Below are 65,509 nucleotides of genomic sequence, written 5' to 3' on the forward strand. Positions count from 1 at the left end.
GACACAAGAGGACGTCTGTCCTGGAAGGCAGACAACCTTGGTGAGCATTCTTGGCAATGAAGCAGCAGAGATCCTGAGGATGTGTGCCACAACCTTCTACATATCAGGCCAGACAGCAAGGCAGCTTGGAATGTAGCATGTAGAGGCCCAGCGGGGAGAGGGAGAAGGCACTGGAAAGAGCACTAGGGGCCAGAACTGCTCCCAGCATTTGGTCTTGGATCTCTCCTTGGAGGTTCTCGGCAGACCTAGCTTAGGTTGGCTGGCCGCGGGTGGCAGCAAATATCACAGGGGTATGAGGATGACCCCGGGAGGGGCTGGCCTTCATTCACACTCTGCTTCCCACCCATCTGCCTCCAGTGCCATCTCCGGCCTCCTGAGCACCTGGCTGGACTACCACCCGGAGGACTTTTTGATACCATCGCAGCATTCCTGCCTGCAGCGCCTGCGTGCTCACCTGAGGCTCCATATGTGTGGCTCCGATCCGGAGCGCCACGTCTCCCACATCCTAGCACACTTGGGGATCCGGGAGCCCAGCCAGGACGAGGCTATTATGGGTGCGCAGCCTGGGACTGACACACAGCCTGGGAAGGGGTGGAGGTTGTAGGGCACCACTGGGTGGAGATCCTAGAAGTAGTCATGGCCCGGGGGCAAGACAAGCCTGAAGTCCAGCGTGGGTGCTGGCTGCTTGAGCAATAGGCTCTGTGGAAGGTGTCCTGCCAGCAAACCTCAGGGAGGACAGGGTGTGGTGTTTCACCAAGGTTCCAATCAAGCAGGCAAGGAGAAGCTCTTGTGTCATCCTGCAGCTCCAGCAGCAGCCCCATTGGCCGATGTCGCACCGTCTTGGCATCTGGATTCCCCTCCACCAGGGAATGCGGTCCCCAGCCCAGTGGGAGAAGCACCATCAAGAGACCAAGCAGAGGCCACTGCAGCCTGCAAGATGGCCTTCAGGCCTCTGGAAGCAAAAGCCTCCTCTCTGGAGGAAGAGCCATGTGCAGGACAAGCTCTGCTGCCCAGTCCCAAAAGGGCAAGAGCAGCCAGTGTGGAAGTGCCCTCAGCTCCCACGTTGGCTTTGGCACCCCTTGCCCAGGGAGCTGCGCTGGCCAGGGCTGAGCTGGAGCCCTCTTTGCCCTTGGCTCCAGAGCCAACTGGGGCAGAGGAGGCAGTGTGTAGTGAGCACATGGTGCCATGCTCCAGCTTTCCTTCTCCTGGGCTCAGAACCCAGCAAGAAGCAGAAGCCGTGGCTGAGGAAGGGCCAGTAGACCAGTTGGCTGTGCCGCTCCAACCTGGACAAGCAGCGCTCAGCGCTCAGCTGCAGCCATTTCTGGTCTTGGCCCTGCTGCTCCGTGTTGTGGGAGCCCCAGCTGGGCTGCTCACTCTGCTGGGAGTCCTGGCTCTGCTGCTCTGTACCACAAGAGCACTGGGCTCTTGCTTGCATCCGGAGCCACACTCCAGCAGAGCTTCAGTGGCTGGTGCTGTTGGAGCAGCTGCCAGGACGACTGAGCTCGAGCCAAGTGACAGCTAGGCTCCAGGTCTCAGCCCCAGAGGACCAGCCATCGGTGCGCAGCTGCTAGTGTGTCTCATGGCAACTCTGCTGCTGTTGCTCTTCGGAGGACCCACTTGCGTACTGATCCTTTTAAGAGAACTGACATGGGTGTTCTTTGTAGTGAGAAGGTTGGGCTCCTGTGCCACATCCGTCCCATCTGCCTCTGTGGCTGTGGAGCCCAGGGCTCAGGGAGCATCCGATTATGGTCCTGCCAAGAAGCTGGCTTCCAGCAGGGCTCCGCTACTCCACGCCCAAGGCCCAGTCACCAGAACACACCTGGAGGTCTTTGTCACCATCACTTACTACTTTTACCTGCTAGGAGCACCACCTGTCGTGCTCTTTATCCTTGGAGTACAGACGGTGGGGCTCTGTGTCCTGACACTTATGGCATCTGCTGAACAATCACAGGCCTCGGCCAACTTGCAGCGGATGCCCAGTGCTGATGGGGCAGCCGCCTCCAGGGCCGCTACGGAGCCACCCGTCCCCTCCACTCCACCTCTCACTGCTGCAGAAACAGCCTCCAGTGCTGATTCAGAAGTCTCTCTTCCCTTGTCTGCGGTGCTGTCTCTGGTGCACACACCGGCTCTGGCCCTCTGTGTGGGAGGAGCACTAGTTTGGGTGCTCTCTCTCTGGGAAGCGCCAGCCTCCAAATGCTTATCATGGAGTGGCGACAAGGAGCCAGGCTCCGCCGGGGCTTTGGAGCTAGGCCAGAGGACACAGCAGCCTCCAGGGAGGAGGGGAAGTCAAGTGGCAGCTTGACCCCGGTGGTGCTCCTTCTCCCGGACTCAGGGGCATGCCCTGGGGACATGAAGACGTGCCGCATCTCATCTGCGATGCTCCATGCTGAGGACGCATCAGTCTCCACGGCTGCCATGGAGACACCACACACCATGGCTCTGCCACTGAGTGCTCAGGGCCCACTGGCTTCTGGGTCTGAGCCAGAGCCTCCTGCCAGTGTGGTTCTGATGCCCAGGGCAGAGAGAGCATCTGCCAGCCTTCCTCACCTGCAGGCCTGTTCCACTCTGGCCGTGGTGATGGATCAGGCTCCCTGTGCATCTGGGGAATCTGAGCTGAAGGGCACATCAGTTCCTGCCCAAGAAGCTTGCCCCCCTCCTTGTCCGACCACACAGATTGGACGCAGCCAAGAGTTACCTCCTGTCTTGGCTGCCCATCCCAACCGCATCCCAACGCAGCTCAAAGGAATGGATGCGGTGAGCGTTTGGGCAGGGCTGGAAGTAGTGGAGGTGGCCATCCTGTCCCAAGTCCTGTCCTTTGTTTGGTTTTGGTTTTTTCCCATGGCACACATGCATTCTTACCCCCGCTTGAGCCCTACCGCATCTACGCATGCTTTCTCTAAGACCCATTCCTCAAGTATGACCTCAAAAGAGGTCATGACACCCACTGCACTCCAGGATATTTGCATGAGCAAGCTCAAGGGTAGACAGAGAGGGAGATAGGACACCCCCCCCCTATTGTGAGGAGCACAGAGCAGCCTCAGCACTTAGTGTGCAGACACCTGACATGAAGTACACCTGATGTGCTGCCAGGCTGCCTAAGGGGCTGGGAACAGTTTGGGGTGGGTCCTATGCCAGCATCCTAAACACAGATGGGTGGTACCTAGGACAGAGCCCAAGGAAGGTACTGCCTGGCCAAGCATGCTTCAGGAAGGACTGAGGATATTTGGCTGCACACAGCCCTCCCGTTCCCACCCTTGTGTTCTGGCAGTCCCTGCGGGCTGAGGTGTGCTGAGGGTAGGCACAGCACACCCGGGTACTGCTGCAGGATGGGGTCCTGCTCCGCATTCTGAGCTTGATCTTCTTGTGTGGGGGGCCACAGCCTGGAGCACCAACGTGCTTTGTGACAGAGCCTGCTGGCCCTGGCCCTCTTCCCCAGGTCCTGATCCACAAGGCAAAGACCAGCAACTGCAGGGCCTGCATCTGGTTCCAGAGGCACATGGCAGGCCAAGAGAACTTGGCCTTCACCATCCAGGCCGTTGTTATCCAATTTAACAACATGGCATCCTGCGTCATCACCACATGCCTGGGCATCCAACGCATGGAGGCCCCAGACAGGGCTAGTCGAATGGACTTTTGGATTGACGTGGCCGTGGTATGCTATCCCATGTGCTTGCACTTGCCCTCCCTCTACTGTGCATCTGGGAATTCGCCTCAAAGCTCTCAGTGGAGCCCAGTCCCTCCCTCCCTAGCACACACTTCCAGGGCCAGCCACCCCCAGCTCACTCACTGCCTGCTCTTTGCCCTGTCCTGGTCTCAGCTGTTCTGGAGCCCAAATCCTGACTTGGTTTTCCTAGGGCCCTGTCCTAGCCCCACCATTCCCAGCAAGCCTCTCCTGTCTAGGACAAGAGGTGACAGCAGTGCCAAAAATCACTCACGCTATCTTCATCTCCAGGGTTGCCGAGCCCAGAGGAACTTCTCCTCACTCCACGCCATCATCTCTGCACTGCAGAGTGCAGCCATTCTCCGATTCCACAGCACATGGAGGCTAGTCTCCAGGTGAGCCCTCAACACAGGAGAACCAGGCAGCAAACTCCATTCCCAAACTGCCAGGATATGCACTTTGCATGGGGCATTCCTGCCCTAACCCCAGCTTAGGCAATCAATCTCAGGACTTTGCAAGATCCTGTGCCTTCCTCTTCACAAACTAACAGACACACACACACTCACACACACACACACACACACACACACACACACACACACACACACACACACAGAGTTTTATCAGATTTTCTGTGGTAGGCACACAGAACTGTGTCCAGGAAAACTGAAAGCAGAGCTGTCTAGTGGATATCACAGCATTCTGCCAGCAAGAAGAAACTCCTGTTGCACCATGGCTCACTGGGGTTCATCACAATTATTTGCAATCCTCCTGTGCAGACACTGGGGAGGCTTGATCCTCCACACAATGCAGTGTCCACACTCTCACCTGCCCCCATTTCCCAACTGACACCTTCTCTCTGGCCTTCCGGCAGAGACTCCTTGTGGAAATTCAAGAAACTGGAAACCATCACTTCTCAGGAAAACAACTACAGCAAGAGCAGAGAGCTGCTGCTAAATGTAAGCTACTAAGAGGAAAAGCCAGTGGGCAGATTGGAGGGGTACATACCAAAATCACCACAGCCCTGAAAGACTTTATTCTTCCACCTCGCTTGGGCTTCTCTTTGGGAAGAAAGGCCAAAGAGGAATGTGTGAGGTATTCATGCAGGGCAGGCCATGCGGCGTGCTAAGAGGACTCTGGGGATGGGAAGTTGCTCGGAACCCAAGGTGATCCAGGCAGGCACACGATTGACTGTTTGGGGAATTCCCACTTTCCCAGGGCTCTAGCATCAGTCTTGTGACCACATGTGCTAGAAGCCCAAGGGAAAATGGCTGCCACTCCCCCAAGCATGAACCCAACTCTCCAGATGCCTCTCAGTGTTTCCAGCCCAATGGTTTAGAGGCACTGTCCACAAGACGACTGTTCTACCAGGCTTCCTTTGGGGCTCTGAGGGACTCAAGGGAATGGAGGACTCACTGGGCTTTGTTTCAGACATAACAACACACCATGTCCATCTGGAGCCACTGTGAGGCTCTGAGCCCATCCACAGAGCACATGCTTCTCAGGCTCACATCACAGCTGAGAGGTACCTAGCACACAGCTTCAGCTGTGGACACCCTGAGAAATACTCCTGGACAACCTCCATTAACTCCCTAGGTGAAGAGCACAAGTGACGATGGCTGGTCACAACTAGCCTGGCAGGCAATTCTGTCAGATGAGCCCTCCAAAATGGGAAATGGAGTTGTGGCTCAACTGGCAAAACAGTACCTTTGAGGTTCAAATTACAAGGCCCACATGCAGTCCCTGAGTTCTTTAAATAGGAATGACTTAAGGAAACAGAGCCACCACCCCCCCCAAAACTGTGAGGGAATCCCAAACTCCCGACATGGCTCTTAACAGTCTTGCCATTTCCTCCAAGAGAGCGGCCCCTTCCGTACAACACTCTTTGAGAAAATGACCTGGGCCCAGGGAATCTGCTCTCCAGCTACACAGACGCACACGTTCCCACCTTCCCCTTGAGGACGGGTTCAGGAGACACAGGAAATTTCCCCAGTACATTGGAAACCTAACCTATTCAGCTGAGGAAAGCCAAGCCTTTGAGGTCAGCAGAGAGAGTCTGATATTGAATATTCCTACCTCCTCTAAGAACCCTAAGACACAGAGGAAAGCTTCCTGCGTGCACTCTGCTCAGAGCCTCCTGCTCGCCTGCCTTGGCTGAACTTCAGGGCACTAGACTGGCATTGCCTCCTCCCGCCCTGGACTTCAGTTTTCTCCTCCTACTTAGAGAGACATAGCCCACAAACCACATCATCACGGCTGGGTTTGGACTTGCCCAGAGTGGGCAAGAAATGAACAGGCCAGAGTTCTGAGAAGGCCCTGGCTCTTCAGGCCATTCGGCACATGTTTGCTGGCAGCCAACAGGCAGCAGAAGCAGAGTCTTCCCCACAGACATAAGGGACATTTTCTAGATTTGGAAGCAGACACAGAAAGCCAGGACCACAAGAGAAAACCACAGCACCAGGGCTAGAAAAGAGCCTAAGCTAGATTCGACCTGCCAGTTGGTAGCAGCGGTGGTATCGCCCACAAGCCAGGACAGTGCCAAGAGAAAGACAATGGCACCACAGAGCTAGAAAGGGAAAATCTCTCACACACAACATGCTCTATTCTGGCAGGAGACCGCCAAGTTTACCACAAAGGAGAAGCGTCTCAAAGGAAGTCCCAGATGGTTGCAAAAGATGGTGAGTCACTGGGATCTGGGCCACCTTGCCTGAGAGAGAAGACATATACAGCCTTACCTTCCACTGTGCCTCTTTGACCTCAGGCCAGAGGGTACACAAGTAGAGGGGTGATTTGGAGTCTTGCACGTGCCCGCACCGGTGCCGGTGAGCTAGCTGGCAGGCTGGAAGGAGGAAGTGGACCCAGCTGAAGCAGAGCTTTGCAGAACCTGCAGGCTGGGTTTGTAGGCAGGGATGGGCCTGTCACATGGCAGGGGAGATTTAGTCAGAAGAGGGGGCTGGGCGATTTGGAATGGCAGGAATGAGGAAGGTGCTCTGCAATGACCATGTCACTGGAACCCCAGGACCCTATCCTCTGGGAGACCCTGTGGCCCTGGGGGCTGGCTGAGAAGCCCTCTGGGCTTGGTAAGGTCTGGGCCGTGGACCTTGACCATCAAACCCCCAATACCACAGGTGCTGACCAAAGGAACTGTACCCTACCTGGGGATGTTCCTAACGGACCTTCTGATGACCAACAACGCATATCAGGACTTTAACGAAGTGAGTGCCCAGGGCTCCGCTGGGGTCCTTGAGCTGCAACACTCAGTTCTCCCACACTCTGGGCTCTTCCATTCCTGGCAATGCCAAGTCCATGCTCTGAGCTCAGTCCTATCTTGCTCTGACCAGGGGCTGCCTGGAGTTGCCTAACCACTGAGCTGTGGGCCCAGAGCCCAGCAGGGCCTCCAAGCCCCTCCAAAGGGGCCCTGGGGTACAAGGAAACCCAGGCTTTCCTGAAACAAGCAAGCCCTGTTCTAGGAAAGGCCTTGTCATCTGAAGATGACAAAGTCCTGTCCTCACACAAAAGTGTCAGATAGCACAGCCCCTGAACCAGCCCTCACATTCTTCCCCACCCTCCTCCAAAGATGACAGTTGTACTCCTGTGTGTGCACATGGGATCCCCAGACTACAGAAGGTCCAGAGCCCAGGTCCTAAATAAACAGGGGCCCCATTCTAACTGCATTCCCTTCTGCCTTCTAGGAAAGAACAATGATGAGAAAACTGCATAAGGTGAGCTAGCAGTAGCTGAGCAGACAAGATAAGGAGGGTGGAGAGCAGAGAGGGAAGGTCCCAATCCACAGTGACCAGCCCAAACCCACCAGCCCTAGCCCTGCCCTTGTGCTCTCCCTCACCAGGAGAATGCAATCCTCCAGCAGTTGAAGATGCTGCCACACAGTTGCAGCTACTATAAGATCCAAGTGGAGGCCACTTTCCTGGACTGGTTCAGGGGCCTGGAGAGGCTCAGCGAAGAGACCAGGTGGGCTGGCAGACACTGCTGAAGGAGAGGGGCTGTCCCTGGGGCTAGAGAGGCTGAGGTGTGCACCTGGGTGCAGGGGAGCCGACACACTCCGTGAGGGACTCATGAGGGGGGTGGCCAGCAGGCTCTGAAGTCCAGGCTGACTCTGGCAGTGGCCTGAACATGGCACTTGCTGACCTCAGCACCATGCCTTGTCTTAGCTATGAGCTCTCCTGGGAGCTGGATCCCCATAAGCAGAGTGCCAACCCCAGCCTACCTACACACAAGATCTCAGGCAAAAGGAAGGCCAGCAAGAAGTCAATGCATGGGTTCCGGGGACTGGAGCCCACAAGATGCTGGGCAAGGAATGGGGAGACCCAGAGGCTGACGCTGACTTCCCCTTGTTGGGCCCAGAGGCATCAGCTCTCTGGGACTCACCGTGCTCCCTTGCTTGTCTCTGCATCCATTCCTCCATCGGGGGTGGGGGTGACTTTGGGAAATGGGGATTGGAAAGATCCTCCAAGGGAGCAGCAGGCAAGCAGGGTAGTGGGGAGCAGAGTCTGGGGTGGCGTCGGGGAAATCCCTCCAGCAAGCCCTTCTTATTCTGAAGCCCCAGGCCCACAACACTCACTTCTGTTTCAGTGGCAGCTCTCACTGCGCATCCCGGGGGCAGGTCCAGCCTGGCCCTGACCCAGGAAGCAGCAACCTGGACACAGCTGAAGAACCCTCCCACACCAGTGCACACTGCCCTGGGGGGTCCCGCAACCAATCACGCAGCAGCCTCCAGGGAGAATCCTGCTCTCACCACGAACCAGTGACACCCCACCCCTCCACTCCTGTCCTACTACCTGGACAACTAGAGGTACATGCAAGGGGACCTGACAGAGCAGTCCGCACACCTAAGCAAATACGTGTGGGCACATTCACCCCCACAAACACACTCTCATGCACACAGTGTTTGGAAAAGTTCCAGGTATCCTTCCAGGCTCGGGCAACCATGTATTTCAACCCCTGTCCTGATGTGGTTGTTTCTGCAGATGGGGGCCTGTGCCTCCCTGTCATCTTCAGGGACTGCACAGAGACACGGGGCATGCAGCAGCCCAGCCTTCCCTTCAGCCTCCAGCACACCTGAGGCCACCACAGGCAGCAGCCAGAGCTGGGCCTCAGGAGTGGGCAGCAGCGGCTCCCCCATGCCTCTGGGTAACAAGCAGGGGGAAGACTCCTGCGTCCTCATGGGGAGCTTGCCTGCCACACAGGGAATGTGCCAGGAGGGAGGCATCCTGCTGAGTGGGGCACAATGGCATGCCACTCATGTCTTCTACAAGCCAGTGCACAGCCCTGTGCACTTCTCCATGTCCAATCCCTTCCCTCCACAACATGACCTGGAGTGCACAGTAAGAAACCCAGCATGCTGGAGGCACAGGACAGCGCCTAGGGCCTCTGCTGACAGGGAGGAGGGAGGAATGGTGGCCCTTCCACCAGGCAAGAATAAGAGCACACTGGGCACCCTGAGGAGTCCTGAGGGAAGAAAAAGGGAGAAAGCAAGGAAGTCCTTATCTGCCTTAGGAAGAGTCTACCCCTGACCTTCTTCACTTTCCTGAGAGGAGGAATGAGCTACAGCTTGGAGTTGGGAGCAGGGCCCTCCCAGGGAATCTAGTCCATTTCCATGCCACAATCTGCTCTCTCAGACACTGCTAGTAGGCTGCACAAGGAAACTGTGCTTGGCCAGCCCAGCCACAATCCACCTGGGGGCCTCACAACTAGTCAGCAGGGCAGGGCTCTTGCTGCTGAGCACCTGCATATAGCACAATTTGTTTCCAAGTGGACTGGCCCAGCTGAGGAGAAGCCGCTTGCCTTTTCCAAGAGCTGAGCAGAGCAGGAGTCCTGGGTGAACTCTGCTGCCTCATGCTTCCTCATCACGAGTCCAGAACACTCCACCCTGCCAGTCCTCTCAAAACTACAATTATACTAGCCATTACACCAGGAGTTGGGAAGCTTTCTCTTCCTTTCTGTCCAGCTCAGTGCCTCAGGAGACAGAGACAAGGATCCAGGTGGTGTCCTCTACCACCTCCAGACCAGAGCAGGCCAGGTGGCAGGAGGAACTGGGGCCCTGGATCTGGGTCTCCTCCCTCTCTTTGGTTTCCACGAGTGGCTCTGATGAGTCCACTAGAAAGGCACACTTGATTTCCTTGCCCAGAGTCAAAAGAAATAAAGGGGTTCAGGCTGGGAGGTGCTCAGGGGGGCACACTGCTGAGGACAGTGGGCAAGGCCCATCCTTGCCTCATGGAGACCATGTTCAAATCGGAAGACCAGAAACCCCCACAAGCCCCCACATGGAGGATTCCTCTGCTGTGCATTGCATGGTGTCCAGAGGATCCTTGGACACTGACTTAAGTGAAGACACACATTCTGGACACTTCACCTGATGAATTCTCTCCTATTTGGATGCAGGTCAACAAGCAGGAGGAGCCAAGGGACGTCATCCCAAAGGCCCCAGAGGAACACTGGCTGCACCGGCAAAAACCCAAAGGCTTGCAGCTGGTACAGTTTGCTTCTGAGGATCTGAGTAAGTGCCATGCAGACATCCAGGAAAATGACAGGAGGGGATGCAGATGGGGACCTGGCTCAGCCGCAGGGCTAGGGGCAGAGCCACAAGGGTGGCCACTGGGCACACTCAGCCTCCAGTGGGTACTGCATGGCCAGCGCTTCATCATTTCCCCTCTTCTGCTGCATATGTCAGCCCTTGCACAGCCCTGCCCTGCCCTAACGTCCCTGCTTGGAGAGGGAGACGCACCACAGACACACATCAAATTGGAGGCAGTGCTTATAGCTGCCAGCAGACAAGCCCTCACTACAACACACTTTTCTACTTCTTGATCACATGGGAAACAGGCCTTCAGAAAAAATCTCACACTGCAAAACCACTTGCCTAGCGCCCTCAAAACCCTTGATCTCTCTCCCTTGAGCTGGAAAGAAGATGCCCCTTCACAGCTCCAACATCTAAACTGACTCCACCAAACATCAGAGCCACAATCCATCAAGTGGCAGCCAACAGAAATACACTTGCACAACAACATTTAGAGTTGTAGACAGAGAATTTGGAACAGAATCAAGTCCAGGTGCAGACCCAGAATGAACTAGGGAGATCTCAGAGATCTCTGGAAAAGTGCAAACCATATCTGTCACTAGGATTCACAGCCAAGTGCAGAGTACAAAATGGCATAGGAGGGTGACAGACACATAGCCACACACACACACACACACACACACACACACACACACACAAACGCACACACAGAGGCACAGGCACACACACAAATACAGAAAAGCAGTTTAGAGACATAGGAAAAGGGATAGTGAGGGAGAAAATCAGATGGGCAGCAAGACAGCAAAAGAGACCGAGACAGGCATTGAAACACATCATGTGTTTGAGGAGTACAAGAGAAATGTGCATGTGCTCATTGTTCAGTTGTCTTTTCACTGGCCTCAAGACCCAAGCAGGTGCTTGGATTTCAGTGATGAGCATTGATTGTCCCTGGTGTGTCATGAACCCTTTGTTAACTTCCTGAACCTTTCCGCTGTCTGTTGGCAATGTGTTCTCTTCTTCTCAGAAATCAAATCAGATCCCTGGCAAAGCTCATGAATGTGAAAGAGACTCCACAAGGCAGGCAGGAGCCGAGTACACTCTAGACTTACTTGATAGGACAGTCATGGACACAGGTCACTGTGGAGCAGGAGAGTCATGGCTTGTTGAGGGTTTAGGGCTCCTTGCATGGAAGGTCTCACAATGCATAGGGTTCTGGGGGGCCGAGTCTAGTCCTGCTTTGTGGTGGTGCTAGCAGCCATCCTTGTTGGCAGGAGAACAGGGCTCCAGGGAGGTGCTGTGCATTCTGCAAAGCTGGCTGTGCCTGGAGAGCCTGAACCACACAGCATTGAGGGCAGAAGGGAATCCCGTGTGCTCTCACAGCCAGAACTGGCATGACCCAGGGGTCCCAGGTCATGAGGACTCCTGGCACTGGACTGAGGGTCTGGCGACATGCTGGCTCATTCCTGCTCTGCAGGAGCTTCTCACACATTTGGTGTGTGGCAGTCCCCAAAAGGACTGCTGACCATCTCTCTGTCCTTTCTCCAGCAGATCTGGGGATTCCTGAAACCTTCCATGTGACAGACCCAAGCAAGTCCTTGGACCAATGTGATTTAATCCTTCAAGAGTGGACCTCCCCACAGAGAACCAAGAACAAGCGTCGAGTCACCTTTATCCTTCCTCCCTCCAAGAGAAGAAGGGTCAGACACTGAACAAGTCCTGCCTTGGACTACACTGGCCCAGGCCACACCCTACCCACCCCTTGCCTTGCATCCTCAAAACTCCATCTTTTCTCCACAATCCACGCCACAGTGGCTCTGTGGTCCAGGAGCCACCTTCCTGGAATTCTAAATCCAAGACCCCATCAGCTCCTTCCTAGCAGATCCCCACTGAGCTACACAAGCTTCTGGCAAAATATCCAGGCACATGTTACTTCGCTTGCCCTTCCATCCAGGAAAACCTCACCATCCTTCCTAGAAAACCCTCCCCAGATGACACAGACCAACTCTAGGATCCAAATAAGTACCTTTCATCCCCAAAGTTCTCCTTCCACGAGAATGAGAGCTGATACTAGAGAGACTGGCCTGCCCTCCAGAGACTCCCTCTCAGTGCTTCAAGTGTCCTCTGCACTTGACTAGAGAAGCAGAGGGCTTTTGGTTGGAGCAATGTGTGTGCCGTCCTGCCTCTACCCTCCTCTCTATTGGCATTCATCAGGGCATTCATCATTTCTGACCAGATTCATGTCCAACAGCCCCTCCTGTGAGCCCCAAAATGCATGCCTTCACCAAGCCACTCTACCCTCTCTAGGTTGACTTTCCGTTGAAAGTCTTTAGCTCTTCCCTTCCCTACATTTCTGCTATTCCCAACTTTGACAAGGTGCACTAGAGATTGCCAGGAGGGTTGACGGAGAAGAAGTGAATGTGGAGCTCTCCAAGTCCCAGCCCTCCAAACCTCCTAGAGGAAAGGCCTCTGGTAGACCTTGCCCTCGCTCTCCATTCACGGAACACAGTGCTTCTAGCACGATGCCTTTGTACAGGACTTTTTCCACTCAACTCACAGATAGCATACCTGCCCCAGGAGACCAAAAGAGATCTTCACTATTTCAGGTCTGGATGGCTTCATAGGATTGAACACAAATTGTACACAGACTGGTTTTGAGTAATGATAGGACAATGTAAAAAAAAAAACTTTTTCTACTAGATTCTGCTCATGGTAGTGTTCTTCCTGGATCCTGAGTGTGAATGAGAAGCATGCGCATGTGCTGTGAAAAAAGAACTGGACGGGATGACAGTGGACTTTAGGCAGATGTAGGGAATGCAATGCACCATTCTTGTCCACCACTGAAGGGTGAGCATGCCCACACTACTCTGAGCACTGGGGTTTGCTTCACTTTCACTATACTGCATGTCTCAAGAAATCACAATTTCTGGCCTATTAGCATAGGAGGAATGATGAAATCGCAGTGTGGCCAGGGAATCAGCCAACATCCTTAGGGCAGACCAGCGAGGCAGGTGGATGTGGGAGGGCTCAGTTTGACTCCTCAAGGTGATAAGACGTAGTCACCTCAGTAGTTCTTTATGAGGTCAGCTACTGCTGCCTTTACTGTAGCTAATGGACAGAGTTGAAGAATTGCTTGTTGTTTAATGTAAGGGTGAGGGAGCTGTCTACTCAAGAGGTTGTGCTCAAAACCAGCCCTAGCAGTAATGTCCCTAAGGCTCTCTTCTCTATTTGACTATGAATACCAGAGCTAGTGCTGGGCCTGAAAGCAGCCAAATGCTAAATTCTGAGAGTCAACCGCTTTTTGCCTGAGTCAGTCACAGATGCAGAGATGCACTGCTTTTTGATTCTGAGAAGACTGAGATGTGGGATCTCGTTATTCAGTGCTGAGCAGATAACAGAGTAGAAAATTCTCTGAATATACTCAACCAGGATCCAAGTATGACAAAAATGGTTTACAAATGTCTCCATGTAAGTTGGAGATAAAGCTTTCAATGAAGCACTGAACTAATTCCTGGGGACTGACCATCACATTTCCCAACTCACTACATTGTAACACTCAAGTGTTCACTTCTGTACAATTGTATAGCCTAAAAAGGTGAGAATGGCTCCTCCACAGAGATAATGGTTTGGTTTTTATCATTTTTACTTATTGGAGAGAATCTTTTAAAATGCTGAAAACTGGTTGTAGCTATATGTCAGACAAAGACCACGTTCTTTTATGGAGAATGCCACTCCTTCCCTCACAATCTCAGGTCATAGAGTTCACAGTGGCTAATATCATTACTGCACGTTTGCCTTCTTTCTCTCTGTTTCTCTCTCTCCCCTTACACACTCAAAGACAATAAGGAAAACTAAACAGTAATAAAACTCATTTCCACTTCCTGAAGTTCCTTACAATATTTACCCATGAGATTTGGATGATAGCTATTCCTGAGGGATCTCAACATTGGGCTGCTTTATTAAAGACAGCAAAGTACCTGCTTCAGTCATGCTCAGTGAGTGACTTGTAGAAGTCCAGGAAGCCACCAAGTAAGTAGCCCGGGAAATTAGGAGCAGGACATTTCAGCCCAGGAGAATTTCAATAAGGTGACAGAAGAGAGGGGCTGGGACCAAAACTCCTGGATACATAGACAAGAACTAAGAGGAAATAGGAAGGGAATTCTGCAGCACACTGAAGCAGCAGAAGCATCCATACTATGAAGAGAAAGGAGCTGAAATTCTGTCTAAAGAACAGAAAGGTAAGAATGACAGCAAATGAAACAGGTTCTGCTGAGAACCGGAGTTTCTGTTGAAATACCACCAGATGAACCCGCCAAATAGATTCCATGATTTTTTCCCAAAGAAAAGGGGAAAAAGTGGAGAATTATAGTCAAGGACTAGTATTTTCAAAATGAATGACATCAATCGACACAAAGTTATTGAATCAACTTCAAAGAATAAGAAGTGGGTGTGGTGGCTCACACCTGTAATCCTAGCTATTTAGGAAGCTGAGATCTGAGGATGGCTGTTCAAAGCCAGCCCAGGCACTAAAGTCCACGAGACACTTATCTATAATTAACTACTAGGAAATCAGAAGTGGCAATGTGACTCAAGGGGTAGGGCGGTAGCCTTGCGCTGAAGAGCTCAGGGACAGCGCCCAGGCCCTGAGATCAAGTCCCACAACCAACAACAACAACAAAAGTCAATAGGAGATCACACTAAAAGCCAAGGTAATCAGATATCCAGAAACAGGGAGGAAATCTTATGAGAACCAATCATCACGTGGCAGTTCTTTGATAAACTGCATAGCTAGCGCTCCAGAAAATGTGGCGAAAAAGGACAATTGGGAAAATGTCTTAAAAATGAGCTGAGAGACAAAGCTCAGGATAGAAATAGAAGTCAGAAATGCGTTTTCAGTACACAATTCTCCTCTTGCTTTTGTGTGCATTTAGTTTGAAGTCAGACTCTTTTGTCTTCTAGACAGCTATCTACTCCATGAGACCCACTCACAGCGTTTTTAACACACTTCAGTTGCTGTTCTGTCAGGGCCTTCCTTGTGTTTTGTTCTGGACATAGCCTTGAATCTTGAACATTTGACCTATTCTTGTTGCCCATCTAGAATCACAGGTATGTGCTAGTGCATCTAACTTATTAGAGGGGATGGATTTCTGAACCTAAATTAGAGGTGTTCCAACTAGGTTGTTGTTATAAGCTGAAAATATTCCCTCATCACCAGCATAACCATGAAAACACATGGAACAATTTTTTAGGAGATACAAGAAAAAAAGACTGGAAATTGTTCTCTAACATTTTATTGCTCTTATCAAAGTCTTCAATAGTTTAAATTTTGTCAAATCTAATTTCTGTTCTCATGGATTCCCTCTTCTTCCCCTTCTACCAATGGCAACTCTCATTTGTTATTCTGTTTTCTCCTCTTCCTAATTTTCAAGTGTTATATGATCCACCCATCTCAGGACTCACCTATAGTGCTAGTATTTTCTATAATATTTTATCAGTTGTCTTTACAGCTCATCTTACAGCTTTAAATGTCACATTTTGTTTGTTTGATATTTCTCTCTGCAGATAAGACTTCCTTAGGAACCTTAAGATTATATATTAAACTGTCTATGAAACATCTCTACTTAAATATTTAATAAAACATAAAATTAACTTGGCAGAAATATAGTTACTGATGTTTCACCTCACCAAAGTCTCCATTCTCCACAGTTGTTCATGTATAAATAAATGACATCATTCCATGTGCTTTCTCTGTCCATTTTTATTTTCCCTTATACATTATATCAGAAACAAGAATATATCTCAACACGTTTATTTCCTGTAAAACCCACATCTGATCGCTTGATTCTGGTGTTAGAGCACACTTTAAAGTCTCTCTTCCAATCTGTTGTGGGTAACCTGTTCAGTCAATGTGGGAGTGCTAAGTAACACTAAGAGACTATTTCAGTCACTATATGCATTAAAATGATGATGATGATGATGATGATTATTGCAATGTTTATTATTAGGAGTTGAGAGACTGTTGAAAAGAGAGACTATAAAAATACTCCGGAGCCCCTGCTGCTTCTAGGCACATCGGCTCCTGTGGGTTGGCGATTCAGACATGGCCAAGTCCAAGAACCACACGACGCACAACCAGTCCTGGAAATGGCACAGAAGTGGCATCAAGAAACCCAAATCACAAAGATATGAGTCTCTGGAGGGGAGGTGGACCCCAAGTTTCTGAGGAACATGTGTTTTGCTAAGAAGCACAGTAAGAAGGGCTTTAAGAAGATGCAGGCCAACAATGCTAAGGCCATGAGCGCGTGGGCCGAGGCCGTAAAGACCCTGGTGAAGCCCAAAGTAGTGAGCAACAAACGCAAGCTCCCTGAGCAGGCCACGCACAAGCTCCAGCCACTCGCCTACACCACCCATCCTAAGCTTGGGAAGCGCATCTGTGCCTACATCACCTGGCACCAGGCCAGGGCCCGGGGACCAGCTGCTACTCAAGCTCAGGCCCAGGCTGCAGCCCCTAAGAGTACCCAGGCCTTGGTCCTTAAGAGTGCCCACACTCCAGCCTCTAAGGGGGCCCAGAGCCCTGTGAAGGCCCCACAGTGAAGACCTCTGTCTGCCAGTGTGAGGACTGGAGGACTGCTGTGGCTCCCTTCAGAGGAGCCACTGACCACTGTCATTTCTACCAATAAGCCTAAGGCAGGAAAAAGTAAATTCCAGAGAGGGTTATACTCATAGTTTATTCAAAATTCATACATAGAGGTATTGAAAATTGCCTTGTTGGCCGGGAATGTGGCCTAGTGGTAGAATGCTTGCCCAGCATGCACACAACCCTGGGTTTGATTCCTCACATACACAGAAAAAGATGGAAGTGGTGCTGTGGCTCAAGTGGGAGAGTTCTAGCCTTGAGAAAGCCCAAGGACAGTGCCCAAGCTCTGAGTTCAAGCCCCAGGACTGGCAAAAACAAACAAACAAACAAACAAACAAAAAACCATGAAAACTACCTGTCTTCTCTCTGGAAAACAATATATTTATTTTACACTATCACTAAACTGATCAAAGATGTGCAAGGCATACTTATTTGTTATAATTTCTCTTAATAGTCCTCTGTATTATACAATAAAGCATCTTTCAAGTGTAGTGATTTAAGAATATTTCCTCAGTTCCAAGGTGATGAGATTCTAGACCAATCAATAGGGACCACAAACACTCATCGACTCACAAATCCAAAGAAGGGGAATCGACACTGAGATTACTCCACAGGAATGTGATTTGTATAAATCGGAAGCATTTTCAAGTAGAACATCATCCTCTGGTGTCAGGAGGCCTGCTGCCATTTTCTATTTGGCTGTGATCCTGGTCGCAAGCTCCTTGAGTTGCAAAGTTTTCTGAAAAACCTTCGCAGGGCTCCTTTTACTTCCTGGTTCCTGAGGCTGTAGATGAGTGGGTTTAGCATTGGGGTGACTACTGTGTAGAAGATGGCAACCTGGCGATCCTGGTCCAAATTGTAGCTGGAGGATGGCCGGAGGTATGTGCGAATCACAGAGCCGTACAGCAGCAGCACAACCAGGATGTGGGAGCTACAAGTGGAAAGAGCTTTGCGCAGGGCAGCCACTGAATGCATGTGAGCGATGGCAACTCCTATGCGAGCATAGGAGCCCAAGATGAAGAAGAATGGGCTGACCACCACAGCTACGCCCTCGGTGAAGATTAGCATTTCATTCACCACCGGTCGAGTACAAGAGAGCTTCAGCAGTGGAGTGATGTCACAAAAGAAGTGAGTGACCCGGTTTCCGCAGAAAGTTAAACGGGCCACCAGCATACTATACAGGAGACTGTTAAGGCTGACCACCACCCATGAGGTCAATGTTATACGAAGGCACAGATGCTGGGTAACGATGGCTGAGTACCTTAAGGGGTCACAGATGGCAACATAGCGGTCATATGCCATGGCAGCCAGCACATGGCCTTCCATGCTGCCTACAGCCATGAAGAAGAATAACTGTGTCATGCAGCGGCTGTAGGAAATGGTTCGGCTCACAGCCACTGTGTGGACCAGCATCTGAGGCACGGTGATGGTTGTTAGAAATATGTCAATAAGGGAAAGCTGTCTAAGCAGGAAATACATAGGGGTCTGAAGCTTAGGGTCTACGCAAGCAGCAATTACTAGTAAGGCATTGCCCATAACTGCAATCAGGTACATGGTAAGGACAATTCCAAAAATCACTGGCTGCATCTCTGACCAGCTAGACAAGCCCAGTAAGACAAATTCAGTCACTTCTGTCCTGTTTCTACTGGCCATACAAACAACATGGTTCACTTTACCTGTAAAGAGGAAAGATCAATGCTGAAAAAGACAGAAAAGGATGTGAAATGTCTCTGACATTAGAGTGAAGATCTGGCCCACACTTCACATATCAAGAAACTGTTTTGTTTTTTCAGTAGCAATGTTCCAGATCCATTAAGTCAACTGAACTTAGCTGGGTTGAGAATAGAACTCATCAATATAGTGACTGACTTTATTCATTGGTTAATAAGTTGTCAATGAAATGCTTAATATCCAATATCTACAGGGAGCTCAAGAAACTACTCCCCCCAAAACCCAACAAACCAATCACTAAATGGGCAAGAGAACTAAAGAGAGACTAAAGAAGAGGTTAGCTGGGTGTGGTGGCTCACACCTGTAATCCAAGCTACTCAGGAGGCTGAGATCTGAGGATCAAGGTTCAAAGCCAGCACAGGCACAAAAGGACCTGAGATTCTTGTTTCTAATTAACCTCTAGAAAACAAGAAGTGGGGCTTGGCTCAAGGGTAGGGTGGTAGCCTTGAGCTGAAGAGCTCAGGGACAGTGCCCAGGCTGAGTTCAAGCCCCATGACCCACAAAAAAAAAAAAGGAAGAGGCTAAAATGGCAAAAAAAAAAATGAGAAAATGTTCATCATCCATGGTCATAAAGGAAATGCAAATAAAAACAACCCTAAGATATCACCTTACCCCAATTAGAATGGCAAATATTCTGAACTCAGACAATGACAAATGCTGGCGGGGTTGTAAAGAAAGAGGTGGAAATGTAAACTAGTTCAGCCACTCTGGAAGGCAGTTTGGAGGTTTCTTAAAAAACTGAAAATAGCCGGGCAAGGTGGCTCATGCCTGTAATACTGGCTACTCAGGAGGCTGAGATATGAGGATTATGGTTCAAAGCCAGCCTGGGCAATATGAAACTGTGAGACTCTTATCTCCAATTAATCACTAGAAAACAGGAAGTGGGGCTATGGCTCAAGGGTAGGGTGGTAGCCTTAGCTGAAGAGCTCAGGAACAGTGCCCAGTCCAGAGTTCAAGCCCCATGACTCCCCCACACACAAAAAAAAACCCTGAAAATAGCCCTTCCCTACGATCCCGCCATATCATTCCTGGGCATCAACCCTGAGCATCATAAAGGATATGATAAAGACACCTGCTCAGCCTTGTTCATCTCTTCACTATTCATAATAGCCAAGTGATGGAAATAATGCAGATGCCCTACTACAGATGAATGGATACAAAAAAATCTGGTACATATATACAGTGGAATTCTACATAGCTAACAGATAAGATAAAATGATGGCATTTGCTGGGAAGTGGATGAAACTAGAGCAAATCATGTTGAGTGAGATAAGTCAAGACCAAAGGAACAAAAGGTGCATGGTCTCCTTGATATGTAGATATCAGATCCAATTAGTACAAGAGTGGTGACTCAATATTTGGGTATCTAAGGTCTTGGAGATATAAACAGAACTACATAGACATAAATATCTATGATGGGATATATATACTCTATAGACATAATGTTATATAGATTGATATAGATTAATTACATTCTAAAATCTATGTGCCAGTGATCGCATATAAAGATTCTCTTCTTGAATACTTGTTTGTTAAACATGACATTTGAATATGATGTAAAAAATCAGTGTTAATAAAATCTTTCAAAAATATATCATAGTGCTTGTTTTGGCAGCACATATACTAAAATTGAAATGATACAGAAAAGATTATCATGGCCCTTACACAAGGATGACACACAAAAATATATCATAATATAAAAATAGTGAACGAAAAAACATAGTCTTCCAGGGAATGATATTCTCATGTCTTTTTTTTGGCTCAAGCTTTTCCTATAGAGACATGAAGAGGGAATGCCAACACAACTTTCACTGTTAACTATAAATGAAGATATTTGGATGCACGCTGCATGTCTAAATGAATGGGAAAACATAATTGTCAAATAACTATAGGAAAAAATATGTAATAAAAGGAAGAGTCTCCCTCTGACTGGTTATTTTTAGGCAGTCCACCACATTCTGTCCTTTGCAATGGGCTCCCACCTCTTTTATCCTCTCCTTAAACACCTCCCTAGCACAGGCTGCTCTTCAAAATCTCCCACCCTGGACCACCTAAAGGCAGAAAAGTGTGGGGCCCTGCCTATTCTTACAGGAACAATGCTGCTATTATATCAATGAATCTGGCTTGGTAGAATAGAACAGGCCCTGAATAAGCTAAAAGAACTTAAACACCAACAGTAGGGGGCTTCCCTGGATTGGTTTCAGAGCCCCCTCGCTGGGTGGCTGCTACGTTTCTTAGGCCCTTTGATTTTAATTTGTCTTTTCTTTTTTTATTTGCCCCATGCCTTCTTAGGTTTATTCAGAGCCTCATCCAAGAGATGACCCGAGGAATGGTTAATCAGCTTCTACTCCACCCATACATTCGCCTGTCGACTGCCCCTCCAGCGTCCTAGACCACCAGCAGACAGCCCCAAGACGCCCATGACACTCTGGCATCTGCCAAACTCTCCTGAATCTCAACCTAAATTCATTTGGTTGGACTTTGGTTTTCTTGAATCTCCTCAGTCATACAGTTCAGACCATCTTTAGCTAGTTGATCATATGTATAAAACAGGAGCTTAAAAGATAAAGGAAACTCACATTTCTCAAGTCTGATCTCCTTTTTTCCTGTATCCTTCCATGTACATGCAGCTCCAGCGATATGTTCTTAAGACCCCATTGCTCTTTCAAGATGGAGCCACAGGCACACTCAGGTGTTCAGAGGGGTGTACAGATATCATGCCTGTAATCCTACCTACTCAGGAGGTTGAGTTCTGAGGATCGCGGTTCAAAGCCAACCCATGCACAAAAGTCCATGAAACTCTTGTCTCCAATTATCCACCAGAAAACTGGAAGTGGTGCTGTGGTCAAGTGGTAGAGTGCTAGCCTTGAGCTTAAGAGCTCAGGGGCAGCACCCAGGCCCAGAGTTCAAACTTCATGACTGGGGAGAGGGGGGGGGGAAAGAGAGAGAGAGAGAGAGAGAGAGAGAGAGAGAGAGAGAGAGAGAGAGAGAGAGAGAGAGAGAGAGAGAGAGAGAGAGAGAGAAGAGAGAGAAAGAGAGAGAGAGAGAGAGAGAGAGAGAGAGAGAGAGAGAGAGAGAGAGAGAGAGAGAGAGAGAGAGAATGTTCTTGACTTTCCTCTTTGATGAAAGCCTCAACAGATAGGCTACTTCCCTTTACCACCGAATCAAGATCTAAATAGAAAGAGTGTGTTTAGTGCCCTCTTGACCTCAGTTCTGTTCTTAAGCTGTTCTTAAGTGTCCTCTTAAGCTGATCAATCACAAAGGTTGTATCTGAGATGTATAAATAGGAACTTCTTTCCATTTTCTCAAAACAAATCCTCCAGACTCTCACAAAATACATTAAACATCTGTAATACATTCCTAATGTCTGGAAAACACAAATTTTCTCTGTACCTTCACTGACTCTATTCTATATCCCAGCCTCTATTTTCCACTTGAAAAATATATCTTTCTATGTTATATAACTGGCCATTCCTCCATTATTTTGCTTCCATTGACTATAATATTAGTACCTCCTTCTTCCATGGATCTCTTTGGTGGCAGAATCTACTATTTTTCAAGAATGTGATTGATAATTTTCTGTTCCCTATTCACTTACCTTAAGACATAGTGAAAACTTAGCCTTCTCTGTATCTAGCCAGTCTCATATACCCCAGTCAGACAGCACAGCAGAGCTACGTCCCTCTTTCTCATTAGGAAGTCCCTTATGATTTTCCATAAAATCTTTCTGAGGATGTGTCATCCCAGCAAAGCAGGAGCAGCCACATGCACTCACACTGGGATTCCACTGACCCCAGGAGGCTCCAGCTGTGTGCACAGAAAACACTAATTGGAATGGGCTGCATCATTCCCCCTTCCTGTACCCAATGCGACTAAATGGGACTCAGGAGCCCATCCATTCTCCATCCTTTGCCCCTGCTCTCATTGAGGCAAAGCTCATATATGCTCTGGGAAGCAACTGGGCTTACAGGAAAGGTCCACCTTTGGAGAACATCAACCATACAGCTCTGTGTAATATTAACAGTTGAACAAAGAGGAGCACAGGGGAAACTGATTCCCATTCCACCATCTCAGGAAGTCATTTCTCCATCTTATTCTTCCTTTCCTTTAACTATTGAGTATCTGTAATTAATCCAAGAAATTTAACTAATTGGACTTACATCTGAGGATTTGGATGACAATAATAGGATAAATCTAATTATTGTTATCTAATAATTGTCCTGTTTCCCCAATAACTTTTTCATTCCTTACCCTCTCCTGTTTCCAACCTTTACTGGGTAAAATCTAGTCCTTTTGTTTATCCATTTCAAAACTTTAGCCTTAAAAATATCTACCTTAAAGAAGTCTTTGAAAAATAAGAGATATATCAGGAGATCGATTCCTATATTGAAAAATTTTGAGATTACTTAAGAGAGATTCTTGATCTTATTTTTAAACACACAAATGTGTTATGAATGTTCACCCCTCACACTTTTTTCTGCTGGTCCTGGGGCTTGAACTCAAGGTCTAGGCATTTGTCTCTGAATTATTCCCTCTTAAGGTTATCATTCTACCACTTGAGCCATACCTCCACTTCCAGCTTTTTGGGTAGTTAATTAGAGACAAAAGTCTCACAGATTTTCCTGTTGGGCCATGCCATCCTCAGATCTCAGCTTTCTGAGTGGGTAGGATTGCAGATGGAAGCCACCATCACCTGGATATCCCCCACACTTTCAAGATTGTGTTGACATATATATTTATATAGTGCACCTTGATCAGATTCATTCCTCTGTCAAGTCTCATCCCACTTCCCACTTTCAAAACCAATCTCAGAAAACTTCGTTGTATCAATTTCACATGTGCACAAAAAGTACTGGATCATCTTCATCTTTCTTCACCCACTCTACTCAGCTTCCTGCCTCTTAAGCGCACTCATGCCTTCAACAGGACTTTTACTACATTTCGCTCATTTTTTCTAGTGTAGACTAATTATTCAAAGGGATTTTGCTATGGTGTTTCATACACACACACACACACACACACACACACACACACACAAACACACATACAGATTGACTCTATTCCTGACCCACACTTTCCCTGTCTACAGTCCTTCCTATTATCTCAACAGCTGTCAGTGAACTTTGTTTTGCTGTTTTCATTCACAGATGCAATGTCATTTGGTATTTCTCATTCTCTAATATTCTCTTTCCTTCCTCCCTCTCTAATCCCCTCAAACAGCATGACAATTATAAATATTATATATATATATATGGGGTACAGAGGTTGTTCTTCTGTGTGTTTCCAGATAAGTGTATTTTTAGGTCTACTGTCATCATAGGAGAGAAAACATGCAACCTCTGAACATGGCTTACTTTGCTTAACATGATGAACTCCAACTGGACCCATTTTCTTACAAATAAAACACACATAATTTCATTCTTCATCATGACTGAATAATGCTCCAGTTTATGTGTTTGTAAATTTTTCTTGATCCACTCAGACCCTAGAATATTAATAATAGTGCTGCAATGAACTTTTGCATATGTACCAGTGTCGCTAATATATACTGAATTATATTCTGATAGATGATACTTTCATTTTTATTGGTGTCTAGGAACATTTGGATTGCTCCTTTCTGCTCAGAGAAAGCAAAAGCACAACTATGCATAGTGAAATTAATGCACAAAGTCAGAGTTCATAGTCTGGCCTTGAAGCTGAAGAAATTCTTTAAAAATGTCACTCTCCTGGTTCCCTCCTATTGTTTATTAATTGATTTGTGTTGAAACTTAGCATCCCTCTTCTTCTGCAGCTACCAAATGTTCCTGAGGTGATACAGAGCTGAGAATCATTAACACAGGAAGCTTTAAGCTCAGGACTGAAGTCAGGAAGGGAATCCAAAACAAGTTAATGCCACATATGCATGTAGGACTTGGCCCCATTGACACAAGGATTACTAATTAAAAATTGGTATAAATAAGCCTGACACCAGTGGCTTATGCCTATAATCCTAGCTGTTCAAGAGCCTGAGAGCTGGAAGATCACTGTTTTCTGTCTCACAGCTGAGACAGAAAAGTCAGTGCTACTACAGCTCCACAACAATCTGCAAAAAAGCAGTACTGGAAGTGTGGTTCAAGTGGTAGAGCACTAATCTAGCAAGAGTGATGTCCTGAGTTCAAAGCTCATTACTGTCTTCCCCTGCCCCACACCCCACGCCACCAAAGAAAAAGAGAGCAAAAAGAAGTGGTATGAATGGTAAGTAAAAGTAAGACTAGACGTTTTTTTGCCTTTTGTTTCCATTTCTATTGAGTGAGGTAAGGCTAGTTGTCTGTATGAAAGCTTGAGAGTGGAAGAATATAAGCAACTCTAAAAATTAAAGTATTTATATGCAATAGAATTCTATACTGCAATCAGAAAGAATGACATTGCCCCATTCATAAGGAAATGGAAAGTCTTGGAAAAAATCATGTTAAGTGAAGTAAGCCAGACCCAAAGGAACATAGGCTCAATGGTTTCCCTCATTTGTAATAATTAGTACACATCTAGGATTCTCCTAGCAGAGGATCAGTATACCTCAAAACCTATGTACATATGGTCATCCAGGATGAGACCAAACAAAATGAACTCTAAGTTATGGAAACAAGAGGCTTATCTTTGTGACTGATGTTCTTAACATACTATGTGAAAGTTTCTTTTCTCTTTTTTTTCCACTATGGTTAATATTGTGGTTACTATATCTGACTTTGTTACCCAGTATCTTGTATATACACTTATTTTATTTGAAATAAGGAAAACAAGGGGGAAATAAGATGATTGGGAGGTGGTGGGATGAGGAGAAGGGAGACAAAAACATCCAAAAGGGTATCAAGGTTTGAGAAGTAATGTGCTCATTATCTGACAAATCTAACTGTACCCCCATCTATACATTATCCTAACAATAAAAAACAATTTAAAAAAACTACTGTTACAGTAATATCATAACAACATTGAAACTTTGGGACATCACATCAAACATTTTGAAAAATTGCATATAAACTATTACCAAGATAGAAAACAAGTAAATGAATAAAATGCCTGTGTTCTAATGTTAAAATAAATTTTAATCAGATTAAGCATAGTAGGACACTGCTACTCAATAAATAGACCCACTGACTAGCAGCATCACTATTAAGTGGAAATTGTTTAAAAAGCGACTTTCACCTGAAGTTTGAGAACCCATAAAAAGAAGAAACATGGGGAAAAAACAGAGGCTAGAAACAAGAAAAACAAGATGACTCAGAGTGCAAGGCAGGAAAAAGGTGCCATTTGATGAAACATCCAAAGATAACATTTTCTCAGTGTCCTACAAATGTTACATCATTAAACAAAAAGAAAAGTAATATAGCTGTCAGTGAGCTCTAGTGAATGTCCACAATTTTGTGAACAGCCATGATGAAAAATAATTAAGGAATACCTATCACATCCTTTCTCCTTACACATTAATTGAGTTTCAAAAATGACACTAATGCACTTGAAAAATAGACTATAGTTTTGCCAACTCTATCACTTAGTAGTTTACAAAGTGCTATCACATACATGATGCTTTGTTTTGTTTTGTTTTATTGTTTTGTCAGCCCTGGGGCTTGAACTCATGACCTGGGCACTGTCTCTAAGTTTCTTTTGCTCAAGGCTAGCACTCTACTACTTAAGCCGCAGTGCCACTTCCAGTTTTTTCTGTGTATGTGGTACTGAGGAATCAAAATAGAGATAAGTTCTTTCTATAGAAAAGATTTGCAAAGACATTTTGTCATTGTTGGAAGTAATGTTTGCTACTTCCTTTGGGCTTACCTGTTCTATCTACACTTATTTTATAAATGCATATTGAAATTAGTTTAAAACATATTAAGTAGACCTTGGATCCAGCAGTTAGATGGCTACAACAGAATTTGGTGCTAAAGATGTACTAGCAGAATCATAACTTTCCTGTCATGTCCAATTCTGGTCATATATTTGTTCACTGAGTAAAATAAGTAGTGAATTTTCCATCCCTATTTGTCTGAATTTATTTGTCTTTCACTTATTTTCTTATGTACATCAACACACTCTTAAAAAAATAAAAGCATGCCACATTAGAAGTGGGTGTGATTAACTCTACTATCATTGCTTTAGTTCATACTTTCACAATCCTAGCTTCACATTCCTTAAAAATCCTGCCACTTAAAGCTACTCCATCCTAGTGACTCATTTATATCTATTCTAATAACTAAAGATTAATAGTGTGGTGGAAAAATTCCAGAGGTATGCAGAGAGAGGAGCACTGACCTGTGTGTATGAATTTTTGTGCATACTGACAAAAGTCAACTCTGAAATCCTTCTACTGTCTAGGCCTTTTCTCCTGATCTCCCCAAACCCACTTGATCAAACTCTTCCCAGGCTTTTCTTTACCCACCCAGCATGGCCCACTCCTATGGGGGGCTAATCAGGAGTCCACTCTGCCCTGTAGAAACAGCCTGCGGACTGCACCCTTAACATCCTTATTTCGGAGACTATACACAAATGGGTTGGCCAGTGGTGTAATGGCAGTGTACATGACTGAAGCCAGCATGTCTTGATTCTGTGACTTCTGAGAGGGAGGCTGGAAGTAGACCCAGATGATGGTGCCATAGAGGAAGCCAACCATGGTGAGGTGGGAGCCACAGGTGGAGACAGCTCGACAGCGACCAGAAGCTGAAGGCAAACGGAAGATGGTGACCCCAATTTGGGCATAAGAAAGGATGATGAGAGCACAGGGGACCAGCATGAGGAATCCACCCTCAAAGAATATGGCCAGTTCATTGGAATGTGTATCCGAGTACGAGGCTCTCAGAAGTGGCCGGTGGTCACAGAAGAAATGGGGAAGGTTAACACTGCCCCTGGCATTGCCAGCCCAACACAGAGGCAGGAGGAGACCGACATGCAGTGTGGTGTGCATTACAGACACAGCCCAGCTTGTGACCAGTAAGCGGGCACAGAGTTGGCGATTCATCACCAAAGCATAATGTAGAGGGTCACAGATGGCCACATAACGGTCCAGAGCCATGACGGCAATGACAAGTGTATCTGTAACTCCAAACACATAGAAGAAAAAGAACTGAGTCAAACAGCGGGCAGCAGGAATGGCTGGGGAATCAGATGTCAGATGGACCAACAGCTGGGGCAGGATGACTGTGGACAGTCCCAAATCTATCACGGAAAGCCCGCGGAGCAGGTAATACATAGGGGAGTGAAGCCTGTTGTCCCAGGAGATGAGAAACACCAGAGTCACGTTCCCCAGGATGGTGGTCAGGTAAATAGCCAGGAACAGGAGAAAGAGGAGGCTACGGGGGACATTGGCTTTTGAGAACCCAAGGAGCAAGAAGACTGGAGAATGTGAAGCATTAGGGTCACAGCTCATGACTAGCGATAGTGAGCCTGTCTGAAGGAGAGGTAAAGTCAGAGGTCAAAGGCTAGCAATGATACTGTTTCTAATTAGCTATGTTATTTATGACCCATCTGTTTCTCTTTCTTTAAGTCACTCCATTGATTTTTGTCTGCCAGTGTCTTCCTTATTTCTTCTTTTTCTGCCCACTCTAGGAGTTCTAATCTACAATCACTGCTTACAATCTGGTAAGCTTCGTGGACTAATTGCCTATCTAGAGCACCTTCAGCTCCTCACCTTCCACTCACTGCAGCCCTCCAGATTTCTTCTCTTTAAACCTGTACCAAACACAATGCACCATTAACATTATGACTCTCATAATAGCATTTAAAGAAATAGTTTGTTAAATGGGCTCTTTAAAGAGATGGCTTAAACCATAACATTTTAAAAAATGGTTCTGAGAAGGTTGTTTATAGAGTGAAATTGTTTCAGATTGCCACCAAGAGGTCCTGTTTTCTCTTTGTTCCTTGTGTTAATTAATAAGATCATCATTATTTTCTGCCTGAGGCACGAGCCAGAATCTGAAGGAACCCACTTCCTCATCTTCTACATCCAGACATTCCATCACTATATTTCTCTTTATAATACCCTCTTAATCCACTGGCATTATTGAAGCTTTATCATCCGTAACAATATTAATGTCCACAACCTCATTATTCATGTCGCTACTGTTTTCACCTAGTAAATCTTCATTTAACCTATCCAAAAATAAGAGCAGTGTTACATATACTACTTTTCAGAAGTGGTCCTGTGGCTCAAGGAGCAGAGCACTAGCCTTGAGCTGAAGAGCTCAGAGACAAAACCCAGGCCCACAGTTCAAGTCCCACAACTGACCCCCCCACCCCAAAAATAAAACTACTTCCCTCCTGGCCTCCCTATACTTTTAGGGACCAAACTTCAACCCCACAATTAAAACAAAGTAAAGCTACTCATATCTCATATTACTCACATCTAAGCTTTGGCATATAGTTGGTTTTTCTGGTGGTTAGTTGAAAATAAGAGTCTTACTGACTTTTGTGCCCAGGGCTGGCTTTGAACCAGAAACCTCAGATTTAAGCCTCCTGAGTAATTAGAATTACAGGCATAAGCCACCAGCATGTGGCCAGATTCAGTTCTATTTGAAGTCTTCACCAAGTCCCTGAAGTACTAAAGTACTTAGTACTTTTTTCATTTGCTTTGTAACTCTTGACTTGTCTGTCACTCAAGGAAGAGTGTTAGCCACTAGAACATTTAAGTGGATGTACACACAAACATACATATACATAGATACATTGGTATTTATGCATACATACATGTATCGAAACATACTTGTGTATGTTTGTCACTGACTTCCAAGTACCTAGGACAAGCCTAAGTAACTGGTGGCTGCTCATGAAATATTTATTTAATGAATGAAAGTAATTTTCTGTTAAAGACAAGCGATCTCAATACAAAGATTTTATAGTCAGATTTATCTGGCACTTCACCTTATATCTTTAAAGTATTTCTTAGCTATATATGATCATCTTAGACAACTTATATTTCAACCTGTCAAATGGCAGTGATGTGGTATCCACCCTCATAAGAAAAGGAAGAGTAAATATGAAACGATCTTAAAACAATATTTTGGGAACCTGGAGTTTGGCTAGTGGTAGAGTGCTTGCCTAGCACGCATGAAGCCCTGGGTTCAATCCCTCAGTACATAGAAAAAGCCAGAAATGGTACTGTGGCTCCAGTGATAGAACTCTAGCCTTGAGAAAGCCCGGCACTCAGGCCCAAGTTTAAGCCCCAAGACTGGCAAAAAGACAAACAATATTATTGAGGAAGCAGAACTTTGTGGAAGCAAAGAAGAAAATTTCTTTCACATGACTACTTTTAAAAAGTCTCATTTGGGAATACTAAAATCCAAAAAAAAATGTCAAAATGTTTAATCTCATGCAATTCATTCCTTGCTTTTTTCCTCAGCTAAGGGCTATATTCTCATCCAGATGCCATCCTTGATTATATGTTGTTTCTAGCTACTGCCGTGTTGAAGAAGAATATGGGCGTAGGTTGCAAGTACAAAGCCCTCTTGGAGAGCGTCACACAGGCTCATTTAGAGTCTCAACTCTTTGGATCCTTCACAGGTAAGGGTAATTGTTTTTGATTCCTGACTCTGCCTATCTGGCCTTCATCTTCTAAGATTATCTCTCACAAGATGTCATTCCTCTTTGGGGTGGTTTGCTTTTCAAGATGCGACTACACACATATATTCCTTGGATACAAGTAGAGTTAATCCAAATAGAATCTATGCTTTTTGAGGAGGCAGGGGTGTCAGTCACGGGCTTCATCTCAGGGCCTGGCCTTTGTCTCTGAGCTCTTTGGCTCAAGATTAGCACTCTACCACTTTGAGCCATGACGCCACTTCCAGTTTTTTGGTGGTTAATTAGAGATAAAAGACTCAACGTTTCCTATCCTGACTGGCTTCAAAACACAATTCTTCCTGAGTAGCTAGGATTACAGACATGAGCCACCAGTGCCTGGCTTTGTGTGTGTGCGTGTGCGTGTGAGTGTGTGTGTGTATGCACATACATTTTTTCATTTCAAAAATTAAATAAAATGTAGCCTCTTCTACCATGCCCTAACCATTCTCCATTCCCTGACAGAAGTCACGAATGGTCTTTCCTTAGTTTTCTTTAAGACAATATGAAATCATTTTTGTGCATTTTTTAGTTTCCATACAAGTTTTGCAAGTTATTGTTTCACTATCAATTTTGACTTTAATAACTTTTGGCCAGAGAACTTGACCTCTGTAGAGTTAATTCTTTGAGGTACTTTGATATTCTCTGTGTCCTCTAATATACTATCTAAAAGGATGTCCTGAAAAGGACAATTTGTAGAAACTGTGATTATAATAAAATCACACTGCTGATGGATGAAGTATTCAGTTAAATATCATACTAAAACTGTTTAACTTGTAATTTACTCAATACTGTATCTGAGACTAGAACTCAAACATGAGTAAACTCGTCTCCAAGATATAATACTAAATTTTAAAAGCTAATTACAAAATGCTAGAAAATTATAGTATCAGGTATGAATTTTAAAACATGCAAAAAGACTTTAAATTTATATATCTTTGATTGACACATATGTATATACGTATTTTTGAGGTATGGTAAGATGTTTTGATTCATATAAACATTGGGTGATGATCATAATGCTTGGCATTTATGTCACCTTAAATTTTTATCATTTCTTTATGATAAATACATTCAAATTTTTCTCATAATTGTTTTAATGTGTGTAAAACATGTAGTGGAATTTTAATTTATGAGAGTGATGACTACTTTATTTAAGGAAACTAATATTTGAGGAAGTAGGAAAAGATCAAAGATAGGATAGAGAATGTAGTTTGAGTTTTAAGTGATCTGTAATAGTCATTTTTTTGTTTTGTTTTGTTTTTCCAAAAAAATGCAAAGTTTTGTTAAGGTTGGGTATTTAGAACATGTAAGTGAACTGCTTTCTTTACATTTGTCCTATATTGCAAAGCTTTTCCTAGTTAAAAAATAAGTAACAAAAGGAAGGATGGAAACAGATATATATATATATATATATACACACACACATATATATGTGCATATATATATATATATATGAGATCTTTTATTTTCTAGCAGTTTTCATTATTTATCACTTTGACGATTACTCATACTTTTTCAAATCAGAACAATACTCACCTCAACTAATTGGATCATCTACTGAGCACCAGGACACTCAGGCCTGTGTATTATGGAGAAGCCAAAATTAGTGGTGCTCATAATATAACTCTGGTAATTTAAAACATTGCCTCCAAAGAAATTTATCAAAGCATTATAGAAAAAGAAAGAGGTCACATGTAAGTCATATGCAATGAGCTATAACATCTGTAAGTACTAAGTAAGGCTAGAAAGAGGCTTTCTGGCCATACATAGTACAAAATTCTACTTGTGTGATTTCATTAAACTTCTAATTCTGTAAGGCAGGTACTCTTTTATTCTGACTTTAGAGATAGGGAAGCAGCATAAACAAATCACACAATTTAGCCAGATTCTGATAGCTCATATCTGTAATCCTAGCTACTCAGGAGGCTGAAATCTGGAGGGTCACAGTTCAAAGCCAACCAAAGAAGAAAAGTTCTCTAGTTCCATCTCTAAATAACCAGCAAAAATGTCAGGCTGAAGGCCTGGCTCAAATAATAAAGTACAGGCTGAGTGAACACAAAGCTCTGAGTTCAAATCTTGGTACCAGGGAAAAAAGGTTTTTCTTTACAAAAGATTTTTTATAATCAGAGGTTCATATATATATATATATATGTTCATATATATTATACAAACACATAAACATACACACATCAATGAATACATATGTCATGATAAATATTTACAAATTTTCAGAGAGAGCATTTCATTAAGGTGCATTGTATGCATGTATGGGCATGTCAGAACAGAACCCCTTTGTACAACTAGTTGATGCTAATAAAAATGTGGAAAATAAGACTAACAAATCTATGCAAATTTTAAAAATAATAAGGGAAAGAAACTTCAAAAATAGAATTCAGAGTACTGATTCAAAGAAAAAGAGTGGGGCAGAGATAATAAGCAGAAATCGATTTTTGTGTGTACATGATGAGAGGGAGAAGAATGTGAATGTGGATAGTAAGGAGGAGAATAGAAAGGAGGTGGTCATGGTAGGTAAAAGAGAAGTAAAGGCAGCTTTTAGAATCAGAATGGAAAGGAGGGCTGGCAAACAAGAGAGAGTGAAGGGAAAGGAAATAGCTACGAGCACAAAAAGGAGAAAACTGGATGCGTTCCAAGTGAGAAAAAAATTGTTGATTGAGGAGGACAAGGACTGGTGAGAGGGAAATGATGATGCCCGAAGGCTACCTTCCCATCCACATATCTGCCTGGCATGAAAGGAGAGCTCTCTGTCTCTGGACCTCCTGGCTTCAGCTTTCTTCTGTCAGACCTCAGGGCTCTGGCCATGGTGCTGAAGACAGGTCAGCAACAGACAGGCAAATCGGGTCTGGAGAGACTGGGTGAAGCTTAGGAGTTGTGAGTCTCAAGAGATGTTTCCCCTAGATCCACTTGAGGGAGGCCAGGTACAGTAAATGCAATCCTGTGAGTCAAGATGGACACAATCGCAGGGGAAGGTGGAAGTACAGGTCCATTCTAATAATTATGCTACTGGTCCTAAGGGCATAGAGTATTCAATCAACTTCCAGGCAGGACAAAAGGCAAAGACTTCTGTACAGTTATGCAGCTAAATCACAGAGCTAGCAGTTTGGTATCTTCTTATGCTATACTAAGTGGAACAGAATGGTCCACAGTAGGATTTTAAATCCAGGACTTTAAATATTCTATAGACATAGGATATGCTATTCCAATTCTGGAATGTGATAATTCAGTAACATTTTTAAACTCTAGTCTATTTTATATAAATGCAAATAGCACTAATTTTTTTGTTTAGAAACAACGTCTTGATATATAGCCCAGAATAGCCTCAAATTCATGATCCTCCTACTTCAACATCTCAAGTGGGCATGTGCCATCATAGCCAACTAACCTGGTTTTGTTATAAGTAGTGTGGCAAAGATGAAAGTATTATGTATGAGATATATATATAAGAGTTGATATGAAGTAAAAGGCTCAAGTAATTTTGTCTAGTTGCTGCCAGTTACTGGTACAATAACGACAAATATTATCAACCAAAGTGAGTTCAGGTAATTTTCCAATGTAGCTAGGATACCCTGTGTAATGCTCAATTCCTGTATTTTATGCTGTGGTTTGGAGGGAAGAGGTTCTGATGAGATCACTTCTGTATCCAGCACACCGCTCACAACAATTCAGGAGAGAGCAACAGCATAAATAGTCAGTGAATTAGAATTCTTTTCCAGCCATGATCCCAGGGCACAGTACAATGCCCTCTTGTCGATTTGCCTCCAAAAACATTTACCAAGAATAAATGCTTTAATAGTATTTTTCCTTTTATCCCCTGCATTTCCACAATCAATTAATTAACCCATTCCCCCATCTGTGTTCCACAGAGTACCATCACTTTTTAAATAAAAAATAGGAATGGATGCATTTTAAATGTTTGAATGATATTATTTATAAGACCATGTTCATTTAAGATTATTTTGCTAAATTCATGACTTTTTAAATTATTTATAAAAGGCATCATATACATTTCAAAAATAATAAAGATGAAGATGTAGGGTACATATAAGCAGAGATGCTAAATTGATCCTCTCTTTTACAACTATTTGAAGATAATAAAAAAACAATAAAAAGAGATAAATGCTAAAATGCTTTGATTTCAAACATCATTTTAGTGTATTTTTCCTGGTCTAATTTCTTTTAAAAACATAATTGTTTTTAAACCATAATAAAACTCAAAAAAACCCAGAAGGTCTTTTTTTTATTATCTTAAGATAGCTGTACAAAGGAGTTAGCATTCCACAAATCAGTTTATGACTATAATGCTTCTTCATCTATGTCACCCCTTCCACCATTTCCCCTCACAATCTGTCCCAACCCAACCCTTCCCTCAATTTTCTTAATTTTGTACGACATGCATTAAATTTTATGACTAGATTCTCCCTACCCTTCCTCTCTTCATTGGTATATCCTCTCTTCATTGGTATATCCACAAAGTACTTTGTTTCTAGCATTGTTCATGAGACAAAGAAAGTGCAGTGCTCAGACAACTAAATGAGGAAAGGCAGGACTCGGAGCCATCCTGTGTCCTCTGACAGCAAGAACGGACTTGGACTCTGGAAACTTCTGTTTAGAAACTTGACTAGATAGATAGATAGATAGATAGATAGATAGATAGATAGATAGATAGATAGATAGATACATAGATAGATACATAGATAGATACATAGATACATAGATAGATAGATAGATACATAGATAGATAGAATTTTATTGATCCATCAAGAAGAACAATATTTCGTATTTCATTTTCAAGGAAATGGATAGACTTAGAAAAAATTGTGCTAAGTGAAGTAAATCAGGCTCAGGAAGAGAAAGAGTGCTTGTCTTCTCCACACGAGGGAGCCAGACCTAAAATATAATCCTGTTTGAAAGCACAGACGGGGTCGTATGCATATATACACATTCCAACTGACTAAAGTATGGTACACATGGGTGGATTTGCATTGTGTATCCCCTTTGAACAGCGACTGTTAGTTCAACCAAATGAAGACCAGGAAGCTGAAACCTGGAAAGGGTGAGACTTGAGCAAAGAGTGAGCTGACAAATGGAGAGAAGAGTGGGAAGTGAATACTCTTATCATACCGAATGCACGTGTGTGAGGTTGAGAGGATGAATGGCTTGGGAGACACAGAAGAAGGGTGGAGGCTGAAAACAATGATCAAGATGCACTGTACACAGGAATTGACATGTTGAATTGAAACCTCTTTGTACAACTATTTAAGAATAAAAGAATTTGAAAATGGAACTTGAATAATAAAATTCTAGAGCGGGAATTAATTTTATTTACCATGGCAATCAAAACACTAACATACAAAGGAGAGCATCTAATTTTAACATTGTTAATAAACTCAAAATACCACTTAGTTTTCCCCCCCAAACAATCATGAAATAATTATCCTACAGCCTTCACGATGTGTTTACTGAACACTTTAAAACATTTTAAGAATTAAGCATATGTTAGTTAAATTCTTGTTGCTATTGACTTAAGACCTTGAAACTTCAATACATTAAGAAAATAATTTAGTGGCAAATTAACATACTGATTTCCCTTGTCTAAACCTACAAGCTTATCAGCAAAGGGAAGGATGATTCCTAGTTTGTATATTTTAATTAAAATTAGAAATAATGGTTTAAAAAAACCTTTAGGGCTGAGAGTTTGGCCTAGTAGTACAGGGCTTGCCTAGCATGCACAAAGACCCAGGTTCAATTACTCAGTACCACATACATAGAAAAAGCTGAAGTGTGCTGTGGCCAAGTGGCAGACCACTAACCTTGAGAAAGTCCAAGAACAGTGCTCAGGCCCTGAGTTAAAGCCCCAGGACTATCAAAAGAAAAAAAAAACTTTGCTACAAGTTCATTTTCAATATCATCATTTCTAACTTATTGGGCAGCAAATTCCATGTTGAAACTAGATGTTTTTCAACATCTGCCTTACATAAAGGTAAATCGAGACTCTCTTTTCCTATTACTGAAATAAAAGGAATGGATACTATCTAATGAAAATGTACAACTCATTAGCCATTCTCTTCTGAAACTGTCAATTGACATTAAATGGACTTTATATGACAGATTAGAAAGCTTTAGGCTAAACATCAGGTTGTATTATCTGAAAATCTTGGAATTAGTGACACTTTGAATATATATTGCTTATCTGCATTTATATTACTGAGAAAATTAAGAAAGCGGAAAAGAGCCAGGCATGGTGGCTCATATCTGTATCCCAGCTACTCAGGAGGCTGAGATCTGAGGATCACAGTTCAAAGCCAGCCTAGGCACTAAAGTCTATGAGACTCTTATCTCCAATTAAACACTAGAAAACTGGAAGTGATGCTGTGGCTCAAGGGGTAGGCCTGTAGCCTTGAGCTGAAGAGCTCAGGGGCAGTGCACAGTCCCAGAGTTCAAGCCCCACTTCAAAACTGAAATAAATTTAAGATTCTTGAGTCATTTTCTTTCTAGCCCATAAATTAGTGTCTTTATTTTTCAAGAGGTCTGCGGCATGTTGTTTGAAGTTAATTTTTACCTTTATTTTTTTTATAAAATGTTAAATTTATTTATCAGAAATTATATATTGGGCCAGGAGAGTGGCCTAGTGGACAAGTGCTTGCCTAGCATGCACAAGGCTCTGGGTTCAATTCCTCAGTACTACATACACAGAAAAAGCTGGAAGTGGTGCTGTGGCTCAAGTGCTAAAGCTCTAGCCTTGCCAAGGCCCTAAGTTCAATCCCCAGGACTGTCAAAAAAAGAGGAGACATATATTTTTTAACTTGCTTTACTCTAACCAGGTACACTATTGTTAGGCTTGCCTGGTATTTGTAAATCACAGGCCTAGAAAGTTCCCTCAGGCTCAAGATCACCACTTCTATCCCATTTCCTACAAAACAAAACCTGAGCTCCCTCCCCCGTGCCTTCTGGACTCACCCTAGAGGACATAGTTCCTGAGTAATTAATCTCTTCTCTTTTTCTGTGCTCTTTCAAAGAAGAAAACTGAGCTTCCAGCATTTTCCTATACCACCTCCTTGTTTCAAATGAAATGAGTATACGAGAAATTTCAATAAGTTTTACAATTCTGTACGCACATAGTTACCAACTTTACAATAAAATGTGTTGATTCAACGTTTACATTTGTTTTTCCTAACAATCCACTCAAGTTTGATAACTACTGTTCCAGATGAATCAAGAAATTATCCAAAACTATCTCTTTATATGCCTGACTGCTGGGGATTGGAAGAATGCAGGGAAGAAATTTTTATCTGTTGGTTACTCAGGCTGCAGATTATATGATACCAAAATCATAACCACTGTGAACAAGTCTACCTTTGCTCCATGGTCAGAGTGCCCGTGACACTGGACTCCAACTCCAATAAAGTGAGACCCACTCAGAGCTCCAGCACTCATTTTGACGCAGCCAGAAAGAAACTCGGGACTAAGTCTTGCCTAGAATATCATCACACTTAGGAGATGATAAGATTAGAAGAGGAAAACTTAGTTGGTGACATATTGTAAATAGGGGGAAGAAAAGAATACAGAAAGAGATACTTTCCCGAGGGAAAGAACAACCTTTGAGGAATATGAACAGGTAAATATTATAAAACAACAGTCTATTAAGCATTAACATGTACCAGGTGCCATGATATATATATATATACATGTATGTATATGTTTATGTGTATGTAGAGCAATACCATGTATGTATATATATGTATGCTTTGTTGTTCATACTCACAACTAAAGGTCAGGTTAGTAGCATAAAACACAGTATTGCTTAGTGTTTTTTGTTTCTTGTTTTTTTTAACTAAAGGGGCCTATGGTTGTAATCAACTTTACAAACTTGAGGGGGAAAAACCTTATGCATATCTCAGTTTTCTTATGGGTAAAAGGATAATAGCCCTTTTATAGTATTATTAATCTGAAATAAATTTCCATAAAATGCTTAGAACACAGCAATACATACAGCAAATGCCATAGAAGAATTGCCATTACTGTTGGGATAAATCAATAGCAGACAGAGGTTCTCTGTAAAACTACTGTAAACATTTTCAGACTTAATTCTTAAAATGTTTTGAAAACAAGCCTATGTTTTCCCTTTGATATGTTTGGCAGTGTTGAGAATCAAATGCAAGGTTTTGTGCATGCTAAGAAATAAATCCACACTTACATTTTTAAGAATTACTATAGCTGGAATCAAAGTTATCAAAACGTATTTCTTCAAATTCATATTTATCTCAGTAACTCCTGAAGGACTTTATTTTGTATAGAAGGGAATCTTTCTATTGCTGCATAGTACTCAAGCCACTCAGCTTCTTTTTTTCATATTTTTTATTGTAATTAATAGAAGGCTTACATGATATTTGCCAGATAGATGGTGCATTAATTCACATACATTGATACCCTTTCATGTGTCTTGGTCCCCATTTCCCTCCCCCCCACCCACACCCCTCATTTTGTTTTCCCCCCCTTCCCTATCCAATTTCAAATAACCAAATACAAATATATCCGATATATCAGGTAACAAAGTGAGATACTGTAACAACATGAGAAAACCAAGGGACAGCAAAAGAGATGAGAGATAACATAGTACCTTAAGAAAAACAATCATTCATTATATGGCTTATGTTTCTATATCCTAGAGATCCTTTCATTTAGCGTCCTACTATATGGCTTTTTGTATCAAGGTTTTGCTCTATTGCAAATCTCTGCTAGAAGAGCCCAAGGTTTCTACTGATGATGACAAATGAGGGAAACCATTGAGCCTAAGTTCCTTTGAGTCTGGCTTACTTTACTTAATATGATCTTTTCTAAGTCTTTCCATTTCCTAACAAATGGGGCAATGTCATTCTTTCTGACAGCAGCATAGAATTCCATTGTGTACAAATACCACATCTTGTTGATCCACTCATCAACTGTCAAGCCACTCATTCTAAACAGTCTTTCATAGTATGGGAAGAGAGCCCTCATTGATTTAAGTGCCTACTTATTTCAAGTAAACTAGAACACTCATTCGTCTCTTTTTTTCAGTTTATAGTCTTGCATATAGTGTTCAGAAATAGTAGTTGATACAACATTTTCGGCTTTTATATGTTTTACCTATAGTGTGTGTGGGGGATGTGTGTATGTGTGTGTGTGTGTGTGTGTGTGTGTGTGTGTGTGTGTGGCAGGGGGTGGGAGGTGTGCTAGTCCTGGGGCTTGAATTTGGAGTCTAGACATTATCTCTGAGATTATTTTTTGTGGGCTCAAATGGAAAAGGCTCTACCACTTGAGTCACAACTCCAATTCCAGCTTTTTGGTGGTTAACTGGAGAAAATGCCATAACAGATTTTCCTGCTTGGGCTGGTTTGAACCATGATTGTCAGATCTTAGCCTCCTGGGCAGCTAGGGATTCAGGCATGATGGATGCAGCAACTGGCTTGATTTTGCTTGTTGTAAGTTACTTCATTGTCCCATACTTCCAGTGTTAAATTTTATATTAGGTATATTCAGAGAGGTTTCATTGTGATATATCCATACATGCATACACACGATGTATTAAAATCAGCACAGTTCTTTCTGCTAAGGATTGTTTTTGCTATACGGGGGTCTTTTATTTTTCCATATGAAATTTTGGATTGCCTCTTCTATTTCTTTAAAGAATGACATTGAGATATTGATGGGTATTGCATTGAAGTTGTACATAGCCCTTGGCAAGATTTCCATTTTCACAATGTTAATTCTTCCAATCCAGGACCATGGGAGGTTTTTCCACTTCCTCAATTCTGTTTTAATTTCCTTATTCGGGTTTTTAAGGTTATCATAAAGGTCCTTACATTAGTTAATTCCTAAGTCTTTTACATTTAGTTAATTCCTAAGTATTTTATTTTCTTTGAGGCTATTACAAAAGGAGTTGCTTTCCTGATTTCTGCTTCACTCTTGTCATTGTTGGCATACAGAAAAGCAGTTTGAGTGTTAATTTTATAACCTGCTACCTTGCCAAAGTTTCAAATCAGCTCAAGCAACTTAGGAGTGGAGTCTGTAGGGTTCTTTAAGTACAGAATCATGTCATCTGCAAAGATGGAAAATTTCACTTCTTCTTTCCCTATTTGGATCCCCTTTATGTTGGCTTCTTGCCTTATTGCTATGACTAGAAATTCTAATACTATATTAAAGAGGAGTGGAGAGAGTGGGCATCCTTATCTTGTTCCTGATTTTAGAGGAAATGGCTTTAGCTTTTCACCATTAAGTATAATGCTAGTTGTAGGTTTGTCATACGCAGCCTTTATTATACTGAAGAATGTTCCATGGATTCCTAGTTTCTCCAGAGATTTTTAGCATAAAGGGGTGTTGGATCTTGTCAAATGCTTTTTCTGCATCTATTGAAATAATCATGTGATTCTTGTCATTGTTCCTGCTGATGTGATAAATTATATTGACTTGTGTATATTGAACCAGCTTTTGCATCCATGTGATGAATCCTGTTTGATCATATTTTTTGATGAGTTGTTGATGATGGTTGGCCAGTATTTTGTTGAGCAGTTTTGCAACAATATTCATCAAAGAAGTGAGTCTATAATTCTCTTTCTTTGATGAGTCTCTGTCTGGTTTGGGGATGAGGATTATGGTGGCTTCATAAAAGGAGTTTGGCAGAGAGCCTTCACTTTCAATTTCATTGAAGACTTTGAGGAGTATTGGTGTGAGCTCTGCTTTGAAGGCCTCATAGAATTGAGCTGTGAATCCATCAGGTCCTGGGCTTTTCCTGGATGGGAGGTCTCTTATTGCCATTTCTATTTCAATACTTGAAATAGGTCTGTTTAGTTGGATTGGGTCTTCTTGGTTCTTCTTGGATTGGGTCTTCAAGATTCTCAAATTAGTTGGCACAAAGGTTGTAAAGTATTTCCTTATGATGCTCTGGATCTTGGTAATTTCTGTCATGATATTTCCATCCTTGTCCATGATTTTGTTTATTTGGGTGTGTTCCCTTCTTTTTTGTAAGATTTTCTAAGAGTCTGTCAATTTTGTTAATTTTTTCAAAGAACCAACTCCTTGTTTTGTTGATTGTTTCTGTGGAGTTTTTTGGACTCTAATTCTGCTTTAATTTTAATAATTTGCTTTCTTCTACTAGAATTGTGATTGGTTTGTTGCTCTTTTTCCAAGAGCTTAAGCTGCACCATTAAATTGTTGGTTTGAGATTTTTCCAATTTGTTACTGTAGGCACTTAGAGCTATAAATTTTCCTCTGACTACTGCCTTTGCTGTCTCCCAATGGAGCTGGTATTTTGTGTGCTTCTTTTTGTTAAATTCCATAAACTGTTGAATTTCTGTTCTGATCTCCTCAATGACCCACTGGTGACTCAACAATGTGTTGTTCAATTTCCGTGACTTACAGTTTTCCTTGGTGGAGATTAGTGTTCAGTTCCAATTCGACAGTGTTGTGGTCGGAGAGAAGGCAGTGAACAATTTCAGTGTTTCTGAATATGTACAGGTTTGCTTTATGCCCTAAAATGTGATCTACTTTATAGATTGTTCCATATGCTGCTGAAAAAACAAGTATATTCTGGTATTGCTAAGTGATTTAGTTGGTCTATGCAATTGTTCAATTCTTAGGTTTCTCTGTTGAGTTTTTGCTTGGTTCATCTATGACGATATTTCTTTTATATGCTAGCTTACATTCATTGGATGTATGTTCAGGAGTGGCATAGCAGGATTATATCCATTTTTAATAATTTGCATTTACATTTTCATCCACAGTGTGTAAATCTTCCTTCTCCTCCCTCACTCTGAATTCTCACCAACTGCTGGTGTTAGATCATTTGATACTTGATATTCTGATTGGGGTAAAAAGGATTCTCACTGTCATTTTGTTCTGCATTTCTTTATGGCTAAGGATGATGGATTTTTCTTCATGTATTTGTAGGTCATTTTTACTTCTTTTGAGAACTGTTCACTAAATTCAGTTTCACGTTTGTTAAGTGAATTGCATTTTGTTGTTGGTGTTTTGGGCCTTCCGGCTTTTTTCTTTTTCTTTTCTTTTTTCATTTTCTTCTTTTTTTGGTTGTTGTTTTCAGTCACAGGGCTTGAACTCTGGGCCTGGGCACTGAACCTCAGCTTGTCAGCTCAAGGCTACCACCCTACCACTTGAGCCACAGCACTACTTCCAACTTTCTGGTGGTTGATTGGAGATGACTCTCATGGACTTTTGTGCCCAGGCTGGCTTTGAACCATGATCCTCAGATCTCAGCCTCCTGAGCATCTAGGATTACAGGCGTGAACCACCAGTGCCCAGCTTTGCTGTTTAATTTCTGTTCTCTATATATTCTAGCTATCCTTCATCTGATAGCTAGCTGGCAAAGAACCCCCCTCCACTATGTAGGGTTTCTCTTGATTTTGGTCATTGATTCCTTTGCTATAATGTTTGTTTGTTAACTTGATACAATTCCATTTGCTCTTATTTCCTGTGCAGTTGGAGTCCTAATCAAAAGATCATTAACTATATGCAGATAATAGAGAGAGGCCTGGGTCCACCTGGGGAAGAACACTCGTCACACCTCTGGATCCACTGAGACAATTCTGCACACAATTAATGAATGCCTGTTTTTTTCGTGTCTCTCTAATGAGACATCAGAGACTTAGTGGCCCCAGTGCTGGAAGATACCCCCAGGAGAGAGGCTAGGGTTGTGATATCTACTCTTTGGGAGTGATGGTATGAATCTAGAACAGTCATAATCAAGAATTAGGAGACTTTACATGAGGTGTCTTATGTATGCTGTTTCTTGACAAATACTGGTATTCAACCATTCCATGAGCAGAAATGAAGGGAGAGGAATGAATACATGAGATCAGCCATCAGTGATCTTTCCAGGTTAAGTCAACCTTGAGAATTCCTGGTAAGGATGTGGAACTATCTTATCTCCAAGATATAACTAGTCATCACTTGCTCCTACTAAGTGAGTTGATTTAGCTTCATTCTAAATACACTTTTTCTATATCATACTTGGAAGTCATCCCTTCTGACTTTATGATAAGAATTTTCAAATAACTTTGGAAGAAAAATTTCTCTTAGAATCTTATCCTTCCCTCTTGCTTTTTCTAGTCTTTTCCATAGCTATTTATATTAAAGTCAGTGTTCTTTATGTGATTTTTCTCTTTTTACGTATAAATAATGTGGAAAGTAAATGGCTTGTTTTAAAGCTATGGCTCGATGGCAGAGCATCTATCTGTACAAAGCTCTGAGTTTGATCCGTGGAACCACATATAAATAAATAAATAAATCTTTATCAGCTGCAATCTAGGTGAGTTAGCTTTCTCATTATTATTAATAATAATTAGTTATTAACTGTTAGACTTTAATCAGAAGATGACCTAAAATTGATACTTTGTCTGTATGTGCCACTCCTATGTTACTAGCTACAAGGAGGACAAAAGAGACTCTATCTCTACTTTCTCTCACTCCTTCACTCTTTCGCTCTCCCTTATATAAAGCTTCATAGATTTTGGTACAGGTTTAATGATTGTGTCTCTTCAAAATTCACATGTTAAAACCGTCATCCTCCACATTATAGTATTTCAAGAAGGAAGCTTTGGGAGATAATTAAATCACAAATGTCCTGAGGAAAGCATTAGTGCCCTTACCAGAGATTTCTTCTGCTGCCCAAAAATTAGGAAAAATGTCCTTACCATGTACCAGCTCCACTGGTACCTTGATCTTGGATTTCCTAGCTCAAGAATTGTGAGAAATAAATAGTTGCTGTTTCATCCATCTGGTCTGTGGTCTTTTGCTAGAGTAGCCCAAACTTACTAAGATCTTAAAAGATTTTAAAGGAAGTGGTATAGGTATTTCCTGTCCATATTTACAGAGAAAAGTAATTTTCAGGGTGAATACTCCATTAGTAACTTCTCATCATGTCCTAACCCTGAGCAGTTATTAATGGGGTATTACTATGTAATGCCAACTACTTGGGAGGGGAGGGGGTAGAGAGAGGAGGATCATGGTTTGAGGACAACCTGAAAAAAGAAAGCACAGAATCCTATCTGAAGGCTGGGAATGTGACATAGTGGTAGAGTGCTTGCCTAGCATGCATGAAGCCTTGGGTTCAATTCCTCAATACCACATAAACAGAAAAACCCAGAAGTGGTTCTGTGGCTCAAGTGGTAGAGTGTTAGCCTGAAGCAAAAGAAGCTCATGGGCAGTTCCCAGACCCTTAGTTCAAGTTTCCAGATTGGCAAAAAAAAGAATCCTATCTGAAAAACAAACAAGTAAAATAAAATAAGAACTGAGGTAGTGGCTTAAGTGGAAGAGCACATGCCTAGCAAGCACAAAGGCCCAGGACTGGAAGATGTAAGAACCACTCATTGATTTGAAATCGGATAAAGAAGAGGGGAAAACAAGATGAGGGGCAGGGGTGGGGTAGGGAAATGGGGACCAAAACATGAGAAAGGGTATCAATGTGAAGTAATGCACCTTCTATCTGGTGAATATAATATAACCCTTCTATTAATTACAATAAAAATATATGAAAAGGGTATTAATGTATGTGAAGTAATACACTTTCTAATTACAATAAAAATGTATGAAAAAAGAACCACTCATTGATGATGTTTGCTCTGTAGGTGTACATGAGCCTATGGAATGTCCAACCTGACACAATTCTCTGAATTCGTTCTATTGGGACTATCTTTCAGGCCTGAGGACCACAAAACCTCTCTTTGTTCTCTTTCTTATCATATACCTGATCACCGTGATGGGAAATCTGCTCATCACCTTTGCTATCCACTCTGATCCTCAACTCCAAACTCCTATGTATTTCTTCCTAAGCATTTTATCTTTTGCTGATAGTTGCTACACCACTGTCATTGTCCCAAAAATGCTGGTGAATTTATTATCAGAGAAAAAGACCATCTCCTATGCAGAATGCCTGACACAGATGTACTTCTTCCCGGTCTTTGGCAATATTGATAGTTACTTTTTGTCAGCCATGGCCATTGATTGCCATGTTGCCATCTGTAATCGCCTCCATTACGCCGCTGTTATGAACCACAGGTGTTGCACTCTGCTGCTGACCTTCTCCGTGACCTTTTCCCACCTGCATGCCCTCCTGCATGTCCTCCTGGTCAACCACCTCAATTTTTGTGCCTCAAATGCATCACTTCTTTTGTGACATCAACCCTCTTCTCAAACTCTCCTGCTCTTCTACCTTTGTCAATGAGGTTGTGGCCATGACAGAAGGACTGGCCTCCGTGATGGCCCCATTCATCTGCATTGTCATCTCTTACCTGAGAATCTTCATTGCTGTTCTCAAGATTCCCTCAGCCTCTGGAAAACGCAAAGCCTTTTCTACCTGCAGCTCTCATCTCACTGTAGTATTTTATGGGAGTATTAGCTATGTCTATTTTCAGCCTTCGTCTAGCTATACTGTCAAGGACCGAATCGCAACAATCAACTACACTGTATTGACATCTATGTTGAATCCATTTATCTACAGTTTAAGAAACAAAGACATGAAATGAGGCATAAAAAACTGATAAACAAGATTAAATATCAAATGGACAGGTGTTCTACTACAAAAGCTAATAAAATCCATGGATCCTGACAGCAAGGAGTATGAGTGTGTGTGTGTGTGTGTGTGTGTGTGTGTGTGTGTGTGTGTGTATGTGTGTGTGTCTGTCTGTCTGTCTGTCTGTGTATGTATGTGTGTGTGTGCATGCACCTGATACAAGTCTGTGTGGAGAAAGACCTCTCATCTGCTTTGTGGTTTTCTGCACTGAGGTCTCTATCATCCAATGTACCTGTGGTGCTTTTACAGGCCCATTCGCATTTGATCTCCCTATTTAAGAAAACTGTATTACCTTCATTCATTCCATATTTATTTGACCCTCCTGTACTTCTCCAGAATATTAGCCAAATTTGGATATTTGAATTACCCAAAAACTTTTATTTGCATCCATGCAGAATTTGCAGAGGTGGAAAGTTATTGGTGCATGTACAACCATTCTATTCTTGTAAGAGTCAAAAAAACTGCTAAGTGCATGGTGTGGTGACTCACACCTGTATTGCTAGCTATTCCAGAGGCTGAGATCTGAGGATCGTGGTTCAAAGCCAGCCCGGCACTAAAGTCCATGAGACTCTGATCTCCAATTAACCACCAGAAAACTGTAAGTGGTGCTGTGGCTCAGGAGTAGGGTGGTAGCCTTGAGCTGAAGAGCTCAGATACAGCACCCAGGCCCAGAGTTCAAGTCCTCAACCATCAAAAATAAAAAAATTAAAAACTGCTCACTTTAAAGAAGGAATAGGAGATATATTATATCCTTGGCACAGGTCAAAACTTTCTTAATAAAGACCCAGGAACACAACAAATTAAAGAAAGTTTGGACAAATGGGACTGCATTAAACTGTAGAGCTTCTGCATGGCAAAGGACATAGCTAGCAAGCTAAATAGAAAGCCCACAGAGTGGGAGAAGATCTTCACTATCCATACAACAGACAAGGGCCTCATATCTAAAATATATCTATAGCTAAAAAAATTGAATCTCTCCAAAACAAATCCTCAACGAAACAACCATCCCATTAAAAGGTGGGCTGAAGACTTAAAGAGAGTCTTTTCTGAAGAGGAAATAAAAATGGCCTATAGACACACATAAAGAAATGCTCAACATCTCTGGCCATAAAAGAAATGCAAATCAAAACAACTTTGAGTTTCCACCTCATTCCAGTTAGAATGGCCAGGATCAAGAAAACTAATAACAACAGATGCTGGAGGGGATGTAGCCAGGAGGAATCACTACTACACTGTTGGTGAGAGTATAAACTCGTTCATCCACTGTGGAAAGCAGTATGGCAATTCCTCAAAAGACTAAACATAGAACTCCCCTATGACCCAGCAATTCCACTACTTGGCATTTACCCAACCATCCAGAAACAAGGACATACTAAAACCACTAGCACAACGATGTTCACTGCAGCACTATTTACCATAGCAAAGATATGGAACCAACCCAGATGCCCCTCAATAGATGATTGGATCAAGAAGATGTGGTAGTCATACACAATGGAATTCTATGCAACCATTGTAAGGAAATGCAAAGACCTGGAAAAAAATCATATTAAGTAAAGTAAGCCAGACCCAAAGGAACGTAGGCTCCATGGTTTCCTACATTTGTAATAATTAGTACGCGCCTAAGACTCTCCTAGCAGAGGATTACAATAATGCAAAACCTAGGTACATAGGTCATATAGGATGAGACTAAATGAAAGGATCTCTAGGATATGGAAACAAGAGATTTATCTTGTGTGATTGTTGTTCTTAATGTACTATGTTATTTCTCTTCTCTTTTTTTGACCTTTGGTTAATCTCATATTGTTACTGTATCTGACTTTGTTACCTGGCATATTGTATATACATTTATTTGTTTATTTGAAATAGGAAAGGGAAGGGGGGAAATAAGATGACTGGGAGGGTTTGGGGGGAGGAAAATGGGTACAAAAGCATGAGAAGTGGTATCAATGTGTGAGAAGTAATGAACCTACTATCAGGCGAATGAAACTGTAACCCCTCTATACATTACCTTGACACTAAAAAAAAAAAAAAACAAAAAACTGCTGAGTATGTATGTGTATGTCTGTTTGTCTCTCTGCCTGTCCTCCTGGTCCAACTAAAAGCTCTCAACTGCCATGATAAAACTATGATCTCTATACTAAATTCTCATAATAGCCAGGACCTGGAGTTACAGATTGTCCACACATAACACCAACCGCCCAAAAGACTATTGCAAGACTGCTCTATGCTTTTACATGCTTGCACCTTTTTCAACTTTTTATTATCATTAAGTAATTGTAAAAATGGATTTCAATACAAGATTTCAGTTTGTGAATACAATGTATCTTGATCAAAGTCATTCTCCTTTCTCTTCCTATATGTAAGGTGCATTCACTCCTCTGAATTTTACGGTCTGAATGGTCTTTTATCTAGAGATATCTGTGTTGGTACTGCCCCTTCAATCTGTCTCTCTCACTCTCTTTTTTTAAGAAAAAAAAAGGTAGCTTATTTCATGTGATCAGAAGTTCTGTGCTCTTTTGAGGCAGGGACAAAAATGGAGGCTTGTGAACTAGAAGTAATGATCTTTTGGATCTGTGTGTGATATAAGAGAAACATTCTATTTAGAGGGAGAATGAGCTATGTTATATAGCAAAGATGTCAGATAAGTCATTTTATGCAATGCTATGCAGTACTTTATTATTTTCTTCATTGTTTAAACTATAGGATAAGGTTCTAATGATCCTATTATGCAGCTTGGTAACTACAGTTAATAAACATACATTTTTATATTCTTGAATAGCTTAACATTTTATATGTTCTCACCACAAAGAAATGACATTTGACAAGTATGTTATTCTCCTGCAATGATTGTGATACAACCACACATATATAGATCCATCACATTGTATCCTAGTAGTATATATGGTTATTATTTTCATGGTTATTATTTTTGATTGAAGTAAAATTTAAAGAAATTTAAAGCTGTGTGGCATGAGTTCATGTCTGTAATCCTAGCTATTTGAGAAGCTAAGATCTTAATACTATTAATTATGGGGAGCCAGCCCTGGCAGGAAAGTCCTTGAGACTCTTATCTCCCATCAGCCACCACAAAGCCAGAAGTGGATCTGTGGCTCAAATGGTAGAGCACTCACTAGCCCTGAAAACAAATCCAGTGACAGAACCTAGGCCTTGAGTTCAAGCCCAGGGCTGGCAACCCCCCCCCCCAAAAAAAAAACCTGAGAGGAACAGACTCTACTTGATCTCTTTCCTTAATTTTACATTTACAGCAATTTAATTACAACTTCCATGCCAACTCTGATCAATTAATAAGGATCTTTGGGTTTTTGTAATGGAAAAAATTTAAGTAACCCTCTTTGGGTTACTTGATGAGTCCTATCTGGGTTACTTAAAGGAAGAGGGTTGATAACATCACTTGGGGACTAGAACACATATCTGGTCTATTCAAAAAATCCATAGATCTAATGATAAGAAACTTTGAAACTGCTAGGGGGAAAACCCCTGAAGATAAAGACATAGGTAGAGTTTTCAGAAGCAGACTCCAATAGAAAATGTGAGCAAGAACTGAGAGATGGAATTGTATAGAGTTAAAAGGCTTTTGCATAACTAAGGAAACAATTGTTTGAATAAGAAGACAGCCTACAAAATTGGAGAAAAAGTTATAAGCTATTCACTGGATAAAGAATTCATATCCATACTACCTGAAAAGCTCTGAAAATTAAATACCACTAAGATAAGCTAATTAACAAGTAGGCAAATACATTGAAAAAGTATTTGTCTAAAGTTGAACCATAAATGGTTGACACCTAAAGAAATATTCAACATCCTTAGCCATAAGGAAATGTGAATCAAGGCAGCATTGAGATTCCGTATCACCCCTGACAGAATGACTATCTTTAAGAAAACAAACAGTAAATGCTATTAAGGAACCAGGGGAAAGACACCCTTATAACATTTTTGGTGGCATGGAAATTAGTGCAGCTATTATGGAAATGACAAAACTTACAACATGTGAGAGCTCATGCACTGACCAGAATATACCTCTCTGCCTTAATGACTTTTCAGTATTTGAGAGAAATTTATTTGTATAGAAAGTATTATTATGGAGGGAAGGAAGATGGCGCCGAGACAATAGGGACGCTGCCTAGCTTTCTCTGACAAAAAGAGAGAACCAGGGAGTCCCACGAGCCAACTATCTAAAGAAATCCACAACAACAAACTCAAAAAGCAACGGAGAAGGACTCAAACCGGAAAAGAAATCCAGATAAAGCTCACATCCAACTTTCTCAAAGAATTCGGAACGCGAGGACCCCTCCCCCACCTCTCGCCGCCGGATCCCAGCCCGGAAAGCCTAGGAAAGCAGCGGAAAGCCGCGGAAAGCGGCAGCTGGCACCAGACCAAGCTGCGAAAAGCAGCTTGAGCGGGTGCCGGCTCCACGCTGGGAAAGCGGCACCAGCTCTAATCCACGAAAAGCGGCGGCAGTGGAGGGCTACAGGCTGGGAGCCCCACGGCTGCAGAAACCAGCACAGAACCGGGCCAGCAAACGGCGGAAGCAGCGGACCCCAGACGCGGAACCAGACATCAAGCAGCGGGACCCAGACCCGGAACCAGACAGCAAGCAGCGGGACCCAGACGCGGAACCAGAACAGCAAGCAGAGGAACCCAGATGCAGAACACAGGCGGCAGCGGAGACTCCCCACCACTGTGGAGCACCTGCAGACGGACGCAGAGGCATGAGTAATATAGCGCATCCCCAAACACATCGGGAAAGCGGAGCGGGTGCCAAGCAATAGAACTTAACTCAGACCCCAACACCCCGCCCGAGAAAGACTGGCGGGAACAGGGGGGCAAGTAATTTAGAATCCTGTCCCTCCCCTCAACAGCCCCCTCCCTCAGGCCATTGACTGCAGATTGACAGGCAGGATACCCATAAGACCCAGCACCCCACCAAGGGAGGCGGGGCTGTCCCAACTCCCACCCGCCCAACGGGCTCAACCCCCAGCCCTCTGACTGGAGACTGACAAGCGGGCGGACCCTAAGACTCAGCACCCCACCAGGGGAGGCAGAGCTGTCCCAGCTCCCACCCGCCCACCAGGCTCCTCTCCCAGGCCACTGGATCTGGAGAGTGGAGGGCGTTGGGACCCTGCCTTACAACAGTGGGTAGGGGGTGTGGGTAAATAGGAGCCAGTATCTGCCCCCCCTCAATTCTTGAGCGGGGCATCCCCCAGCTGGGAATCCTGAGCAAGACACCACCGAGGGTCCCCCCCCCCAGTCACAGACTCTGACAAAGCAGTGGAAACACAGCAGGGATCTGAAGGGCCGACCAGCAGCCAAGCTCCCCTTCTGAGAACCAAAAAGGTGCGGCTCCACCCTTGGAGCCCATGTCCCCAGCTGGGCCCCGCCCCTGGGAACACAGGGGTCTCCTGCTGGTCCTGCTGAGAGCCCCTGAAACTCTCAATCCCCAGACCCTTGGCTTGGGGCCGCCCCTGGAAGCAGCACAGGAAAACGTCAGCCAACCGCGCTCAGACGGATCCATCCCATGGTCCACTGTGAGGCCACTGGTTGGGCTAAGAGCTAGTCGCACAGCAACACATAAGTTTTATTCTAATACTTTCCAAACTTTGTACTCAAATACGCTACCTACTTACCCCCTGACCTCTCTCATTCTATTTTTCTATCTCTGGACGTCTGCTCGTCTTTCAACCCTTATACTGCATGGATCTACACTTGATGGCTGTTGAGCAACACTGTATATCTAGGTGTTTAATTATTCTCTAGGCTCAGAGGGATTTAAAGACAACAGAGATTGGATTGAGAGGCTTATTGTTTTGGGTATAAATCGTTTATCAGTGGATTATTAGACTGGTCGGTAACTGCACAAAAAGAAAGAGTGATAACACCAATCAAAACTTGTGAACATCTAGAGTCTGCCAGCTACAGAGGTCTAGGTTGGTTATATCTGAAAAACTATAATCGTGTTTAGTATTAATCTTGCTCCCATTTTCAAATGGGCAGAACAAGAAACTCAAGAAAAATGTCAAATCAAGAAACAACCTCCCCCACTCCCCCACCCAATGTAAACAGCCAATGGAACAGTCACTGGCAAACCTAGAGGAGAGTCTTCCAAGTGCTGTACAAATGCAATTGATAAACATCATTAATGAAAAATGTGAAAATATAAAGAAAGAGATAAGGGAGGAAGCCATAGCTGAACAAGAGGAAACCATAAACAAGGTGATAAGTGAAAAAGAAGAAGCCATAAAGGAGGCCATAATAAAGGTTTTTCAAAGAAAGATGGATGAATTCATAGAATCCACAAATCAAAAGGTGACCGAACTCCAGCAAATGTTCAAAGAAAATAAAGCTACTGAGCTAACCACTCAAATGGAAATCAAGGAGCTAAAGAAATCCATACATGATCTAAAAGAAGAGATGCAAGGCATCAAAAATGAGCAATTAGTAGCAAGGGAGATGAAAAATAAAGTAGATAGCTTTGATAGCAGGTTAGACAATGCAGAGGAGAGAATTTCCGGGGCTGAAGATAATTTAGTTATTATAGAGAAAGAACAGAAAATGAGTCAATCCAAATCTAGGAAAAATGAGAGAGTGATTCAGGAGGTCCAAGATACAATTAGGAAGCCTAATTTAAGGCTAATTGGTATTGAGGAGGGCGTGGAAAAAGAGGTCAATGGTATTGGAAATATACTTCAGGGAATCATCTCATAGAATTTCCCAAATATCCAGAAGAAGGGCAGACCCATCCAGATACAAGAAGCTTTTAGAACCCCAAACAGACCTGACCAGAAAAGAACATCCCACCGCCACATCGTAATCCGAACTGGATCAATAGAAACCAAACAAAGGATCCTAAAGGCAGCCAGGGAAAAGGGTTCAGTAACATATAAAGGAAAACTAATCAGAATAACTCCAGATTACTCAGCAGAGACCATGCAAGCAAGAAGTGACTGGAAGCATATATGTCATGCCCTTAAGTCAAATAACTACCAACCAAGAATACTGTACCCGGCTAAGCTCTCATTCATAACTGAGGGAACAATAAAAACATTCCATTCCAGGGAAAAGCTGCAACAATACGTCGCAACAAAACCAACACTACAGAGAATTCTGAAAGATGCTCTATACATAGAAAACCAAAATAAATGCAATATAGGGAAAGAAATGGCACCTAAACAGCATACCATCTAAGGACCACAAGAACTGTCAAGACACAGGCCCAAATAAAAGCTTTTAAAAATGGTAGGACCTAATAAATATCTCTCAATCCTAACTCTCAATATCAATGGACTTAACTCTCCAATTAAACGGCATAGGCTGTCTAGTTGGATCAAAAACCAAGAGCCATCGTTCTGCTGTCTTCAAGAGACACATCTTACCCAAAAAAACAATCACCTTTTGAAAGTGAGAGGTTGAAATAAACTCTATCAAGCTAACGGCCTCCATAAACAGGCTGGAGTTGCCATCCTCATATCAGATAAAATAGACTTCAAACCAAAATTAGTAAGAAAAGACAAAGAAGGTTACTACATACTACTAAAGGGATCTTTCCTCCAGGAAGATATGATGATCCTAAATATTTACACACCCAATCCCGGAGCTCCAAACTTCATCAAGAAAACTTTACTTACACTGAAACCATACATAGATCGAAATACAATGATTGTCGGTGACTTTAACACACCACTCTCACCTATGGACAGATCAACAAGGCAAAAACTCAACAGAGAAACCTTAGAACTGAACAACTATATAGACCAACTAGATCTAACAGACATCTGCAGAATATTCCACCCAGCAACAACACTATATACGTTTTTCTCAGCAGCACATGGAACATTTTCCAAAATAGATCACATCTTAGGCCATAAAACAAACCTGGACAGATTCAGAAACACTGAAATTATTCCATGCACACTCTCAGACCACAAAGGCATCAAACTGGAACTGAACACACATCTCCACCAATGAAAACCCTGTAACTCATGGAGACTGAACAACACATTGTTGAATCACCAATGGGTCATCGAAGAGATCAGAACAGAAATCCAACAGTTTATGAAATTTAACAGTAAGGAGCACACAAAATACCAACTCCTTTGGGACACAGCAAAGGCAGTACTCAGAGGAAAATTTATAGCGCTGAGTGCCTACAACAACAAGTTGGAAAAATTGCAAACCAACAAGTTAATGTCTCACCTTAAGCTCCTGGAAAAAGAGCAACAAACCAACCCTAATCCCAGTAGAAGAAAGCAAATAATTAAAATCAAAGCAGAATTAAATGATTTGGAATCCAAAAAAACTATAGAAAGAATCAACAAAACAAGGAGTTGGTTCTTTGAAAGAATTAACAAAATTGACAAGCCCTTAGCAAATCTTACCAAAAAAAGAAGAGAGCATATCAAAATAAACAAAATCGCAGATGAAAATGGTAATATCACGACAGAAATTACCAAGATCCAGAATATCATGAGGGAATACTTCTCAAACCTTTATGCCAACAAATTTGAGAATCTAGATGAAATGGATGAATTCCTAGCCAATATTAACATACCCACACTGAACCAAGAAGAACTAAGCCAACTCAACAGGCCTATTTCAAGCTCTGAAATAGAAATGGCAATTAGAGAACTTCCACCTAAGAAAAGCCCAGGGCCAGATGGATTCACAGCTGAATTCTATAAGGTCTTCAAAGCAGAGCTCACACCAATACTCCTCAAGCTCTTCAACGAAATTGAAAATGAAGGTTCCTTACCAAACTCATTCTATGAAGCCAATATAACCCTCATCCCCAAACCAGACAGAGATTCATCAAAGAAAGAGAACTATAGACCTATATCTTTGATGAACATCGATGCAAAACTTCTCAACAAAATACTGGCCAACATCAAACTGGATTCATCACGGGGAGGCAAAGCTGGTTCAACATACGCAAATCAATAAATATAATTCAACACATCAACAGGAGCAAGGACAAAAATCACATGATTGTTTCAATAGACGCGGAAAAGGCATTTGACAAGATCCAACACCCCTTTATGTTAAAAGCTCTGGAGAAACTAGGAATCCATGGAACATTCCTCAATGTAATAAAGGCTGTGTATGAGAAACCTACTGCTAGTATTACACTTAATGGTGAAAATCTAAAGCCATTCCCTCTAAAATCAGGAACAAGACAAGGATGCCCACTCTCTCCACTACTCTTTAACATAGTACTAGAATTCCTAGCCAGTGCAATAAGGCAAGCAAGCATAAAGGGGATCCAAGTAGGGAAAGAGGAAATAAAACAATCCCTCTTTGCAGATGACATGATTCTGTATTTAAAGAATCCTATAGACTCTACTCCCAAGCTCCTTGAGCTGATTCAAAGCTTTGGAAGAGTAGCAGGCTATAAAATCAACCCTCAAAAATCAACTGCCTTCCTTTATGCCAACAGTGAGAGGAACGAGGCAATAATCAGGAAAGAAACTCCTTTCACAATAGCCTCAAAGAAAATAAAGTACCTAGGAATTAGCTTAACTAAGAATGTAAAGGACCTTTTTGACGAAAACTTTAAAACCCTAAAAAAGGAAATCAAAGCAGAACTAAGGAAATGGAAAAACCTCCCATGCTCCTGGATTGGAAGAATCAACATTGTGAAAATGACAATCTTGCCAAGAGCTATCTACAAATTCAATGCAATACCCATCAACATCCCAATGTCATTCTTTAAAGAAATAGAAGAGGCAATCCAAAATTTCATATGGAATAATAAAAGACCCCGTATAGCAAAAACACTTCTTATCAGAAAGAACAGCGCTGGAGGAACTTCAATTCCAAACTTTAGACTCTATTACAGAGCTATAATTCTCAAAACAGCTTGGTACTGGCACAGGAACAGGCCTGAAGACCAATGGAATAGAACTGAGGACCCAGATATTAAACCACAGACCTATGGCCACCTAATCTTTGATAAGGGAGCCAAAAAAATAGAATGGAAGAAAGACAGCCTCTTCAACAAGTTGTGCTGGCAGAACTGGTTAAGCACCTGCAGAAAACTAAAGTTGGATCCTTCTTTGTCACCTTGCACTAGAATTAACTCCAAATGGATCAAAGACCTGGAGGTAAAAGCTGACACACTGAAAACTCTACAGGAAGGAATAGGAGATACACTAGGCCTCCTTGGCACAGGTCGAAACTTCCTTAATAAGGACCAAGAATCACAACAAATCAGAGAAAGGCTGGATAAGTGGGACTGCATTAAACCTCAGAGCTTTTGTATGGCAAAGGACATAGCTAGTAAACTAATCAGGAAGCCTACAGAGTGGGAGAAGATCACCAACCAAACAACGGACAAAGGCCTCATATCTAAAATATATCAACAACTCAAAAAATTGAATCACTCCAAAACTAACCTCCAAAGTAACAACCATCCCATTAAAAAATGGGCCAAAGACTTAAAGAGAGTCTTCTCTGAAGAAGAAACAAAAATGGCCTATAGACACATGAAGAAATGCTCAACATCTCTGGTCATAAAAGAAATGCAAATCAAAACAACTCTAAGATTCCACCTCACTCCAGTTAGAATGGCCAGGATCAGGAAAACGAATGACAACAGATGCTGGAGGGGATGTGGCCAGGAGGGATCACTACTACACTGTTGGTGGGAGTGCAAACTCGTTCAACCACTATGGAAAGCAGTGTGGCAGTGCCTCAAAAGGCTAAACATAGAACTCCCCTATGACCCAGCAATTCCACTACTTGGCATTTACCCAACCATCCAGAAACAAGGACATACTAAACCCACTAGCACAACAATGTTCATTGCAGCACTATTCACCATAGCAAAGATATGGAACCAACCTAGATGTCCCTCAGTTGATGAGTGGATCAACAAGTTGTGGTATTTGTACACAATGGAATTCTATGCTGCTGTCAGAAAGAATGACATCGCCCCATTTGTTAGGAAATGGAAAGACTTAGAAAAAATCATATTAAGTGAAGTAAGCCAGACTCAAAGGAACTTAGACTCAATGGTTCCCCTCATTTGTCATAATCAGTAGAAACCTTGGGCTCTACTAGCAGAGATCTGCAATAGAGCAAAATCTTGATACATAAGGCCATATAGTATGAAGCTAATTGAAAGGACCTCCAGGATATTGAAACAAAAGCCATATAATGAATGATTGTTGTCCTTAATGTACGATATTATCTCTCATCTCTTTTGCTGTCCTTTGGTTATCTCATATTGTTATAGTATCTCACTTTGTTATCTGATATATTGGATTTATTTGTATTTGGTTATTTGAAATTTGATAGGAAAGGGGGGAAAACGGGTGGGGGGTGTGGGGGGGAGGGTAATGGGTACCAAGACATGTGAAAGGGTATCAATGTATGTGAATTAATGCACCTTCTATCTGGCAAATATCATGTAACCCTTTTACTAATTACAATAAAAAAATTTTAAAAAAGTATTATTATGTTGTCAAGTTTATTGGCTTTTATTTCTTTCTTGATCATTTACAAAGGACTCCCTTTTAATATATATATATATATAATTTTCCATACTCAGTTCTATTCTTTAATTTTAAGTATTTTGTAGCTAGATCAATGTTATCACTTTATTTTTTCCAAATATTTCCAAAAACTCTACTAGATATGATCAACTCGAAATATTCTCTTTAAGATGTTCTAGGATTAGGGCTAAGCATGTGGCCTAGTGGTAGCGTGCTTGCCTAGCATGCACAAAGCCTTGGGTTCAATTCCCCAGAACCACATACACAGAAAAAGCTGGATGTAGCTCTGTAGATCAAGTGACAGAGTGCTAGCCTTGCTCTGTAGATCAAGTGACAGGGTGCTAGCCTTGAGCAAAAAGTGTCCAAGCACAGTACCCAGGCCCTGAGTTCAAGCCTGAGGACTGGCAAAAATTAATTTATGTTCTAGGATTAAGAAAGAGTAAGGAGTGAATATAACCCCATGGGAAAACATATCTTCATCTTACAGTAGGGACTTTTTTTAGGGAGGGGTCCTTATTTTTCAGTTTCCTGTCAATCATACCTTGTAATAATTTCCATCACAGAATATACTTCTTATTATGTAACATTACTAAATTTAAAGATGTCAATTGATGTACACTAAGTTACAGGGTAAAGGAAAGGTAATTACCATGACTAAGTCTAAATCCCAAATTCCCATCTAAACATTAGGCTGGGCACCAATGGCTCATACCTGTAATCCTACCTACTCAGGAGGCTGAGATTTGAGGATCATGGTTCAAAGCCAGCCTGGCCACAAAAAGTCCATGAGACTCTTATCTCCAGCTAACCACCAGAAACCTGGAAGTGGTGCTGAGGCTTGAGTGGTAGGCCACCACCCTTGAGCTGAAAAGCTCATGGACAACACCCAGGCCCACAGTTCAAGCCCCACAACCGATAATAAATAAATAAATAAACGGTAAAGATCAAGGGACGGTGTTTACAAGGACATCCTGACAACCCTGAGAATTTCTTCTTGTTTCTGGTTCTACAGAATTTAGAAGAGCCAGTTTTCTCATCAGAAGATAAAAAGTCTTGCTCTGGGGGAGAATGTTCTCTGACCTCACCACAGGAAGTTGTCCCTTGTTGCAAGGTCTTAGGGACTTTGCTAGTGCTGGCTGTGGCTGCCATCACGATGCAAGGTCCCAAGGCAGACCCAAGAGAGGCCCTCAAGTCAGGCCCTGTGAGTACTTACTTGCCTTCCTTGTTAAAAAAAAAAGTATTTAAGGCCAAAATAGACATAATATTGATAAGGATCTAGTAGCAAGGAGGAAGAGCATACAATCAGAGGTAGGTGAGACATTTAGATGTTTGAAGATTCTGATCTCTTTATACTGATCATGTAGCTAATCCATTATTACTTTTGATATTGTTCTGTAGTATCATCTGAGGGCTTTGTTGTTAAAGTCTTAGCTGAGGTTTTTGTTAAGTCTGTCGGGGCCCTTCATCCCCAGTCCCTCTTGAGGAAGGATGGGAAAAACACACCCCAACCAGTCCAAGCCGCGAGAGGAGAGGGCCCACTGTCCTCCCGCACTCAGCCTTGCTTCTCCGGAGCACAAACGCCACGCAGATTCATCAAGGCAGGAATGTCCCTCTCTCTAAAACTCCCCTCCTTATATTGGGTGCGGGAGCCTATCAGCACACAGGTGGGCAGGATAAAGAGGTCCACTTGTTTACCCCTACTACAGGTCTCAGCAGAAAGTTATTAGAATGGCGTTACTCGGCCCCCAACAAAGTCTTAGCTAAGAGTTCTTGTCCTTGCACTGTGACCCTGTGAAGCTCAAACTAGAGGACATAGCATCACTGACAGACATTCTGTAAGGAAGACATTTGATGTGGTTATTGACATGTCAATATGTGTTTCCTAATGCTTATGGTCCTCTGTGGACTCATTGTCGAAAGTTTACCATTTTACTTTTTTTTGTCCTATTTTGCTTTCCTTTTCTATTTCTCTGTCTCCTTACCAAGATTACTCTGAAACTGACATGATATGCTAAATAGTTCCAAGCTTAATTCCCGATGTCCCATTCACCAAGGAGATGCCAAACTTTCACTTCTGGACTTCACTTAATTAGACCATTAAGAGTCAGCTAGAGTAGTTAATCAATGTGAAAGAAAAGGCACCTGGAGGTTCATCCACACGTCTTCCCCAGAGCCTCGTTAAAGCAGCCTAGTTTGCACCCATCCCCCAGAGACAGCTTCTGCAAAAGTGGAGGCTCAGAAACTTTTCTGACACATCATCAAGAATGAGGCCTGGTCCCTACCCCACCTCCCTGGGTAGCTCTTAAGAGGCACATTTTAATTTTAGAAAGAGAAAAGATGCTGTCATGGGCAGGCTTCACTTCCCACTGGAGTCCAAACCTCTAGGGCAGCCTAGAGCAAGCTGCCAGTAATGTTTTAATGGAGAGTAGGTTTTTAAACCAGTAGCAATCAGGGATTCTACCGGTTGTGTTCCTTAAAGAGCAGAGTCCTTGAGGCATTAAAAAATCAATTCCCTCATTGCTTTTCAAGTCCTATTAAAAAAATTTTTTTTGTAATAGTGTCTGTTGTAAAGTAATGGTTCTCTATTTCCTTCACACATTTGGAATCACCAGAGGAGCTTTGAAAAAGATCCCCATGCCAACTCACATATCAATCAAACCAGAATCACGGGGCAGGGTGAGAGGGTACAACCCAGGCTCTCGGTAGTTTCAGTGATCAACTCGGATTGAGAATGGCTCTCTCATCTCTTGAAAGGAGCCCAGATTGCTAGTAAAGGTTGTTAGAATTACTGTTATGATTTTGGGGAGTCAACAAATTAACAACCATCTTTCCTTCCTTTCTATTTTTTTTAATCTACTGTTAGTTTGGGCATTTGGAGTTATACATGTATATGTGTATGTAATTCTTTTATGTGTCCCTATTTTGCATTAAAAGAAAAAATAATAGAGGCATTGTTAATAACATACTATGTTACTTTACTCATAATTAATGAATAAAGTGGGGTTGTTTTGTTTGTTTGTTTCTTGATTTTTTTGCCAGTCCTGGGACTTGAACTCTGAGCCAGGGCACTGTCCTTGGCCTTTCTCAAGGCTATAACTTTACCACTTTAGCCACTTCTGGCTTTTTCTGTGTATGTGGTACTGAGGAATCAAACCCAGGGTTTCATACATGCTAGGCAGGCACTCTACAACTAGACCATGCTCCCAGCCCTAAGTAAAGTGTCTTTTACTCATAATTAAATTACTTTCACTCCAGTTCTCTAGCCCTCCATACTCTGATATTTCCTGTTTTATTTGCTAAATCCATAGATAACACATGGATATAGCCCAGATGTGAAATTCAAACAGCAGTTATAAACACTGAAAGTTACCATTGAGTCTCTCTAAAAGCCTATTAAATATAAAAACATCTCTATATGTACAAATACAGTGACAGTCTTAAAATTATGACATACCTAGTGAGGTATCTCTCAGAAATCAATTCAAGTCACTACATCTTCTAATCTACACTATTTTAACAACCCTGTAGTATTTTAATAATATTTTGTAATATAAAGTTATCATTATTTAATTAAACATTTTAATTAGTAAACATATAGTTCCTCAATTTTTCTCATTTACAAGGAATACATGAAAAATTTTACCTATAAATCCTTCAGGTGTGGCATTTCATGACTGTAATCCCAGTATTCTGGACCCGGAAGCAGGAAGATTGTGATTTCAAAGTCAACCGGAGCTAAGCATCAAATCCTGTATTAAAAAAAAAAAAAGCATCATTCAAGGGTCAGACAGAAAAGTTAACTCAAAACAGGTCATGCAGGGCCAGGAGTTTGGCCTAGTGGTAGAGTGCTTGCCTAGTATGCACGAAGACCTGGGTTCCATTCCTCAGTACCACATACATAGAAAAAAGCTGGAAATGGTGCTATGGCTCAAGTGGTAGAGCTCTAGCCTTGAGAAAGCCTAAGGACAGCGTCAGGCCCTGAGTTCAAGCCCCAGGTCTGGCAAAAAAAAACAGATCATGCATAAACATAAATATAAAATGAATACCTATAAAATTCCTAGAAATTAACACAAGAAAATATCTAGATGGTCTTGAGTATGGGGACTCACTCTTTAGAAACAACTCCAAAGGCAAGGCCCATAAAAGTAATCATTGAAAAATTCTAATTTGTTAAATTATATATTCTGTTCTGAGAAAGACAACATCCTGTGAATAAGAACATAAACCATAGACTGGCTGAAAAGACATATTTGACAAATGATTATTGTCCAAAACATTCAGAGAACTTTTAAGGGGGAACTATTTGAGGAGGAAGCAAAATATACACCTCATCAAATATATAAATTTCAATTGGAAGGAATGGAGGAGGGAAGTGGGGAAAAAAACATGGGAAAGGATATCAATGTGTGAGAAGTAATGTACCTACTATCTGTTGAATGTAACTGTAACCCCTTTATACATTACAATAAAAAAATTTTAAGATATAAATTTCAAAAAGGCATATGAAAAGATGTTACTAGAGAAATGTAAAGTAATGCACCAATGAGCTGCCATTACACAATGATCAGAATGGCTCAAATTTAAAATACTGACAATGCCAAATGCTGAAAAAAGAAGTAAACAAAGAAGATTCTTCATTCACTCTTGATGGAAATGCAAAATAAGACAGATACTTCGAAAGCAAATTGGCAATTTCTTTCAAAATGAGACTTCAGTGAGAAAATTCTTACCACTGATCCACAAGTCATCTTTCTTGTCATTTATACAAATAAGTTGAAAAGTCGGGTCCACACAAAACTTGCACTTTGGCATGATAGCTCATGCTGTTAATTCAAACTATTCAGGAGGGAGTGATCTGGAAAATTTTGGTTCAAGATCAGCTTGGAGAAACCAAGAAACATCTGGGCCTAGTGGCATATGCCTATCATCTCAGCTATTTGAAAAGCATAAAAGAAAATCACAGTGCAGGCTAAACTGAGCATAACAGTAGACACAATTTTATTTTGCCAGTCCTGGGCCATGAACTCAGCGCCTGGGCACTGTCCTTGGGCTTTCTCAAGGTTAGAGGTCTACCACTTGAGCCACAGCACCACTTCCAACTTTTTAATATGTATGTGGTACCAAGGAATCGAACCCAGGTCCTCGTGCATGCTAGGCAAGCACTCTACCACTAGGCCAAACTCCCGGCCCAACACAATTTTTAAAAATAACTATAGCATAAATGAGAGCCTCAAAAGACCAAAATTTTAGAAATGTTAAGAGATTGAATATTCTACCCAGCATCTACAAAATGTCAACTTTGAGGGAAAGATGCCCTTGTGCAGGGAAGAATGAAAGGTTTGATTTTTGTACTCTGACTTTTAGTAGCAATAGGAAATAAGGATGCTGAGAAAATAGCTGTACCAATCCTGTATCCCCATGTCCTGTGAGAATAATCTTTCACCATTTTTCAGTAAAGTTTTAGAGAAGGATAGAGCTATGTCATCTCTAGAGCTTCAATCAGCGTTCTGGCACTGACACAAGTTACTTAGGAAAGCTGTAGGAAATAAGTGTGTTCAGAGATCCACATGGAAGAAAAGAAAGAACCACTGTATGAAAAAGAAGAGAATGGTTGGCTTGCAGCAGTGGATTTGAAAGAAGATGGTGAAAGCAATTAGGGAATCAAAAATGGCAGAAGGCTGGGATGGCTAGAAAAGGGTATGGAGAGTAGAAATACAAGAAATTAAGATAATACATGAAAAATTATATGTTAAAAATAAAAAAGAAATGTATATTCTTTAAAAAATAACTATTACAAAAAGGACTGGTGACATGGTTAAAATGGTAGAGTGCCTCCCTAGCAACTGTAATCCCCTGAGCTCAAACTTCAGTACCACCAAAAAGAAAAAAAAATCACCTATACACAAATATCCATAGCAGATGTGTTCATAGCTACCAAAAGTAAAAGGCAACCTAGTTGCTGGAACATCTAGACAATTGAATATAATACAATTCAATGCTAAAAAGAAAAGAGCTGTCAAGCCATATAAAGATACAAAAGAAGATAAAAAATAATAAAAGACATAAGGGAAGCTTAAATTCCCTCAATAGATAAAAACTACAAATCAACTGGAATATCCAGACAATGGAATATAATACAATTCAGAGCTAAAAAAGATGACCTAGCAAACCACATAAAGATATGAAAGAAATTGAGAATAATAAAAGATATAAGGGAAAAAGATATAAAGGAAGTTTAAATTCCTTGGTATCTACCAAGTGGAAGGCAGACATTCAGTGTAACTGTAACTACACAATGTTTGGAACAAGGTAAAACGACAGGTACAGTTGGAGGTCAACGGTTGCCAGAGGTTGGGCGGGAAGACAGGGATGAACAGTTGAAGCTCTGAAGATTCTTAGGGCAGTAAATCTATCCCATGTGAAACTGGTGACACTAAGACTTCACCCTACTAAAACTGTGCGGGTTTTTTTCTAAATCAGTTTTTCTATTAATTTTAAACTTTTGTTTTAAAGATATTAGAATCCAGTCACAATATCCAATGTATATATGTGACCATTGAACTAGGAAAACTGAGAGATGGGTGGGCTGGGGAGCAGGGAGAGTGATGAGAGGGACGTCATTGCTTCAGATGACTGTGCTCATAAACTGACATGTTGAATTGCAACCACCTTTTTTTTATTTTGCTCTTTCTTTTTAAATTTTTTATTGTCATGGTAATGTATAGAGGGGTTACAATTACGTTCACCAGATAGTAGATGCATTACTTCTCACAAATTGTTACCCCTTCTCATGCTTTTGTCCCCATTTCCTTTCCCCCACCCCCTCATCATCTTATTTTCCCCTCTTTCCTTCCCTATTTCAAATAAACAAATAAATATATATACAATATACCAGGTAACAAAGTCAGATACAGTAACAATATGAGATTAACCAAAGGGCAGAAAAAGAGAAGACAAATAACAGTACATTAAGAACAACAATCACACAAGATAAAGCTCCTGTTTCCATATCCTTTCATTTAGTCTCATCCTATATGACCTTAGTACCTAGGTTTTGAGCTATTGTAATCCTCTGCTAGGAGAGTCCTAGGTGTGTAATAATTATTACAAATGAAGGAAACCATGGAGCCTGTGTTCCTTTGAGTCTAGCTTACTTCACTTAATAAGATTTTTTTCCCACATCTTTCCATTTCCTTACAAATGGGGTGATGTCATTCTTTCTGATGGCTGCATAGAATTCCATTGTGTATAAATACCACATGTTCTTGATTCAGTCATCTACTGAGGGGCATTTGGGTTGGTTCCGTATCTTTGCTGTGGTAAATAGTGGCTTTAGTATGTCCTTGTTTCTGGATGTTTAGATAAACTGAATTGCAACTCCTTTGTACAACAACCTCAAGATACTTTTAAAAAGAAAAAGAATAAAGATGGTGCAATTAAAAGGAGAATCAGGCATGGAAAATGATATATCTCCCTGGCCTTTGTAGTTGAATACAATGTGATAGGAAATAATTTCTCTAGCTTCACCTGTTTGGTAACCACGGAAACTAGAAGCCAATGACTACAGAAATTAAAAGAAATACTTGGGAAAATATATTCATAAAGAAAACAAACAAAAAATAACATTGAACTTCACAAAGTTGAAATGCTGCAAAAGCTATACAATGTGAATGACACAGTCAGCCCAGGACACTAGTGGGTCTGGAACCAGAGCCTGTACCCCATGTCTTCCCAGTACCCAAACACCTGCATCTAGATAGTGTCACAGGCCCACAAAAAGACTCAGGAATATGAGCAGCCATCTCCATTCTTTCCAGATAAGAGCACAGAAGCCTAAACACAAACTTCCACAAGTGTACATTGCAAGCACACAGAACATGTACTTGTGAACATGTGCATGAGAGCACATCCACCTCTGTTTCTGCACTGTTCCAACTCCCTACGTGGGGGTAAGAGTAACACCCCCGTTGGCCAGATTCCCTGTAGCAATGTTTTGTTCTCCTGGGAAGACCACTTGGCCAGTCCTCCCAGAAGTCTGGTATACAGACAGGACATGTCCCTGGGGTCTCTATCACGGGTTCTCCCTGTAGACAGAGCCAGATTTTTGAAGCTAGAGCTACACTTCAAGAGACCTCCTTCAGGGATTCAGAGCTTTCTCCTAACCACCAACTCCCACAATTGTCAGGACCCTGGGTCCTCTCTGCCATGCCCACAGGTAGGCAGGCTGAGGGCACTTTAGGAACTAGGTCTGTGCAATCAACACTTTTGTACAGTCTTCCTTTCTTTT

At 42.5% G+C, this 65,509-nt stretch overlaps 3 protein-coding genes, 1 long non-coding RNA gene and 2 pseudogenes across 4 annotated transcripts; 4 read left to right on the top strand and 2 right to left on the bottom strand.

Annotated features, from left to right (window-relative positions):
- The first annotated feature begins 8,447 nt into the window (after positions 1-8,447).
- Positions 8,448-12,872, top strand: LOC150065916 (uncharacterized). Its single transcript, XR_016534808.1, has 3 exons — positions 8,448-8,471; positions 10,061-10,175; positions 11,742-12,872. It is a non-coding gene; the product is annotated as an uncharacterized LOC150065916 (long non-coding RNA).
- Positions 12,873-16,293: 3,421 nt separating this feature from the next.
- On the top strand, positions 16,294-16,787 carry LOC150065917 (large ribosomal subunit protein eL29 pseudogene; annotated as a pseudogene).
- Positions 16,788-17,499: 712 nt separating this feature from the next.
- On the bottom strand, positions 17,500-18,483 carry LOC150065918 (olfactory receptor 1f45-like). The gene has a single exon (XM_090329204.1). The coding sequence runs from the start codon at positions 18,481-18,483 to the stop codon at positions 17,500-17,502; it is 984 nt and encodes a 327-aa protein (XP_090185330.1).
- Positions 18,484-20,160: 1,677 nt separating this feature from the next.
- Positions 20,161-20,260, top strand: LOC150065919 (U6 spliceosomal RNA; annotated as a pseudogene).
- Positions 20,261-26,998: 6,738 nt separating this feature from the next.
- On the bottom strand, positions 26,999-27,952 carry Or1b1 (olfactory receptor family 1 subfamily B member 1). The gene has a single exon (XM_090329205.1). It carries the CDS (start codon positions 27,950-27,952, stop codon positions 26,999-27,001), a length of 954 nt encoding a protein of 317 aa, XP_090185331.1.
- A 16,838-nt stretch (positions 27,953-44,790) lies between these two features.
- On the top strand, positions 44,791-45,668 carry LOC150065921 (olfactory receptor 1L3-like). The gene is given in 3 exon segments (XM_090329389.1): positions 44,791-44,862; positions 44,864-45,300; positions 45,302-45,668. Coding segments are annotated over 3 exon segments (876 nt in total).
- Positions 45,669-65,509: the final 19,841 nt, after the last annotated feature.

This window comes from Megascapheus bottae, chromosome 3 (assembly GCF_031878675.1).
Source record: "Megascapheus bottae isolate mThoBot1 chromosome 3, mThoBot2.hap1, whole genome shotgun sequence".
NCBI lineage: Eukaryota > Metazoa > Chordata > Mammalia > Rodentia > Geomyidae > Megascapheus > Megascapheus bottae.

Coding starts and splice junctions, on each gene's coding strand:
- LOC150065918 (XM_090329204.1), bottom strand. CDS start 18,483: ATGGCCAGTAGAAACAGGACAGAAGTGACTGAATTTGTCTTACTGGGC.
- Or1b1 (XM_090329205.1), bottom strand. CDS start 27,952: ATGAGCTGTGACCCTAATGCTTCACATTCTCCAGTCTTCTTGCTCCTT.